Below are 72,089 nucleotides of genomic sequence, written 5' to 3' on the forward strand. Positions count from 1 at the left end.
TACTGACCCTCTGACAGTGCGGCACTCCCTCAGCACTGACCCTCTGACAGTGCGGCACTCCCTCAGTACTGACCCTCTGACAGTGCAGCACTCCCTCAGTACTGACCCTCTGATAGTGCGGCACTCCCTCAGTACTGACCCTCTGACAGTGCAGCACTCCCTCAGTACTGACCCTCTGACAGTGCGGCACTCCCTCAGTACTGACCCTCTGACAGTGCAGCACTCCCTCAGTACTGACCCTCTGACAGTGCAGCACTCCCTCAGTACTGACCCCCTGACAGTGCAGCACTCCCTCAGTACTGACCCCCTGACAGTGCGGCACTCCCTCAGCACTGACCCCCTGACAGTGCGGCACTCCCTCAGTACTGACCCTCTGACAGTGCGGCACTCCCTCAGTACTGACCCTCTGACAGTGCGGCACTCCCTCAGTACTGACCCTCTGACAGTGCGACACTCCCTCAGTACTGACCCTCTGACAGTGCAGCACTCCCTCAGTACTGACCCTCTGACAGTGCGACACTCTCTCAGTACTGACCCTCTGACAGTTCGGCACTCCCTCAGTGCTGACCCTCTGACAGTGCAGCACTCCCTCAGTACTGACCCTCTGACAGTGCAGCACTCCCTCAGTGCTGACCCTCTGACAGTGCGGCACTCCCTCAGTACTGACCCTCTGACAGTGCAGCACTCCCTCAGTACTGACCCTCTGACAGTGCGGCACTCCCTCAGTACTGACCCTCTGACAGTGCGGCACTCCCTCAGTACTGACCCTCTGACAGTGCGGCACTCCCTCAGTACTGACCCTCTAACAGTGCGGCACTCCCTCAGTACTGACCCTCTGACAGTGCGGCACTCCCTCAGTACTGACCCTCTGACAGTGCGGCACTCCCTCAGTACTGACCCTCTGACAGTGCGGCACTCCCTCAGTACTGACCCTCTGACAGTGCAGCACTCCCTCAGTACTGACCCTCTGACAGTGCGGCACTCCCTCAGCACTGACCCTCTGACAGTGCAGCACTCCCTCAGTACTGACCCTCTGACAGTGCAGCACTCCCTCAGTACTGACCCTCTGACAGTGCAGCACTCCCTCAGTACTGACCCTCTGACAGTGCAGCACTCCCTCAGTACTGACCCTCTGACAGTGCAGCACTCCCTCAGTACTGACCCTCTGACAGTGCGGCACTCCCTCAGTACTGACCCTCTGACAGTGCGGCACTCCCTCAGTACTGACCCTCTGACAGTGCAGCACTCCCTCAGTACTGACCCTCTGACAGTGCGGCACTCCCTCAGTACTGACCCTCTGACAGTGCGGCACTCCCTCAGTACTGACCCTCTGACAGTGCAGCACTCCCTCAGTACTGACCCTCTGACAGTGCAGCACTCCCTCAGCACTGACCCTCTGACAGTGCAGCACTCCCTCAGTACTGACCCTCTGACAGTGCGGCACTCCCTCAGTACTGACCCTCTGACAGTGCAGCACTCCCTCAGTTCTGACCCTCTGACAGTGCAGCACTCCCTCAGTACTGACCCTCTGACAGTGCAGCACTCCCTCAGCACTGACCCTCTGACAGTGCGGCACTCCCTCAGCACTGACAGTGCGGCACTCCCTCAGTACTGACCCTCTGACAGTGCGGCACTCCCTCAGCACTGACCCTCTGACAGTGCGGCACTCCCTCAGCACTGACCCTCTGACAGTGCGGCACTCCCTCAGTACTGACCCTCTGACAGTGCAGCACTCCCTCAGTACTGACCCTCTGACAGTGCGGCACTCCCTCAGCACTGACCCTCTGACAGTGCGGCACTCCCTCAGTACTGACCCTCTGACAGTGCAGCACTCCCTCAGTACTGACCCTCTGACAGTGCGGCACTCCCTCAGTACTGACCCTCTGACAGTGCAGCACTCCCTCAGTACTGACCCTCTGACAGTGCGGCACTCCCTCAGTACTGACCCTCTGACAGTGCAGCACTCCCTCAGTACTGACCCCCTGACAGTGCAGCACTCCCTCAGTACTGACCCCCTGACAGTGCAGCACTCCCTCAGTACTGACCCTCTGACAGTGCGGCACTCCCTCAGTGCTGACCCTCTGACAGTGCAGCACTCCCTCAGTACTGACCCTCTGACAGTGCGGCACTCCCTCAGTACTGACCCTCTGACAGTGCAGCACTCCCTCAGTACTGACCCCCTGACAGTGCAGCACTCCCTCAGTACTGACCCCCTCACAGTGCAGCACTCCCTCAGTACTGACTCTCTGACAGTGTGGCACTCCCTCAGTACTGACCCTCTGACAGTGCGGCACTCCCTCAGTACTGACCCTCTAACAGTGCGGCACTCCCTCAGTACTGACCCTCTGACAGTGCGGCACTCCCTCAATACTGACCCTCTGACAGTGCGGCACTCCCTCAGTACTGACCCTCTGACAGTGCGGCACTCCCTCAGTACTGACCCTCTGACAGTGCAGCACTCCCTCAGTACTGACCCTCTGACAGTGCGGCACTCCCTCAGCACTGACCCTCTGACAGTGCAGCACTCCCTCAGTACTGACCCTCTGACAGTGCAGCACTCCCTCAGTACTGACCCTCTGACAGTGCAGCACTCCCTCAGTACTGACCCTCTGACAGTGCAGCACTCCCTCAGTACTGACCCTCTGACAGTGCAGCACTCCCTCAGTACTGACCCTCTGACAGTGCGGCACTCCCTCAGTACTGACCCTCTGACAGTGCAGCACTCCCTCAGTACTGACCCTCTGACAGTGCGGCACTCCCTCAGTACTGACCCTCTGACAGTGCAGCACTCCCTCAGCACTGACCCTCTGACAGTGCAGCACTCCCTCAGCACTGACAGTGCGGCACTCCCTCAGTACTGACCCTCTGACAGTGCGGCACTCCCTCAGCACTGACCCTCTGACAGTGCGGCACTCCCTCAGCACTGACCCTCTGACAGTGCGGCACTCCCTCAGTACTGACCCTCTGACAGTGCAGCACTCCCTCAGTACTGACCCTCTGACAGTGCGGCACTCCCTCAGCACTGACCCTCTGACAGTGCGGCACTCCCTCAGTACTGACCCTCTGACAGTGCAGCACTCCCTCAGTACTGACCCTCTGACAGTGCAGCACTCCCTCAGTACTGACCCTCTGACAGTGCGGCACTCCCTCAGTACTGACCCTCTGACAGTGCAGCACTCCCTCAGTACTGACCCCCTGACAGTGCAGCACTCCCTCAGTACTGACCCCCTGACAGTGCAGCACTCCCTCAGTACTGACCCTCTGACAGTGCGGCACTCCCTCAGTGCTGACCCTCTGACAGTGCAGCACTCCCTCAGTACTGACCCTCTGACAGTGCAGCACTCCCTCAGTACTGACCCTCTGACAGTGCGGCACTCTCTCAGTACTGACCCTCTGACAGTGCGGCACTCCCTCAGTACTGACCCTCTGACAGTGCGGCACTCCCTCAGTGCTGACCCTCTGACAGTGCAGCACTCCCTCAGTACTGACCCTCTGACAGTGCAGCACTCCCTCAGTACTGACCCTCTGACAGTGCGGCACTCTCTCAGTACTGACCCTCTGACAGTGCGGCACTCCCTCAGTACTGACCCTCTGACAGTGCAGCACTCCCTCAGTACTGACCCTCTGACAGTGCGGCACTCCCTCAGCACTGACCCTCTGACAGTGCGGCACTCCCTCAGCACTGACCCTCTGACAGTGCGGCACTCCCTCAGCACTGACCCTCTGACAGTGCGGCACTCCCTCAGTACTGACCCTCTGACAGTGCGGCACTCCCTCAGTACTGACCCTCTGACAGTGCAGCACTCCCTCAGTACTGACCCCCTGACAGTGCAGCACTCCCTCAGTACTGACCCTCTCACAGTGCAGCACTCCCTCAGTACTGACCCTCTGACAGTGCAGCACTCCCTCAGTACTGACCCCCTGACAGTGCAGCACTCCCTCAGTACTGACCCTCTCACAGTGCAGCACTCCCTCAGTACTGACTCTCTGACAGTGTGGCACTCCCTCAGTACTGACCCTCTGACAGTGCGGCACTCCCTCAGTACTGACCCTCTGACAGTGCGGCACTCCCTCAGTACTGACCCTCTGACAGTGCGGCACTCCCTCAGTAATGACCCTCTGACAGTGCGGCACTCCCTCAGTACTGACCCTCTGACAGTGCGGCACTCCCTCAGTACTGACCCTCTGACAGTGCAGCACTCCCTCAGTACTGACCCTCTGACAGTGCGGCACTCCCTCAGCACTGACCCTCTGACAGTGCAGCACTCCCTCAGTACTGACCCTCTGACAGTGCAGCACTCCCTCAGTACTGACCCTCTGACAGTGCAGCACTCCCTCAGTACTGACCCTCTGACAGTGCAGCACTCCCTCAGTACTGACCCTCTGACAGTGCAGCACTCCCTCAGTACTGACCCTCTGACAGTGCGGCACTCCCTCAGCACTGACCCTCTGACAGTGCAGCACTCCCTCAGTACTGACCCTCTGACAGTGCAGCACTCCCTCAGTACTGACCCTCTGACAGTGCAGCACTCCCTCAGTACTGACCCTCTGACAGTGCGGCACTCCCTCAGTACTGACCCTCTGACAGAGCAGCGCTCCCTCAGTACTGACCCTCTGACAGTGTGGCACTCCCTCAGTACTGACCCTCTGACAGTGCAGCACTCCCTCAGTACTGACCCTCTGACAGTGCAGCACTCCCTCAGTACTGACCCTCTGACAGTGCGGCACTCCCTCAGTACTGACCCTCTGACAGTGCAGCACTCCCTCAGCACTGACCCTCTGACAGTGCAGCACTCCCTCAGTACTGACCCTCTGACAGTGCGGCACTCCCTCAGTACTGACCCTCTGACAGTGCAGCACTCCCTCAGTACTGACCCTCTGACAGTGCGGCACTCCCTCAGTACTGACCCTCTGACAGTGCAGCACTCCCTCAGCACTGACCCTCTGACAGTGCAGCACTCCCTCAGCACTGACCCTCTGACAGTGCAGCACTCCCTCAGTACTGACCCTCTGACAGTGCGGCACTCCCTCAGCACTGACCCTCTGACAGTGCAGCACTCCCTCAGTACTGACCCTCTGACAGTGCGGCACTCCCTCAGTACTGACCCTCTGACAGTGCAGCACTCCCTCAGTACTGACCCTCTGACAGTGCAGCACTCCCTCAGTACTGGCCCTCTGACAGTGCAGCACTCCCTCAGTACTGACCCTCCGACAGTGCAGCACTCCCTCAGTTCTGACCCTCTGACAGTGCAGCACTCCCTCAGTACTGACCCTCTGACAGTGCGGCACTCCCTCAGCACTGACCCTCTGACAGTGCAGCACTCCCTCAGCACTGACCCTCTGACAGTGCGGCACTCCCTCAGTACTGACCCTCTGACAGTGCGGCACTCCCTCAGTACTGACCCTCTGACAGTGCGGCACTCCCTCAGCACTGACCCTCTGACAGTGCAGCACTCCCTCAGCTCTGACCCTCTGACAGTGCGGCACTCCCTCAGTACTGACCCTCTGACAGTGCAGCACTCCCTCAGTACTGACCCTCTGACAGTGCGGCTCTCCCTCAGTACTGACCCTCTGACAGTGCGGCACTCCCTCAGCACTGACCCTCTGACAGTGCGGCACTCCCTCAGTACTGACCCTCTCACAGTGCAGCAGTCCCTCAGTACTGACCCTCTGACAGTGTGGCACTCCCTCAGCACTGACCCTCTGACAGTGCAGCACTCCCTCAGTACTGACCCTCTGACAGTGCAGCACTCCCTCAGTTCTGACCTTCTGACAATGCGGCACTCCCTCAGTACTGACCCTCTGACAGTGCAGCACTCCCTCAGTACTGACCCTCTGAAAGTGCAGCACTCCCTCAGTACTGAGCCTCTGACAGTGCAGCACTCCCTCAGTACTGATCCTCTGACAGTGCAGCACTCCCTCAGCACTGACCCTCTGACAGTGCGGCACTCCCTCAGCACTGACCTTCTGACAGTGCAGCACTCCCTCAGTACTGACCCTCTGACAGTGCAGCACTCCCTCAGTACTGACCCTCTGGCAGTGCGGCACTCCCTCAGCACTGACCCTCTGACAGTGCGGCACTCCCTCAGCACTGACCCTCTGACAGTGCGACATTTCCTCAGTACTGACCCTCTGACAGTGCGGCACTCCCTCAGTACTGACTCTCTGACAGTGCGGCACTCCCTCAGTACTGACCCTCTGACAGTGCAGCACTCCCTCAGCACTGACCCTCTGACAGTGCGGCACTCCCTCAGTACTGACCCTCTGACAGTGCAGCACTCCCTCAGCACTGACCCTCTGACAGTGCGGCACTCCCTCAGTACTGACCCTCTGACAGTGCAGCACTCCCTCAGCACTGACCCTCTGACAGTGCGGCACTCCCTCAGCACTGACCCTCTGACAGTGCGGCACTCCCTCAGTACTGACCCTCTGACAGTGCAGCACTCCCTCAGTCCTGACCCTCTGACAGTGCGGCACTCCCTCAGTACTGACCCTCTGACAGTGCGGCACTCCCTCAGTACTGACCCTATGACAGTGCAGCACTCCCTCAGTACTGACCCTCTGACAGTGCGGCTCTCCCTCAGTACTGACCCTCTGACAGTGCGGCACTCCCTCAGCACTGACCCTCTGACAGTGCGGCACTCCCTCAGTACTGACCCTCTCACAGTGCAGCACTCCCTCAGTACTGACCCTCTGACAGTGTGGCACTCCCTCAGTTCTGACCTTCTGACCATGCGGCACTCCCTCAGTACTGACCCTCTGACAGTGCAGCACTCCCTCAGTACTGACCCTCTCACAGTGCAGCACTCCCTCAGTACTGAGCCTCTGACAGTGCAGCACTCCCTCAGTACTGATCCTCTGACAGTGCAGCACTCCCTCAGCACTGACCCTCTGACAGTGCAGCACTCCCTCAGCACTGACCTTCTGACAGTGCAGCACTCCCTCAGTACTGACGCTCTGACAGTGCAGCACTCCCTCAGTACTGACCCTCTGACAGTGCAGCACTCCCTCAGCACTGACCCTCTGACAGTGCGGCACTCCCTCAGTACTGACCCTCTGACAGTGCAGCACTCCCTCAGCACTGACCCTCTGACAGTGCGGCACTCCCTCAGCACTGACCCTCTGACAGTGCGGCACTCCCTCAGTACTGACCCTCTGACAGTGCAGCACTCCCTCAGTACTGACCCTCTGACAGTGCGGCACTCCCTCAGTACTGACCCTCTGACAGTGCGGCACTCCCTCAGTACTGACCCTATGACAGTGCAGCACTCCCTCAGTACTGACCCTCTGACAGTGCGGCTCTCCCTCAGTACTGACCCTCTGACAGTGCGGCACTCCCTCAGCACTGACCCTCTGACAGTGCGGCACTCCCTCAGTACTGACCCTCTCACAGTGCAGCACTCCCTCAGTACTGACCCTCTGACAGTGTGGCACTCCCTCAGTTCTGACCTTCTGACAATGCGGCACTCCCTCAGTACTGACCCTCTGACAGTGCAGCACTCCCTCAGTACTGACCCTCTCACAGTGCAGCACTCCCCCAGTACTGAGCCTCTGACAGTGCAGCACTCCCTCAGTACTGATCCTCTGACAGTGCAGCACTCCCTCAGCACTGACCCTCTGACAGTGCGGCACTCCCTCAGCACTGACCTTCTGACAGTGCAGCACTCCCTCAGTACTGACCCTCTGACAGTGCAGCACTCCCTCAGTACTGACCCTCTGACAGTGCAGCACTCCCTCAGTACTGACCCTCTGACAGTGCGGCACTCCCTCAGCACTGACCCTCTGACAGTGCGGCACTCCCTCAGTACTGACCCTCTGACAGTGCGGCACTCCCTCAGCACTGACCCTCTGACAGTGCGGCACTCCCTCAGCACTGACCCTCTGACAGTGCGACATTTCCTCAGTACTGACCCTCTGACAGTGCGGCACTCCCTCAGTACTGACCCTCTGACAGTGCGGCACTCCCTCAGTACTGACTCTCTGACAGTGCGGCACTCCCTCAGTACTGACCCTCTGACAGTGCAGCACTCCCTCAGTACTGACCCTCTGACAGTGCGGCACTCCCTCAGTACTGACCCTCTGACAGTGCAGCACTCCCTCAGCACTGACCCTCTGACAGTGCGGCACTCCCTCAGCACTGACCATCTGACAGTGTAGCACTCCCTCAGTACTGACCCTCTGGCAGTGCGGCACTCCCTCAGTACTGACCCTCTGACAGTGCAGCACTCCCTCAGTACTGACCCTCTGACAGTGCAGCACTCCCTCAGTACTGACCCTCTGACAGTGCGGCTCTCCCTCAGTACTAACCCTCTGACAGTGCGGCACTCCCTCAGCACTGACCCTCTGACAGTGCGGCACTCCCTCAGTACTGACCCTCTCACAGTGCAGCACTCCCTCAGTACTGACCCTCTGACAGTGTGGCACTCCCTCAGTTCTGACCTTCTGACAATGCGGCACTCCCTCAGTACTGACCCTCTCACAGTGCAGCACTCCCTCAGTACTGAGCCTCTGACAGTGCAGCACTCCCTCAGTACTGATCCTCTGACAGTGCAGCACTCCCTCAGCACTGACCCTCTGACAGTGCGGCACTCCCTCAGCACTGACCTTCTGACAGTGCAGCACTCCCTCAGTACTGACCCTCTGACAGTGCAGCACTCCCTCAGTACTGACCCTCTGACAGTGCAGCACTCCCTCAGTACTGACCCTCTGACAGTGCGGCACTCCCTCAGCACTGACCCTCTGACAGTGCGGCACTCCCTCAGTACTGACCCTCTGACAGTGTGGCACTCCCTCAGCACTGACCCTCTGACAGTGCGGCACTCCCTCAGCACTGACCCTCTGACAGTGCGACATTTCCTCAGTACTGACCCTCTGACAGTGCGGCACTCCCTCAGTACTGACCCTCTGACAGTGCGGCACTCCCTCAGTACTGACCCACTGACAGTGCAGCACTCCCTCAGTACTGACCCTCTGACAGTGCGGCACTCCCTCAGTTCTGACCCTCTGACAGTGCGGCACTCCCTCAGTACTGACCCTCTGACAGTGCGGCACTCCCTCAGTACTGACCCTCTGACAGTGCGGCACTCCCTCAGCAGACGCCATCTCCCTGGCCCTGCACTCAGCCCTGGAACACCGAGATAACAAAGACACCGATGTCAGACTCCGATTCACAGACGACAGCTCAGCCTTCAACACCATTATTCTTACGAGACTCATCTCCAAACTTCATGGCCTGGGGTTCGGCTCCTCCGTCTGCAACTGGATCCTAGACTTCCTAATCCACAGACCGCAGTCAGTAAGGATAGGCAACAGCACCTCCTCCACAATCATCCTCCACACCGGAGCCCCACAAAGCTGTCTCCTCAGCACCTTCCTGTCCTCCTTATACACCTATGACTGTGCGGCCAAATTCCCCTCCAACTCGATTTTCAAGTTTGCTGACAACACCACCCTTGTGGGTTGGATCTCAAACAGTGACGAGACAGAGTACAGGAACGAGTTAGAGAATCTGGTGAACTAGTGCGGCAACAATAATCTCTCCCTCAATGTCAACAAAACGAAGCAAATTGTCATCGACTTCAGGAACCGCAGTGGAGAACATGCCCCTGTCTACATTAATGGGAACAAAGTAGAAAGGGTCGAGAGCTTCAAGTTTTTAGGTGTCCAGATCACCAATAACCTGTCCTGGTCCCTCCATGCAGATGCTATGGTTAAGAAAGTCCACCAATGCCTCTACTTTCAGGAGACTAAGGAAATTTGCCATGTCCGCTACAACTTTCACCAACCTTTGCAGATGCAACTATCTTTCTGGTTGTATCACAGCTTGGTATGGCTCCTGCTCTGGCCAAGACCGCAAGAAACTACAAAGGGTCGTGAATGTAGCCCAATCCATCTCGCAAACCAGCCTCCCATCCATTGACTCTGTCTACACTTCCCGCTGCCTCGACAAAGCAGCCAACATAATCAAGGACCCCACGAAACCCGGACATTCTCTCTTCCACCTTCTTCCACCGGGAAAAAGATACAAAAGTCTGAGGTCACGCACCAACCGACTCAAGAACAACTTCTTCCCTGCTGCCATCAGACTTTTGAATAGACTTAACTTGCATTAAATTGATATTTCTCTACACCCTAGCTATGACTGTAACACTACATTCTGCACTCTCTCCTTTCCTTCTCTATGACCGGTATGCTTTGTCTGTATAGAGCGCAAGAAACAATACTTTTCACTGTATACTAATACATGTGACAATAATAAATCAAGTCAAGGCAGGGGAATGACATGAAGTCATGGTGCCGGTTTGGAGAGGCAGTGCACACACAATGGGCTGAATGACCTCCTGCATCCTAATGATTCTGTGATTCTGTATTCCAGCTGTGTCTCCACAAAGCCGTGGACAGTTATACCAAGACTTCTTTATTCCAATGTTATGATTGAAGAGGCCAGGCCTCTCTTCTCTCGAGAAGGGAAAGTTGAGGGGTAATTTCATGGAGGTCCTTAAGATTGGGGAAGGAAAGCATAGCAGCAGAAGAGGTGTTTCCACTTGCAAAGTGTCCTCAAAGGATCAATAAAGATAAGATCCTGAGGGTTACTGACAGGGTGGATGTGAATTTTGCATCAACTAAGGGAGCACTGATTAAAAGGTAAGAAAAATACTGCGGATGCTGGAATCTGAAACAGAAACAGAAAGTGCTGGAAAATCTCAGCGGGTCTGGCAGCATCTGTGAGGAGAGAAATCTGTGAGGTTCCTGCTTCCGCAGTAATTTGCTTTCACACAGACATGGGCAGAATGTGCAAACTCCACAGTGACCCAAGGCTGGAATTGAATCTGGGACCGTGGTGCTGTGAGACAGCAGAACTAACCACTGTGCCACCCCGTTATGGGGTTAGGTAGGAACGTATGGTTGAGGTTATAATCAGGTCAGCCATGATTGTATTGAATAGTGAAACAGGCTTCAGGGTCCAAGTGGCCTACTCCTGATAAATGATGCTGATGAGAAAATTCCTCACCCAGAGAGTGGTGAGGATACAGGAGTTTAGAGTAAAGAGGAGGGAGGAAGTATTGGCATTGGGGAGAGATGAAGGAGCTGGAAATGGCTGGTGTGGAGTGTACATTCATGAAGCTGTTAAATGGTCAGTTTTTAAGCTGGAATCACATTTACCCATAGAGTTACCCACTCTGGGCCAGATTTAGAGGCTGCTTCTGCTCGATCGAAGCAGATTAAAGAATAAAACTAGCCAGGTTCCTGCGGCCAGCGCGCGGGGTTTCCAGAACTCATTGAGAATTGACTGCAGGGAACATTCACCTGCTCCACCTCAGTGACTCACACTGACTTCCCCACTTAATGACAGGCCATGGGGACAGTTAATGTGATCACCCTGCACAACTGTCACACAAACAAGAGACCCTCAGACATCGCGCGTCACCCAGACTGGTGTGCCGGTCACGGAGACTTCCACTCTGGGATCTAATTGGAAGGATAACCTGAGGAAGGAGTAGTGCTCCGAAAGCTCGTGATTCCAAAGAAACCTGTTGGACTTTAACTTGGTGTTGTGAGACTTCTTCTTTGGAGAATGGTCGGGCGAGAGGGGGGGAGGGGTGAGGGGTTGTTGTGGTGGACTGATATGGAGTTGACAAAAAAACATGCATTAGACTGTAAGAGAGCCAGAGGTCTATCAAAGTGGCTCTTAGAAATGTGTCTGTGGGCAAAGAGGCTCCCACACGCTTGGAATGCAATTCCACAAAACCATTTCCAATTGATGGTGAAGCACAGCAACAAAGTGAAAGAGATTACTGACTGAGAAAAGGCAGCACTGTTAGGGATTACTGACTGAGAAAAGGCAGCACTGTTAGAGATTACTGACTGAGAAAAGGCAGCACTGTTAGAGATTACTGACTGAGAAAAGGCAGCGCTGTTAGAGATTACTGACTGAGAAAAGGCAGCACTGTTAGAGATTGCTGAGTGAGAAAAGGCAGCACTGTTAGAGATTACTGACTGAGAAAAGGCAGCGCTGTTAGAGATTACTGACTGAGAAAAGGCAGCACTGTTAGAGATTACTGACTGAGAAAAGGCAGCACTGTTAGAGATTACTGACTGAGAAAAGGCAGCACTGTTAGGGATTACTGACTGAGAAAAGGCAGCACTGTTGGAGATTACTGACTGAGAAAAGGCAGCACTGTAAGAGATTACTGACTGAGAAAAGGCAGCGCTGTTAGAGTTTACTGACTGAGAAAAGGCAGTGCTGTTAGAGATTACTGACTGAGAAAAGGCAGCACTGTTAGAGATTACTGACTGAGAAAAGGCAGCACTGTTGGAGATTACTGACTGAGAAAATGCAGCACTGTTGGAGATTACTGACTGAGAAAAGGCAGCACTGTTGGAGATTACTGACTGAGAAAAGGCAGCGCTGTTGGAGACTACTGACTGGGAAAAGGCAGTGCTGTTAGAGATTACTGACTGAGAAAAGGTAGCACTGTTTGAGATTACTGACTGAGAAAAGGCAGCACTGTTAGAGATTACTGACTGAGAAAAGGTAGCACTGTTCGAGATGACTGACTGAGAAAAGGCAGCGCTGTTAGAGATTACTGACTGAGAAAAGGCAGCACTGTTGGAGATTACTGACTGAGAAAAGGCAGCACTGTTAGAGATTACTGACTGAGAAAAGGCAGCACTGTTAGAGATTACTGACTGAGAAAAGGCAGCGCTGTTGGAGATTACTGACTGAGAAAAGGCAGCACTGTTAGAAATTACTGACTGAGAAAAGGCAGCACTGTTAGAGATTACTGACTGAGAAAAGGCAGAACTGTTGGAGATTACTGACTGAGAAAAGGCAGCACTGTTAGAGATTACTGACTGAGAAAAGGCAGCACTGTGAGAGATTACTGACTGAGAAAAGGCAGCGCTGTTAGAGATTACTGACTGAGAAAAGGCAGCGCTGTTCGAGATTACTGACTGAGAAAAGGCAGCACAGTTAGAGATTACTGACTGAGAAAAGGTAGCGCTGTTAGAGTTTACTGACTGAGAAAAGGCAGTGCTGTTAGAGATTACTGACTGAGAAAAGGCAGCACTGTTAGAGATTACTGACTGAGAAAAGGCAGCACTGTTGGAGATTACTGACTGAGAAAATGCAGCACTGTTGGAGATTACTGACTGAGAAAAGGCAGCACTGTTGGAGATTACTGACTGAGAAAAGGCAGCGCTGTTAGAGATTACTGACTGAGAAAAGGCAGCGCTATGAGAGATTACTGACTGAGAAAAGGCAGAACTGTTAGAGATTACTGACTGGGAAAAAAAAGCGCTGTTAGAGATTACTGACTGAGAAAAGGCAGCACTGTTAGAGATTACTGACTGAGAAAAGGCAGCGCTGTTGGAGATTACTGACTGAGAAAAGGCAGCACTGTTGGAGATTACTGACTGAGAAAAGGCAGCACTGTTCGAGATTACTGACTGAGAAAAGGCAGCACTGTTAGAGATTACTGACTGAGAAAAGGCAGCGCTGTTAGAGATTACTGACTGAGAAAAGGCAGCACTGTTGGACAACAGCACCTACACTAAAACCTCTGTAACAACAGCACCTACACTAAAACCTCTGTAACAACAGCACCTACACTAAAACCTCTGGAACAACAGCACCGACACTAAAACCTCTGGAACAACAGCACCGACACTAAAACCTCTGTAACAGCAGCACCTACACTAAAACCTCTGTAACAACAGGACCGACACTAAAACCTCTAACAGCAGCACCTACACTAAAACCTCTGTAACAGCAGCACCTACACTAAAACCTCTGTAACAACAGCACCTACACTGAAACCTCTGTAACAGCAGCACCTACACTAAAACCTCTGTAACAGCGGCACCTACACTAAAACCTCTGTAACAGCACCTACACTGAAACCTCTGTAACAGCAGCACCTACACTGAAACCTCTGTAACAACAGCACCTACACTGAAACCTCTGTAACAACAGCACCTACACTGAAACCTCTGTAACAGCAGCACCTACACTAAAACCTCTGTAACAACAGCACCTACACTGAAACCTCTGTAACAGCAGCACCTACACTAAAACCTCTGTAACAGCAGCACCTACACTAAAACCTCTGTAACAACAGCACCTACACTGAAACCTCTGTAACAACAGCACTGACACTAAAACCTCTGTAACAACAGCACCTACACTAAAACCTCTGTAACAGCAGCACCTACACTAAAACCTCTGTAACAGCAGCACCTACACTAAAACCTCTGTAACAGCAGCACTGACACTAAAACCTCTGTAACAACAGCACTGACACTAAAACCTCTGTAACAACAGCACCTACACTAAAACCTCTGTAACAGCAGCACCGACACTAAAACCTCTGTAACAGCAGCACCTACACTGAAACCTCTGTAACAACAGCACCTACACTAAAACCTCTGTAACAACAGCACCTACACTAAAACCTCTGTAACAACAGCACCTACACTAAAACCTCTGTAACAACAGCACCTACACTGAAACCTCTGTAACAGCAGCACCTACACTAAAACCTCTGTAACAGCAGCACCTACACTAAAACCTCTGTAACAGCAGCACCTACACTAAAACCTCTGTAACAGCAGCACCTACACTAAAACCTCTGTAACAACAGCACTGACACTAAAACCTCTGTAACAACAGCACCTACACTAAAACCTCTGTAACAGCAGCACCGACACTAAAACCTCTGTAACAGCAGCACCTACACTAAAACCTCTGTAACAGCAGCACCTACACTGAAACCTCTGTAACAACAGCACCTACACTAAAACCTCTGTAACAGCAGCACCTACACTAAAACCTGTGTAACAACAGCACCTACACTAAAACCTCTGTAACAGCAGCACTGACACTAAAACCTCTGTAACAACAGCACCTACACTAAAACCTCTGTAACAACAGCACCTACACTAAAACCTCTGTAACAGCAGCACCTACACTGAAACCTCTGTAACAACAGCACCTACACTAAAACCACTGTAACAGCAGCACCTACACTAAAACCTCTGTAACAGCAGCACTGACACTAAAACCTCTGTAACAACAGCACCTACACTAAAACCTCTGTAACAACAGCACCTACACTAAAACCTCTGTAACAGCAGCACCTACACTAAAACCTTTGTAACAACAGCACCTACACTAAAACCTCTGTAACAGCAGCACCTACACTGAAACCTCTGTAACAGCAGCACCTACACTGAAACCTCTGTAACAACAGCACTGACACTAAAACCTCTGTAACAACAGCACCTACACTAAAACCTCTGTAACAGCAGCACTGACACTAAAACCTCTGTAACAACAGCACCGACACTAAAACCTCTGTAACAGCAGCACCTACACTAAAACCTCTGTAACAACAGCACCTACACTAAAACCTCTGTAACAACAGCACCTACACTAAAACCTCTGTAACAACAGCACTGACACTAAAACCTCTGTAACAGCACCTACACTAAAACCTCTGTAACAACAGCACCTACACTAAAACCTCTGTAACAGCAGCACCTACACTAAAACCTCTGTAACAACAGCACCTACACTAAAACCTCTGTAACAACAGCACTGACACTAAAACCACTGTAACAGCAGCACCAACACTAAAACCTCTGTAACAACAGCACCTACACTAAAACCTCTGTAACAACAGCACTGACACTAAAACCACTGTAACAGCAGCACCAACACTAAAACCTCTGTAACAACAGCACCTACACTAAAACCTCTGTAACAACAGCACCTACACTAAAACCTCTGTAACAACAGCACCGACACTAAAACCTCTGTAACAACAGCACTGACACTAAAACCACTGTAACAGCAGCACCAACACTAAAACCTCTGTAACAACAGCACCTACACTAAAACCTCTGTAACAACAGCACCGACACTAAAACCTCTGGAACAACAGCACCGACACTAAAACCTCTGTAACAGCAGCACCTACACTAAAACCTCTGTAACAACAGGACCGACACTAAAACCTCTGTAACAGCAGCACCTACACTAAAACCTCTGTAACAGCAGCACCTACACTAAAACCTCTGTAACAACAGCACCTACACTGAAACCTCTGTAACAGCAGCACCTACACTAAAACCTCTGTAACAGCAGCACCTACACTAAAACCTCTGTAACAGCACCTACACTGAAACCTCTGTAACAGCAGCACCTACACTGAAACCTCTGTAACAACAGCACCTACACTGAAACCTCTGTAACAACAGCACCTACACTGAAACCTCTGTAACAGCAGCACCTACACTAAAACCTCTGTAACAACAGCACCTACACTGAAACCTCTGTAACAGCAGCACCTACACTAAAACCTCTGTAACAGCAGCACCTACACTAAAACCTCTGTAACAACAGCACCTACACTGAAACCTCTGTAACAACAGCACTGACACTAAAACCTCTGTAACAACAGCACCTACACTAAAACCTCTGTAACAGCAGCACCTACACTAAAACCTCTGTAACAGCAGCACCTACACTAAAACCTCTGTAACAGCAGCACTGACACTAAAACCTCTGTAACAACAGCACCTACACTAAAACCTCTGTAACAGCAGCACCTACACTAAAACCTCTGTAACAGCAGCACCTACACTAAAACCTCTGTAACAGCAGCACCTACACTAAAACCTCTGTAACAACAGCACTGACACTAAAACCTCTGTAACAACAGCACCTACACTAAAACCTCTGTAACAGCAGCACCGACACTAAAACCTCTGTAACAGCAGCACCTACACTAAAACCTCTGTAACAGCAGCACCTACACTGAAACCTCTGTAACAACAGCACCTACACTAAAACCTCTGTAACAGCAGCACCTACACTAAAACCTGTGTAACAACAGCACCTACACTAAAACCTCTGTAACAGCAGCACTGACACTAAAACCTCTGTAACAACAGCACCTACACTAAAACCTCTGTAACAACAGCACCTACACTAAAACCTCTGTAACAGCAGCACCTACACTGAAACCTCTGTAACAACAGCACCTACACTAAAACCACTGTAACAGCAGCACCTACACTAAAACCTCTGTAACAGCAGCACTGACACTAAAACCTCTGTAACAACAGCACCTACACTAAAACCTCTGTAACAACAGCACCTACACTAAAACCTCTGTAACAGCAGCACCTACACTAAAACCTCTGTAACAACAGCACCTACACTAAAACCTCTGTAACAGCAGCACCTACACTGAAACCTCTGTAACAGCAGCACCTACACTGAAACCTCTGTAACAACAGCACTGACACTAAAACCTCTGTAACAACAGCACCTACACTAAAACCTCTGTAACAGCAGCACTGACACTAAAACCTCTGTAACAACAGCACCGACACTAAAACCTCTGTAACAGCAGCACCTACACTAAAACCTCTGTAACAACAGCACCTACACTAAAACCTCTGTAACAACAGCACCTACACTAAAACCTCTGTAACAACAGCACTGACACTAAAACCTCTGTAACAGCACCTACACTAAAACCTCTGTAACAACAGCACCTACACTAAAACCTCTGTAACAGCAGCACCTACACTAAAACCTCTGTAACAACAGCACCTACACTAAAACCTCTGTAACAACAGCACTGACACTAAAACCACTGTAACAGCAGCACCAACACTAAAACCTCTGTAACAACAGCACCTACACTAAAACCTCTGTAACAACAGCACTGACACTAAAACCACTGTAACAGCAGCACCAACACTAAAACCTCTGTAACAACAGCACCTACACTAAAACCTCTGTAACAACAGCACCTACACTAAAACCTCTGTAACAACAGCACCGACACTAAAACCTCTGTAACAACAGCACTGACACTAAAACCACTGTAACAGCAGCACTGACACTAAAACCTCTGTAACAACAGCACCTACACTAAAACCTCTGTAACAGCAGCACCTACACTAAAACCTCTGTAACAACAGCACCTACACTAAAACCTCTGTAACAGCAGCACTGACACTAAAACCTCTGAAACAACAGCACCGACACTAAAACCTCTGAAACAACAGCACCTACACTAAAACCACTGTAACAGCAGCACCGACACTAAAACCTCTGAAACAACAGCACCTACACTAAAACCTCTGTAACAGCAGCACTGACACTAAAACCTCTGAAACAACAGCACCTACACTAAAACCACTGTAACAGCAGCACCTACACTAAAACCTCTGTAACAGCAGCACCTACACTAAAACCTCTGTAACAGCAGCACCTACACTAAAACCTCTGTAACAACAGCACTGACACTAAAACCTCTGTAACAGCAGCACCTACACTGAAACCTCTGTAACAACAGCACCTACACTAAAACCTCTGTAACAGCAGCACTGACACTAAAACCTCTGTAACAGCACCTACACTGAAACCTCTGTAACAGCAGCACCTACACTGAAACCTCTGTAACAACAGCACCTACACTAAAACCTCTGTAACAGCAGCACCTACACTAAAACCTCTGAAACAACAGCACCTACACTAAAACCACTGTAACAGCAGCACCTACACTAAAACCTCTGTAACAGCAGCACCTACACTAAAACCACTGTAACAGCAGCACCGACACTAAAACCTCTGTAACAGCAGCACCGACACTAAAACCTCTGTAACAACAGCACCTACACTAAAACCTCTGTAACAACAGCACTGACACTAAAACCTCTGTAACAACAGCACCTACACTAAAACCTCTGTAACAACAGCACCTACACTAAAACCACTGTAACAGCAGCACCGACACTAAAACCTCTGTAACAGCAGCACCTACACTAAAACCTCTGTAACAACAGCACCGACACTAAAACCTCTGTAACAACAGCACCGCAACTAAAACCTCTGTAACAACAGCACCTACACTAAAACCTCTGTAACAACAGCACCTACACTAAAACCTCTGTAACAGCAGCACCGACACTAAAACCACTGTAACAGCAGCACCTACACTAAAACCTCTGTAACAGCAGCACTGACACTAAAACCTCTGTAACAACAGCACCTACACTAAAACCTCTGTAACAACAGCACCTACACTAAAACCTCTGTAACAACAGCACCTACACTAAAACCTCTGTAACAGCAGCACCTACACTGAAACCTCTGTAACAGCAGCACCTACACTGAAACCTCTGTAACAACAGCACTGACACTAAAACCACTGTAACAGCAGCACCAACACTAAAACCTCTGTAACAGCAGCACCTACACTAAAACCTCTGTAACAACAGCACCTACACTAAAACCTCTGTAACAACAGCACCTACACTAAAACCTCTGTAACAACAGCACCTACACTAAAACCTCTGTAACAACAGCACTGACACTAAAACCTCTGTAACAACAGCACCTACACTAAAACCTCTGTAACAGCAGCACCTACACTAAAACCACTGTAACAGCAGCACTGACACTAAAACCACTGTAACAGCAGCACCAACACTAAAACCTCTGTAACAACAGCACCTACACTAAAACCTCTGTAACAACAGCACCTACACTAAAACCTCTGTAACAACAGCACCGACACTAAAACCTCTGTAACAACAGCACTGACACTAAAACCACTGTAACAGCAGCACTGACACTAAAACCTCTGTAACAACAGCACCTACACTAAAACCTCTGTAACAGCAGCACCTACACTAAAACCTCTGTAACAACAGCACCTACACTAAAACCTCTGTAACAGCAGCACTGACACTAAAACCTCTGTAACAGCAGCACCTACACTAAAACCTCTGTAACAGCAGCACCTACACTAAAACCTCTGAAACAACAGCACCGACACTAAAACCTCTGAAACAACAGCACCTACACTAAAACCACTGTAACAGCAGCACCTACACTAAAACCTCTGTAACAACAGCACCGACACTAAAACCTCTGAAACAACAGCACCTACACTAAAACCTCTGTAACAGCAGCACTGACACTAAAACCTCTGAAACAACAGCACCTACACTAAAACCACTGTAACAGCAGCACCTACACTAAAACCTCTGTAACAGCAGCACCTACACTAAAACCTCTGTAACAGCAGCACCTACACTAAAACCACTGTAACAGCAGCACCGACACTAAAACCTCTGTAACAGCAGCACCGACACTAAAACCTCTGTAACAACAGCACCTAAACTAAAACCTCTGTAACAACAGCACCTACACTAAAACCTCTGTAACAACAGCACTGACACTAAAACCTCTGTAACAACAGCACCTACACTAAAACCTCTGTAACAACAGCACCTACACTAAAACCACTGTAACAGCAGCACCGACACTAAAACCTCTGTAACAGCAGCACCGACACTAAAACCTCTGTAACAACAGCACCGACACTAAAACCTCTGTAACAACAGCACCTAAACTAAAACCTCTGTAACAACAGCACCTACACTAAAACCTCTGTAACAACAGCACTGACACTAAAACCTCTGTAACAACAGCACCTACACTAAAACCTCTGTAACAACAGCACTGACACTAAAACCTCTGTAACAGGCTGGTGAGTGGCTTGGAGGTGAACTTGCAGGTGGTGGTGTTCCCATGTATTTGCTGCTCTTGTCCTTCCAGATGGAAGTGGTGGTGGGTTTGGAAGGTGCTGCCTAAGGATCTTTGGTGAGTTGCTGCAGTGCACCTTGTAGATAGTACACACTGCTGCTGCTGAGCGTCGGTGGTGGAGGGAGTGGATGTTTGTGGATGTGCTGCTTTGTCCTGGATGGGGTCGAGCTTCTTGAGTGTTGTTGGAGCTGCACCCATCCAGGCAAGTGGGGAGTATTCCATCACACTCCTGACTTGTGCCTTGTTGACGGTAGACAGGCTCTGGGGAGTCAGGTGGTGAGTTACTCGCCGCGGTATTCCTCTCCTCTGACCTGCTCCTGTAGCCACTGTGTTTATGTGGCGGATCCAGTTGAGTTTCTGGTCAATGGTAACCCCAAGGATGTTGACAGTGGGGGATTCAGTGATGGTTACACCATTGAATGTCAAGGGGCAGTGGTTAGAGTGTCTCTTATTGGTGATGGTCATTGCCTGGCATTTGTGTGGCGTGAATGTTACTTGCTACTTATCAGCCCAAGCCTGGATATTGTCCAGGTCTTGCTGCATTTGAACATGAACTGCTTCAGTATCTGAGGAGTCGCGAATGGTGCTGAACATTGTGCAAAATCATCAGCGACCATCCCCACTTCTGACCTATTGACGAAGCGATGGTCATTGACACTCTCCTGAGGGACTCCTGGAGCTGAAATAACTGACCCTCCACAAACACAACCATCTTCCTATGTCCCAGGTATGACTCCAACCAGCGAGAGTTTGCCCTCGATACCCATTCATTTCATTTTTGATAGGGCCCCTTGATGCCAAATGCATTGATGTCGAATGCGGAGTTGATGTCAAAGCTGCCACTCTTGCCTCACCTCTGGAATTCAGCTCTTTCATCCATGTTTGAACTAAGGCTGTAATGAGGTCAGGAGCTGAGTGACCCTGGCGAAACCCAAACTGGGCGTCACTGAGGAGGTTATTGCTGAGCAGGTGCTGCTTGATGGCACTGTTGATGACCCCTTCCATCACTTTACTGATGACCAAGAGTGGACTGATTGAGTGGTAATTGGCTGGGTTGGATTTGTCCTGCTTTAAGTGTACAGGACATAACTGGGCAATTTTCCACATTGTTGGGTAGATGCCAGTGTTGTAACTGTACTGGAAGAGCTTGGCTAGGAGAGCGACAAGTTCTGGAGCACAAGTCTTCAGTACTATTGCCTGAATATTATCAGGGCTCATGTCCTTTGCAGTATCCAGTGCCTCCAACCATTTCTTGTTATCAGGCGAAGGTTTTATTTTTATTCATTCTGCAATGTGGGCATTGCTGGCAGCATTTATTGTCTACCGACCTGAGTGGCATTTCATGCAGTCCAGAAGGTACATTAGTGAACCAGATGTGTTTTTACGACAATCCATTCATAGCTTTTCATAGCTCCATTATTGGCTTTTAATTATAATTTATAAATCCAGATTTTATCTTAAATTGAATTTAAATTTCACCATCTGCCGTGGTGGGATTTGAACCCAGGTCAGTGGATTGCTAGTCCAGTGACAATACCACTACACCACTGCCTCTCCTGTTAGAAAAGGAAAGAAAGACTTGCATTTGTCTAGCACCTTTTACCCTCTCAGTGTGTCTCAAAGCACTCCGCTGCCAGTCAAGTACTTTTATTGACACGTTGGCTACTGTCATCGTGGAGGCCAAAGCTTCTGCCCCTTGGTGCACAGCGAGATCCCACAAACAGCAATGTGATAACGACAAGGTGTGTGGTGGGGGGGACCTGAGTGATGGGGGAGGGAGAGGTGGGAGGAGGGGGACCCATGTGTTTTACTGACCCAGAGTGTGTACGATGCAGGTCGACCCAAGAGAGGGAGAAGGGGCAAAAATACAACAAAATCTTTTGGAATTAGAATAAAGAAATATAGATTTAATTTGTTTGTTTGTTTTCAAGTGATTCCATTTCAGGCAGTCAATGTTACATTCAGAGCCCCATCTCTACATCCAGTCACTGAGCCGCAATACCTCTTCCCACCACCGAGCTGTTTAACACTCTCGTACACCAACAGGTTGTTGTCCAATATCACAGACTTCACACAGGACCAGCTCCTGAGCATAAATTCATTGACATTGTGCTTATCCTTAACTGGCTAGGTCCCAGCTGGAATATTGTTTCCACACCTGGGGAAGGATGTCAAGGCCTCGGAGGGCGCAGAGGAGGATTGAGAGAACCATAGAATCCCTTCAGTGCAGAAGAAGGCCATTCAGCCCATTGAGTCTACACCAACCACAATCCCACCCAGGCCCTATTCTCATAACCCCACACATCTACCCCACTAATCCCTCTAACACTAACGGACAATTTTAGCATGGCCAATCAACCTAACCTGCACATCTTTGGACTGTGGGAGGAAACCGGAGCACCCGGAGGAAACCCACGCAGACACGGGGAGAAAGTGCAAACTCCACACAGACAGTGACCCAAGGCCGGAATTGAACCCGGGTCTCTGGTGCTGTGAGACAGCAATGCTAACCACTGCGCCACCCAGAGAGACTTCAGTTATGCAGAGAGGCTGGAGAAGTTGGAATTGTGGGGAATTCTGAGGTGATGGGGAGATTGGATAGAGACATTTAAAATCATGTTGTTTTCTGATAAGATAGGGAGGAACTCTTTCCACTGGCAGGGGAGTCAGTAACCAGGGCATTTATGATAATTCCATAAGCAGCATATTTCAAAACCATCTTTTTCAAATATGGAAAGTCATTACATTATCCTGGGAATTGGATGCAGACCTCGGCTGGAATTTTCCCGTCCCGCCCACCATGGGAATCGGATCTGGCGAGGGCCGTTGACCCTGGCGGGATTTTACGGTTTCGGGATGAACGAGGCTGGAAATTCTCACCCGAGAGTTTGCGGGAGAGAAGGTTGTCGGTGGCAGGGAGTTGGGTTAATCGGATAACTCTTTTAAAGAGCCAGTACAGGCATGATGGGCTGAGTGGCCTCCTGCTGCATTGTAGGATATTCTGTCATTCTGAGCCAGGATCCAGTCTATCTGGATAACCTTCGTAAGACAGATCATTTCAGAGAGTCATGCTGTGAAGCATTTCATACCAATGCTTTATAAACTAACATGCCAGGCCACCTATTCTGGGGGTGGTGGCACAGTGGCACAGCGGTTAGCACTGCTGCCTCACAGTTCCAGGGACTCAGGTTCAATTCCAGGCTTGGGTCATTGTCTCTGTGCACTTGCACATTCTCGCTGTGTCTGTTTGGGTTTCCTCCGGGTGCCCTGGTTTCCTCCCACAGTCTGAAAGTCGTGCAGGTTAGGTGAATTGGCCATACTAAATTCTCCCTCAGTGTACCCGAATAGGCACCGGAGTGTGACGACTAGGGGATTTTCCCAGTAACATCATTGCAGTGTTAATGTAAGCCTACTGGTGATAGTAATAAAAAAAACATTAATTCATAGAATCCCTATAGTGCAGAATGAGGCCTTTGGGCCCATCAAGTTTATCCACCTTTTTAATCTGACCCAGTCCTGATCCCCATAATCCCACATATTTATCTCACTAATCCACCTAACCTCCACATCTTGGGACAATATTGCATGGCCAATGCACCTAACCTGTACATCTTTGGACTGTGGGAGGAAACTGGAGCACCCGGAGGAAACCCACGCAGACACGAGGAGAATGTGCGGAGTCCACTGTGACATCAGTGTACCTTTAAGAAATGTTTTTTTTTTAAATCATGTTTTCTGTAGCTCTCAGCTCTCATTGTGGCATCGGGTTATCCACGATGAGTCCTTTTATTGCTCCATAAGTGGCTTAAATGGGGTTTTCAGGTACTTACTGAGATGAGTTTTATGACTCTGTCTTGTTAGGGGGAAAACTGGTTGGCAGGTCAGGTGACGGGAGCTCTTTAATTTTCAGTTCTGAGCTGCAGGTTAGTTTTTTTTAGAAGGGGCAGCAAGCTGTAAAGAAGTGTTTCTCTCTCTCCCTGTTTTATTTGGAAATTCTACTGGTTATCTGAAAACAAGATCTTGCCTTCTGAAGGGGAGAATCTGCTGTTGGAGACTTGACCAGAATCTATCTGACTTCAAACTGTTCTGAGTATGTCAACAGGGCTGCTAGAATTTACAAGACTGAGAGTTTTCAATTCTCCATCCAAACGACTCGATTCCAGTATCACGCGAGCATTAGGCTTTGCTGTGCTGAACTTGTTTAAAGGGTTTTGTCCATGGAAGGTTTTGGTTTGATTGGAACACATTAGATATCTTTGTTAAGGGTTATACATTCGCATGGTTGTTTTGTTTCTTGCTTGTAACTGATAAAAGTTCTTACTATACATGTAAATTATATTCTGAAAAAAACTTTGATAAAAGCTCCCCAGTGGGTCATTTGAATCATACCTGAAGTGAAACATATCATGCTTATCCTCGCCAAATTCAAGATGCAAAACTTATGATCCAAGTGAGCTCCTTAAAACACTCTGGAGTTTCTGACCTGAACCATAGCACCACACAGTCACCCGAGGCTGGAATCGAACCTGGGTCCCTGGAGCTCTGAGACAGCAGTGCTAACCACTGTGCCATCAATCTCTGATTATTGTAACTTTGATCAATAGAAACTGTTTCCTTTTATTGAAAAGAAGAACGGTTTTCATTTATATAGCGCCTTTTATAACCACAGCGCTGAAGAACTTTCGAGCAGTAGTTACTGGAGTAACTCCTCCAGTTAATGATAGGGTGTTAGGGAGAGTTACAGAACAAAGAGATCTAGGGGTACAGGTTCATAGCTCCTTGAAAGTGGAGTCACAGGTGGACAGAGTGGTGAAGAAGGCATTCGGCATGCTTGGTTTCATCGGTCAGAACATTGAATACAGGAGTTGGGACATCTTGTTGAAGTTGTACAAGACATTAGTAAGGCCACACTTGGAATACTGTGTGCAATTCTGGTCACCCTATTATAGAAAGGATATTATTAAACTAGAAAGAGTGCAGAAAAGATTTACTCGGATGCTACCGGGACTTGATGGATTGAGTTATAAGGAGAGGCTGAATAGACTGGGACTTTTTTCTCTGGAGTGTAGGAGGCTGAGGGGTGACCTTATGGAGGTCTATAAAATAATGAGGGGCACAGACAAGGTAGATAGTCAATATCTTTTCCCAAAGGTAGGGGAGTCTAAAACTAGAGGGCATAGGTTTAAGGTGAGAGGGGAGAGATACAAAAGTGTCCAGAGGGGACATTTTTTCACACAGAGGGTGGTGAGTGTCTGGAACAAGCTGTCAGGGGTAGTAGTAGAGGAGTGTTAAATTTTATCTTTTTAAAAAACATTTAGATGGTTACATGGGTACAATGGGTATAGAGGGATATGGGCCAAATGCGGGCAATTGGGATTAGCTTAGGGGTTTCAAAAAAAAAGGGCGGATGGGCAAGTTGGGCCGAAGGGCCTGTTTCCATGCTGTAAACCTCTATGACTCTATCAGTAATGGAAGAAACACGGCAGCTAATATTGTGCACAGCAAGATCCCACAAACAGCAATGTGATCATCACCCAGATCATCTGTTTCTCAGCAATGTTGATTGAGGGATACTGTAACTTTAATGAGGACACTCGGGAAAACTCCCTTCTCTTCTCCGAGGGAGCTTTTATGCTCGCCTGAGAGAACAGACAGAGGGCCCTCGATTTAATATCTCATCCAGAAAGACAGCAAGCCCCTCCAGCTGCACAGCACTGCAGTATCAGCCTTGATTTATGTCCTCAGGTCCCTGGAGTGGGATTCAAACCCATAATGCACAGTGGCACAGTGGTTAACACCGCTGTCTCACAGCACCAGGGTCCCGGCTTCGATTCCCGTCTTGGGTCACTGTCTGTATGGAGTCTGCACATTCTCCCCGTGTCTGCGTGGGCTTCCTGCGGGTGCTCTGGTTTCCTCCCACAGTCCGAAAGACGTGCTGGTCAGGTGGATTGGCTGTGCTAGATTGTCCTTTAGAGTCGCAAGGTGTGTAAATTAATGGGGCGAGCAGGGTAAGTACGTGGGGCTGCTGGGCCTGGGTAGAATGCTCCGTCAGAGAGTGGGTGCAGATTTGATGGGCCAAATGGCCTCCCTCTACACTGCAGGGATTCTGTGATGTTCTGTCTATAGCCTCAGGAGCGACACAATCTAAATCAATCTCACTCTACTGAAATCCTTCTCGTCCCATCGAACCTCTTCCTGCCCTTCTCCAATTACTTAACTATTTTTGAGGCTGAGGATAGTTCCTTTAAACCGCAACATCGCGGAGATAAAGTATAGGGATAGGTGGGAGGGGAGGGGAGGGAAGGGAAGGGTGGTAGGGGAGGGGAGGGTGGTAGGCGGAGGGAAGGTAGGGTGAGGGGGGAGGGGAGGTTGGAGAGGGGGAAAGGAGGGAGGGGGTGGGAAGGTAGGGGTAGGGGGAAGGAAGGTTGGGGGAGGGGGAGGAAAGATAGGGGAGGTGAGGGGAGGGGAGGTAGGGTCATGAGGGGGAGGGAAGATAGGGGGATGGGGAGGCGGGGGAGTGAAGGGAAAGTGGGGTGAGGGGGAGGGGAGGAATGTAGGAGGATGGGACGGTGGGGGAGGGGAGGGGGAGGTGGGGGAGGGGAGGGGGAGGTGGGGGAGGGGAGGGGGAGGTGGGGGAGGGGAGGGGAGGGGGAGGTGGGGGAGGGGAGGGGAGGTGGGGAGAGCGGAGGGGAGGGGAGGCGGGGAGAGGGGAGAGGAGGTGGGGAGAGGGGAGGGGAGGTGGGGAGAGGGGAGGTGGGGAGAGGGGAGGTGGGGAGAGGGGAGGGGAGGTGGGGAGGGGAGGTGGCGGGAGGGGAGGTGGGGAGAGGGGAGGTGGGGAGAGGGGAGCTGGGGAGAGGGGAGGTGGGGAGAGGGGAGGGGAGGTGGGATGGGGAGGTGGGGAGAGGGGAGGGAAGGTTAGGGGAGGGGGAAGAGAGGTTGGAGAGGGGAGGAAGGTCGGGGAGATAAGGGGAGGGAAGGTAAGGGAATGGGAAGCTGGGGGAGGGGAGGGAAGGTGGGGGGATGGGATGGTGGGGGGGGAGGGAAGGTGGGGGAGGGGAGGTGGGGGGATGGGAAGGTGGGGGAGGGGAGGTGGGGGGATGGGAAGGTGGGGGAGGGGAGGTGGGGGGATGGGATGGTGGGGGAGGGGAGGTGGGGGAGGGAAGGTGGGGGGATAGGATGGTGGGGGATGGGATGGTGGGGGAGGGAAGGTGGGGGGATAGGATGGTGGGGGATGGGATGGTGGGGGAGGCGAGGGAAGGTGGGGAGAGGAGGAAGCGAGGTTGGGGAGGGGGAGGGAAGGTGGGGAGAGGAGGAAGCGAGGTTGGGGAGGGGGAGGGAAGGTGGGGAGAGGAGGAAGCGAGGTTGGGGAGGGGGAGGGAAGGTAGGGGGAGTTAAGGGGAGGGAAGGTAGGGGGATGGGGAGAAGAATACAGGGACACCACAGCTTTGATTGATTTGCTGCAGTAATGTGCACCATGCTGACGTCACGGACTCTAATTGCTCCCTGGGTAATTGCTGCTTTATACTTGGTTGTCGTGGGCAATCCACCCTGCGATTCCACGGAGACCAGGTTACCAGGTGAACGCCAGTAATTTATAATTAACGACCGCACGCAATTAACTGCCATCTTCTCTCAATTAGGATGGAAGAGAGAGGGGAAGAGATAATAACAATGATCTTGTTAGACAGATGCATTCCAAAACTGCAACTGTTTGACTTCAATTGAGGCACAGAGGAGTTGTGTATCAATCTCTCCCTCACCAATAACACCGGCCTCCTGTCATTCAATCGTCCATTTCCAGTGCGTCCGTGCGGCTCTTGTTAAATATCTCACATACAACCAATTACTTAGAAAGAGAGACTGGCATACAGTTCTGGCCACAACGTCACAGGAAGGATGTGATCACAGGAGACAGAGTCCTGAGGACATTGCCAAGAATAGAGTTAGCTATGAGGATTAGATAGGCAGACTCCAGCAACTTACTGAATCCATCCTCCCCTCCCCTTCCCTCTCACCCCATTCCCTTCTTCTATTGCCATTGCTACGTATCCACTATTTCCTCTGACCTTCCCTGTCTGTACTCCGCTTTATCCCCTTACACCCTCACCTCAATAAATTTCAGGCTCGACACGACATTGAATCTTTCTTCCGTCACCTTCATCTCTCTATCAGCCCTTTGGGCAGGAGTACCCCACCCTCGCGCAGCATGATCCAACATCTTTATCAACATTTACTGTCTACGGTTCTGGCCGCCATATCGTAAGAAAGATATAGAGACACTCGAGAAGGCGCAGAAATAGATCGAAGAGGCTAATATCAGAACTGTGAGATTATACATCGGAAAAGACTGACAGAAAGCATCTCTTCAAAAGAGACGGCTGAGGAATAAACTAATAGAGATCTTTAAAATTCTGAAAAGTTTTGATGGAGAGGTCACAGAGAGAATGCTGCCTCTTGGGGGAAACAGCATAACTAGAGACCATCAATATAAGATAGTCACCAAGAAAATACATAGGAATTCAGAAGAAACCTCTATCCCCAGACAGTGAGAAGATTACAAACTCACTACCACAGGGTATAGCTGACATGCAAGACGCATTTGAGGGGAAGCTAAGCAAGGGGTTGAAGGAGAAGGGAATGAAGGGCTCTGCTGATACAGAGCTAGATGAGGATGGATGAGAGGATGGTGGCACAGTGGTTAACACTGCTTCCTCGCAGTGCCAGGAACCCAGGTTCGATGCTCGGGTCACTGTCTGTGTGGAGTTTGCACATTCTCCCCGTGTCTGCGTGGGTTTCTTCCGGGGTACTCCGGCTTCCTCCCACAGTCTGAAAGACGTGCTGATTAGGTGCATTGGCCGTGCTAAATTCTCCCTCAGTGTTACCCGGACAGGCCCAGAGTGTGGCAACTAGGGGATTTTCACAGTAACTTCATTGCAGTGTTAATGTAAGCCCACTTGTGACACTAATAAACTTTAAAAAGAGGCTCGGATGGGGCTAGATTGCTGGCATGAACTGGCTCGGTCAAATGGACTGTTTTTGTTCTGCATATTTAATGTGAATCAGATGTCACTGTCCTTTTCCTGTGCAGTGCCTTAGAATCTTTCAAAGTCCATTGCAGGTAGAGGGCTAACTTATATCGGCAGAAAACCCCCACCCCAACCTGCCCCCAATCTTCATGCCTTGACCCATAAAGAGAGAGTCCATGTCCTGACTTCTCTTTCCCCTCCTATCTCTAAAAGACGAATGGCCGCTCGTTCGCAGTCTCCAGAACCATCTCGTGAAGTAAGTGGATATCCAGATGTGAAAGGTAACACAACAAACTTTCACTCCTGTGCCTCAATCCTCTCGAGTGTTGTGGGTGGTGGGAGGGGGGGGGGAATGTGGAACCAAATCAGGATCAGGAGCCAGCTACCCCTCCCCTCCCTGGCTTTGTTTTATTGCCTTGCATCACACTCCTTAAAACACTCAACATTTCCTCCAAGGCAAGGCCAAACTGTCCTTGGAGTGTCAGCATGACGCCAGGGCCAAAAGGCTGACATTACGAGGACAAAGTAGGCCTGAATTCCCTCGAGCATGGAAGGTGAAGAGGTGATCTAGTTGACGTGTTTACGATGATTAAGAGTTGATGGCATAGGGACAGAGATAAACTATCTCCTTTGGATGTGTGTGGGGGGCTGGTGGTGAGGGGAGTCCACAACAAAGTGACATCACCTTTAAAATTACATCTAGGCCATTCAGCGGGGAGGTCAGGAAGCACTTCATCACTCAAAGGGGAGTGGCACGGCGGCACAGTGGTCAGCACTGCTGCCTCACAGCGCCAGGGACTCAGGTTCAATTCCCGGCTTGGGTCACTGTCTGTGCGGAGTTTGCACATTCTCCCCGTGTCAGCGTGGGTTTCCTCCGGGTGCTCCGGTTTCCTCCCACAGTCCAAAGATGTGCAGGTTAGGTGGATTGGCCATGTTAAATTGCTCATTAGTGTCAGGGGGATTAGCTAGGGTAAATGCATGAGGTTTGTGGGGATAGGGTGTGGGTGGGATTATGGTCTGTGCAGGTGTGATGGGCTGAATGGCCTCCTTCTGCACCGTAGGGATTCTATGAAATCTGAAACTGGTTGCTCCCACCAAAAAAAGCAGCCACTATCTCATTAAGCGGAGTGTGCCCTATTCCAGTGGGGGTGGGGAGATTGACGCTAGGAATCACTCTACCTGCTTTAGGGACTAATTTTAACAAACAGCTTTCAGAGTGTGCTCGGGTTACTGCACTCTGACAGGTTAGGGGCCGTGCTCTCATTCAGGGCCCATGTCAAGAGAGAGAGAACCTTGCAACTAACTCCCCCCCGCCCCCCCGAGGCACTCCTGCCTTACTCGTAGTGTCTGGTTACCATGGAGAGAAGCATTTGGCTCTCAAACTGGCACCGGGTTAGAAGTATCAGCCCACACGATGAGGAGGCTGTCTCAAGCAGCGGGGCTCTGAGCAACCTGAAGAAATAATGATCGCCACTTACAGAGGGGAGCAGAGCAGTGATGTTACCGGGCTCGGGATCCCGTGACAGAGTTCAAATCCCACCATGGCAGCTGGAGGAATTTAAATTCAATTAATTAAATAAATCGGAACTAAAAAAACACCGAGTCTCAGTGAACGTGAAACTATTGTTGTAAAAAATGGACTAGTTAACGAATGCCCTTTAGGGAAGGAAATCTGCCAGCGTTACCCGGTCTGGCCGACATGTGCCCCAGACCCACAGCAATCTAGTTGACTCTTCACTTAATCCGAACACAATTAATCTCGGTCTGCTTGCCCTTTAGTGCAAACGCCTTGGCTTTCTCAATCCCTTCTCTCCCCGTCCCAGCTCCACCACACTGTCCTTTTAACTCAACATTGTTAAACTGTCCACAGCCTGTGCGGCATGAACTGTAAGGTGGACATGGAATGAACAGACTTGTATTTATATAGCACCCAACGCCACCTCAGAACATCCTAAAGGAGAATGCAAGGTAGAAAAAATACTGGCAGCCAATTAACACACAGCAAGCTCCCACAACTAAGTTAAACTAGTTTGGCAGGGGGGTGGGAACCAAAGGAAAGGTGAATTAACTGAAGAGAAACCAGAGAGTGGGGCCAGAAAGACTCAGAGAAAGAGCAGGCAGGGTGGGATTACTAATCAAAGAGGGTCTGGGGGTTTGAAGTGCATTTGTTTCAACGTGAGAAGTGTAACAGGTAAGGCAGATGAACTTAGAGCTTGGATTAGTACTTGGAACTATGATGTTGTTGCCATTACAGAGACTTGGTTAAGGGAAGGACAGGATTGGCAGCTTAATGTTCCAGGATACAGATGTTTCAGGCAGGATAGAGTGGGATGTAAAAGCTAAGGGGGAGTTGCACCACTGTTAAGGAGAATATAGTAAGAAGTCTCACAACACCAGGTTAAAGTCCAACAAGTTTATTTGGTAGCAAAAGCCACTAGCTTTCGGAGCGCTGCTCCTTCGTCAGGTGAGTGGGAGTTCTGTTCACAAACAGGGCATATAAAGACACAAACTCAATTTACAAAATAATGGTTGGAATGCGAGTCTTTACAAGTAATCAAGTTTTAAAGATACAGACCAACGCCCCAGTCCAACGCTGGCATCTCCACATCATAAGGAGAATATCACAGTTGTACTGTGGGAGGAAACCTCGGAGGGCTCATACAGCGAGGCAATATAGGTAGAGCTCAGGAATAGGAAGGCTGTAGTCACAATGTTGGGGGCTTACTATAGGCCACCCAACAGCCAGCGGAAGATTGAGGAACAGATTTGTAGGCAGATTTTGGCAAGGTGTAAAAGTAACAGGGTTGTTGTGGTGGGAGATTTTAACTTCCCCTATGTCGACTGGGATCACTCAGTGCTCGGGGTGTGGATGGGGCAGAGTTTGTAAGGAGCATCCAGGAGGGCTTCTTGAAGCAGTATGTAGATAGTCCAACTAGGGAAGGGGCCATAGTGGACCTGGTATTGGGGAATGAGCCCGGCCAGGTGGTCGATGTTTCAGTAGGGGAGCAGTTTGGGAACAGTGACCACAATTCAGTAAGCTTTAAGGTACTGATGGAAAAAGATAAGTGTCGTCCTCAATTTCAGGTGCTAACTTGGGGGAAGGCTAATTACAACAATATTAGGCAGGAACTGAAGAATGTAGATTGGGGGCAGATGTTTGAAGGCAAATCAACATCTGGCATGTGGGAGGCTTTCAAGTGTAAGTTGATAGGGATTCAGGACCGGCACATTCCTGTAAGGATGAAAGACAAGTTTGGCAAGTTTTGGGAATCTTGGATAATGGGAGATATTGTGAGCCTAGTCAAAGAGAAAAATAAAGCATTTGTCAAAGCTAGGAGACTGAGAACACACAAAGCAAGTGTGGAATTCAAGGAAAGTAAAAAGAAACTTAAGCAAGGAGTAAGGAAGGCTAAAAGGGGTCATGAAAAAGCATTGGCCAGCAGGATCAAGGAAAATCCCAACGTTTTTTTATATATATATAAAGAGCAAGAGGATAGCCAGGGAGAGAGTCGGTCCACTCAAGGACAGGGGAGGGAATCTATGCATGGAGCCAGAGGAAATGGGCGAGGTATTAAGTGAGTACTTTGCGTCAGTATTCACCAAAGACAAGGACTTGCTGGATGATGAGATTGGGAAAGGGTGTATAGACAGTTTGAGTCATGCTGAGATCAAAAAGGAGGTATTGGGGTTCTTGAGAAACATTAAGGTAGATAAGTTCCCAGGGCCTGATGGGATATACTCCAGAATACTGAGAGAGGCCAGGAAGGAAATTGCTGGGGCCTTGAGAGAAATCTTTGTATCCTCACTGGCTACAGGGGAAGTCCCAGAGGATTAGAAAAAAGCCAATGTTATTCCTTTGTTTAAGAAGGGTAGCAAGAATAATCCAAGTAATTACAGGCCTGTGAGCCTTACGTCATTGGTAGGGAAATTATTGGAGAGGATTCTTTGAGACGGGGTTTACTCCCACTTGGAAATAAGTGGACGTATTAGCGAGAGGCAACATGGTTTTGTGAAGGGGAGGTCGTGTCTCACTAACTTGATTAAGTTTTTCGAGGAAGTGATGAAGATGATTAATGTGGGTAGGGCAGTGGATGTTGTCTACATGAACTTCAGTAAGGCCTTCGACAAGGTCCCTCATGGCAGACTGGTGCAGAAGGTGAAGTCGCATGGGATCAGAAGTGAGCTGGCAAGGTGGATACAGAACTGGCTCAGTCATAGAAGATAGAGGGGAGCAGTGGAAGGGCGGTGACAAGTGGAGTTCCTCAGGGATCAGTGCTTGTAATATATATAAATAATTTGAAGGAAAATGTAACTGGTTTGATTAGTAAGTCTGCGGGCGACACAAAGATTGGTTGGTTTGCAGATAGCAGTGAGGACCATCAGAGGATACAGCTCGGGTGGAGACTTGGGCGGAGAGATGGCAGATGGAGTTTAATCTGGACAAATGTGAGGTAATGGATTTTGGAAGGTCTAATACAGATAGGAAATATACGGTAAATAGCAGAACCCTTAAGAGTATTGATAGGCAGAGGGATCTGGGTGTACAGGTACACAGGTCACTGACGGGAATTTCACAGTAACTTCATTGCAGTGTTAATGTAAGCCTTATTTGTGACTAATAAATAAATAAACTTTATAAACATTAAAGTGGCAATGCAGGTGGAGAAGGTAGTCAAGAAGGCATACAGCATGCTTGCCTTCATCAGCCAGGGCATTGAGTTTAGAAATTGGCAAGTCATGTTGCAGCTTTATAGCTTAGTTAGGCCGCACTTGGAATATAGTGTTCAATTCTGGTCACCACATTACCAGAAGGATGTGGTGGCTTTGGAGAGGGTACAGAGAAGATTTACCAGGATGTTGCCTGGTATGGAGGGCATTACCTATGAGGAGAGGTTGAAGAAACTTGGTTTGTTCTCATTGGAACGACAGAGGTTGAGGGGTGACCTGATAGAAGTCTATAAGATGATGAGGGGCATGGACAGAGTGGATAATCAGAAGCTTTTTCTCAGGGTAGACGAGTCAATTACTAGGGGGCATAGGTTTAAGGTGCGAGGGGCAAGGTTTAAAGGATTTTGATTTGATTTATTGTCACATATATTTACAGTTTAAAGTATTGTTCCTTGCGCGCTATACAGACAAAACATACCGTTCATAGAGAAGGAAATGAGAGAGTGCAGAATGTAGTGTTACAGTCATAGCTAGGGTGCAGAGAAAGATCAACTTAATGCAAGGTAAGTCCATTCAAAAGTCTGACAGCAGCAGGGAAGAAGTTGTTCTTGAGTCAGTTGGTACGTGACCTCAGACTTTTGTATCTTTTTCCCAATGGAAGAAGGTGGAAGAGAGAATGCCCGGGATGCGTGGGGTCCTTAATTCTGCTGGCTGCTTTGCCGAGGCAGCAGGAAGTGTAGGCAGAGTCAATGGATGGGAGGCTGGTTTGCGTGATGGATTGGGCTACATTCACAACCTTTTGTAGTTCCTTGCAGTCTTGGGCAGCGCAGGAGCCATACCAAGCTGTGATACAACCAGAAAGAATGCTTTCTATGGTGCATCTGTAAAAGTTGGAGAGAGTCATAGTTGACATGCCAAATTTCCTTAGTCTTCTAAGAAAGTAGAGGTGTTGGTGGGGTTTCTTAACTATAGTGTCGGCATGGGGGACCAGGATAGGTTGTTGGTGAGCTGGACACCTAAAATCTTGAAGCTCTCGACCCTTTCTACTTCATGCCCATTGATGTAGATGGATGAGGCAGGTTTTTTTTTTACACAGAGGGTGGTGGGTGTCTGGAACTCGCTGTTAGGGGAAGCAGTGGAAGCAGATATGATTTAAGGGGTGTCTTGAGAAATACATGAATCGGATGGGAATAGGGGGATATGGTCCCCGGAAGGATAGGGGGTTTTAGTTCAGTCGGGCAGCATGGTCGGTGCAGCTTGGAGGGCTGAAGGGCCTATCCTTGTGCTGTAATTTTCTTTGTTCTACAAACAGCAATATGGTTGTAACTAGATTGTTTTTCCTCTTGGTTTAAGGATAAATATTGAGCAGGACACTCGGGAGAGTTCCTCCCTCCCCCCCCCCCCCCCCCCCCGCGCTCTTCTTCCAAAATTTCAACATATTCTGCCCATGGGGTTTCCTTTTTCTGACATCAACCCGAGAGAATCGGCAATTCCAGGAGGGAGCTGGCTCCGCGAGTCCCTGGGCCTGCTTCAGGATTAACTTTAGGCAGAAGAACTGGAAAGTGTGCGTGCAGATCATCAACTCACTCTGACAGATAAGGGGCCACAGAGTCAGCCAGGGCTACTCAGACACAGAGTGAGGAAACCAAGTCGAACGTCTCATTCAGAGGCTGGCAGCTCTGACAGGCACTGTGCTGGAGTGTCAGCCTAGATTAGTTTATACACCCCACCATCAAAATATCAGGAGGTCAAGATTTTCAGAAAGTGGGCTAATTGGATGTCATCACTTTACTAGTAATCCAGAGGCCCAGGTTAATGCTCGGAGGGACCCAGGTTCAAATCCCACCACGGCAGCTGGTAGAATTTACATTCAATTAATAAATCAGGAATCGAAAGCTTGCCTCAGTCATGGTGAAACTATTGTCGATTGTTGTAAAAACCCATCTGGTTCATTAGTGTCCTTTAGGGAAGGAAATCTGCCATCCTTACCCGATCTGGCCTACATGTGACTCCAGAGCCACAGCAATGTGGTTGACTCTTAACCATCCTCAAGGGGCTTAATTGGTTTTAACCCAAAATAGGAGTCTCAGGATCGGGGGCTGGTCAGTTTGTACTGAACAAGGAGAAACTTCCTCATGCACAGGGATGTGAATCTTTGGAATTCTCCACCGTCCAGCAAGCTGTGGGTGCTCAGCGGGGACTGAGGGTGGGATTGATGATCAGGCCACGAGCTTGCTGAATGGCAGAGCAGGTTCAAAGGAGTCGCATGGCCTCCTGCTCCGAGCTGGTTTGAACATACCCTGCTGAGGAAGAGAGGACACACCTCTGGAAGAAACTTGTTAAATTGATATTTTGAAGGAAAATCAACACCGTTCTCCACTCGACAGCGAGAGATTGAGGTCAAGTGGTCGTTTCCACACATCGAGGCTCGACACAATCTTCTTAGAATTGTCCCAAAACTCTAACCTGAGCCAATGTCTATTTAAAATTTCAATTCTTTTATTACATTGTTCATCACAGTAAGAAAATACAAAATTCCCACAACAATCTCACCCCGCCCTCCCATCCCCATCAATTCACTTAGTAACAAAATCTCACAATTATTATTTAAACGCTATTTATAAACTTCAGTCCTTGGGACACATTCCATACTGGACTGTACGCGGATTCCCTGCCTGTATGAAGAACAGTCTCACTTTCCAGTCTGAGTGGGTTGAGGTAAGAGCACCTTTAGCTTGGACTCGCCCTGCTGTTCCTGTTCAGCATACAGGTTACAGACTGGTGGCCAAACTGTCCAATATCACCTCTCCCTCACTGCCAACACAGTGTGGCCCAGCTAAGAAGGAGAGAGGAAGAGACAGAGAGAGAGACTTAATCAATTACTACCGGATTCCAAATTCCTCCTCTTTATTGTTGTTGGAAAACCCTTTGAAAGTATTCTGGAGTCAAATACTGGCTGAGGAGAGAGGGGGAGGGGATAGGGGGGGAGGGGATAGGGGGGGGAGGGGATAGGGGGGGAGGGGATAGGGGGGGAGGGGATAGGGAGGGGAGGGGATAGGGAGGGGAGGGGAGGGGATGGGGGGGGATAGGGAGGGGAGGGGATAGGGGGGGGAGGGGATAGGGAGGAGAGTGGGGGAAAGGAGAGAGGGGAAGAGGAAGGGAGAGAGAGGTCGAGGGAAAAATCCCTCTGTAAAATAAGTCACTTATGTACAAGTTAGTTGCATCAATAGCTATCAGCAGGTGTAATGCTGTAGATGTGCAGCAAGATCTGTGACAAGTCCTTGGAAGAGGGAAAGGGATAGAAATGTGAACGGCAGACATTTTCAGTGTTATGGGGGGATAGAGAATAGTGGTATTGTCACTGGACTAGTAATCCAGAGACCCGAGGCAACTCTCCGGAGATCCGGGTTCGAATCCCATCACAGCAGATGATTAAATTTGAATTCAATAAAAAGCTAGAATTAAAATCGCAAAACACCATTTGGTTCAACGATGTCCTTTAGGGAAGGAAATCCGCCGTCCTTACCCGGTCTGACCTACATGTGACTCCAGAGTCACAGCAATGTGGTTCACTCTTAACTGCCCTTTGAAACGGCTGAGTAAGTCACTCAGTTCAAGGGCAATTAGGGATGGGGCAATAAATGCTGGCACAGCCAGTGACGCCCACATCCCATGAACAAATAAAAAAAAGTAGGACTTTGTACACAGCAAGTGTTTGGAAGGTAATTGATTAACCCTCGGCTTGCCGGTGGCTCCCTGAAAAGTATCGCGGGCTCAAACATTGGCTGAAAGTTAGTTTGACGAGGTGCGTTGTAAGATTGATGGTTTAATTTCCCCAATGATATGAGCGGCAAGTGGGAACAACCCCTCTCTCCGCTCACACTCCCAGATTTAGGCAGGCCACAGCAAGGTTGTTCAAGTCCAAAGTTCTTTGGAATCATTTAAAACTTCACATAATTATAAGATTGCATGTACAATTGATAAATGGAGATATATGGAAATGGTCAGACAGGCAAAGCCTACTGCCTGGGCCCGTGATCTCCTACTGACAAGATACTGACAAGCAGGGATATCTCTAATAATTATTTCCCTTAAAGCCACGTATATAAAAAAAACGAACAGCTAATTATCCATGGGTCCCCTGACCCGGGGAAACGGAACAGGTCGGACCAGCTGAACCCCAGAGCACAAGGAATTTTAATAAGTCTGTTTCCCACCCACCAGCCGCCCTTTGCTAATTCTACCTGACTGACAGAGAAGCAATCTCATTGGATCCTTCGTCACTCGCCAAATCCAGCAAGCCAATCAGAGATAGCTGCCCGGACAACGCGACTGGGCCAACTTTTCAGCAATCCAACTTCTGATTGGCTGGAAAAAATGGACGTGACTTGTTAAGACAGTTTTTCAGCCAATCGGAGAAGGATTTTAAACCGGGTGACTTGGTCAAGGCGCTTGGTTGGGAGGGAAGAGTAAATTATATTAAAAAATAGATTCAAAGTATGTTTTAAGAGGGTTAAATCAGCAATTAAAAACACTAATTAGTAAACTGTAAAAGACAGAAGGAGAGGTGGTTTAAACTAAAATATTAAAATGCTTAATGTGGGACTTTTCATTTCTATTTTAGCGATACCTGATCAGGTTTGTTAACACAAAATGAAGAGGGATGGTTTCCTCCAATTGCCAAATACTTTCAAAACAAAAAGCTACAAATACTTCACCCACACTCCTTGTGGTATTAGTTTTAATATATATTCTTCATTATCCCACAATGGGTGCAGTCCCATGGGTGCCAGACAGACGAACAGCCTTGCAGGCGCCAGACAATGGGTGCAGTCCCATGGGTGTCAGAGCAGAATGACAGCCTCACAGATCCTCCGGTGCTGGGGGCTTCCAAACATTGCTGCCTCTGATCACACAGGTCAGGGGTCACTCCAGCCCATTGCCCCCCCCACCCCTGCTGCCCTCTCCCTTCCCCCCAACCAATCCCACCCCTGCTGCCCCCCCTCCCCAAACTCCACCCCTGCTGCCCTCCCCCAGCCCCGCTGCCCTCCCCCTCCTCCCAACCAACCCCACCCCTGCTGCCGTCCACCTCCCCACACCCCACCCCTGCTGCTCTCCCCCTCCCCCCAACACCGCTGCCCCTCTCCCTCTCCCCAACCCATTCCCGCTCATCTTCCCCCCACCCTGCTGCCCTTCCCCTCCCACAATCCACCCCGCTGCCCTCCCCCAAACCAACCCCACCCCTGCTGCCCTCCACCTCCCCACACCCCACCCCTGCTGCCCTTCCCCTCCCCCAAACACCGCTGCCCCTCTCCCCAACCCATTCCCGCTAACCTTCCCCCCATCCCGCTGCCCTTCCCCTCCCACAATCCACCCCGCTGCCCTCCCCCAAACCACCCCACCCCTGCTGTCTTCCCCCTCCCCCTCGCTCCACCCCTTCTACCCTTTCCCCATTTGGGAGCAGGAGGACTGAGGAGCAGCCAAGAGGATCAGTGACTCCCAACCTATTCAACTCCACCCAATCCCATCACCAGAATACCAGTCACTTAAAACCCAACAAGCGGTGGAGGGGGAGAGAGAGAGAGAGAGAACACGACAGGAGAGGAGGGGGACAGGGGAAGACCTGTGGATGAAGTTAATGGTTTGGATGGGCCTTACCATCTGGGATTTCTCCCTGAATATCAGCTCCCTCCCACTGGAGGTCACCAAACCAACCCTGCATTGAAACCACCGACAACAGCTGCTCGAGGCTGCTTTCTCTTCAAAACTTAAAAAATATACATTAAAAATCTGGTTTATCTACAGAAAGGTCCAGCAGTTAGAAGCATCTGGTACGACGCACGTGTATGAGGCAGGAGGGCAGAGCGGACATGGGCTTGCATTCAATGGCCCAGCGACCGACCCCTTCCCCCCCTCACACCCCCAAGTGCTGGCTCTAGCTCTACTCCTCCTGATCTAGTGACAGAGCAGTCAGGATTTACATCACGTTGATCATAATCTCAGCTGGAAATCCCTCTTCCCCCCACCCCACCTTCCCCCCACCCCCATCACTCCCTCCTCCAGCCGCTGAGGAAAGGTCAGTGTGAATGGTGACAGGGCTGCCGTCAAAGTTAACTCAGCTCAGAGGTGGTGTGGGGTTAAAACAGTGATGTAAACATCCCCCTCCCCTCTCCACCTCTGTGAAGATTTACACGTTGATGGTTGTGGACTGAGCAGAGCTCTGATCCGATAACCTAGCTATTCCCGATTTACATTGGGATCAAAGACAGCCCAGCTGGAGGCAAAAGCAATCGAGAGTTTGTACACTTAGTGCTTCGCCTTGGTACAGACGAAACCCGGGCAGCAGCAAGGGAGAGATCTGCAGCCAAAGCTGACGCCGATTAAAGCCACGAATGCTCGGCGGAGATCGCCACCTCCAGCCCCCCCACCCCCAGCAAGAGGCACCCCAACAACCATAGATCAACCAGTGACAGCTCTAGACTGGACGGGGTCAGCAGTGGGTGTGTGCAGGGGCAGAGCGAGAGGTGGGGAACCAGGGAATCATAGAATCCCTACAGTGCAGAAGGAGGCCATTCAAGCCTATCGAGTCTGCACCGACCACAGGCCCTATCCCTGTCTCCCCACACATTTACCCCACTAACCCTCCTGACACTAAGCGGCAATCTAGCATGGCCAATCCACATAACCTGCACATCTTTGGACTGTGGGAGGAAACTGGAGCACCCGGAGGAAACCCACGCAGACACGGGGAGAATGTGCAAACTCCACACAGACGATCACTCGAGGCTGGAATTGAACCCGGGCTGTGAGGCAGTAGTGCTAACCACTGGGCCACTGAATCAGATGGGGGAAATCTGCATTGCAGATTGTAGGGTGTCGAAGCTACACTAAATAACAAATGGGCTGCTCAGTGGTGCTTCCATTGGCAAAGCGGAGCGACAGTATAAAAATATAACAAGATTAAGATTCACAAGTCACAGAACGAGCTACGCTACAATAATGCAACAGGCTCTGTGTAAGAGTCGGATGGCGGGGGCACTGAGCAGGTCGCAGTGCCAGACCACAGCTCTCATAGCCCTCTACCTCCGCCGTAGAGTTTTGTTAGTTTGAGGATTGGACAGCAGCACAGGATCAAAGCTGAATGGAGAACTCTCCCTCTCTCTGTCTGTCTGTCTCGTTCCCTTAGCCCAGACCCTCCTGGATGCCCCTTATCTTGCGGGCCAGCTGCACATCTTTTGGGAACAGGGTCACTCTCTTGGCGTGCAGGGTGCAGAGGTAGGCATCCTCCAGGAGCAGCACCAGAAACGCCTCGGAGGCCTAGGGAGAAACAAGAGGAAGAACAAACCCAGGGGGGGGCATTAGGATGTGGTTTCCGAGAAGAGAAGAGTGAAGGGAAAACAGGAAAAGACAGATCTCGCATTTATGTAGCGCCTTCCACAACCTCAGGACATCCCCGAGCACTTTGCGGTTAATGGAAGTGCAGTCACTGCCATCAGGTGGAAAAACAGCAGTCAATATGTACACAGCAAGATCCCACAAACAGCAACACGGTGACACGGTAATGCGTTGCGTTATTTTAAACAGTGTCATGTTGGAGGGATAAACCTTGACCCAGAACACCGAGGGAGAACCACCGGCTCTTCTACACAGGAGTTTGTGTCTCCTTAGTATAAACTTTGACATGTTTTAGAACAGTTGTTATGCTAATCCCATCACCCAGGGTTACAATGACACGCAGGAGAGGTTGCCAACTCTAATTGAGCCTATTCCTGGAGGTTTTATCACCACATGGCCACCTCGGACATTCATTCCCTCTAGAATCACTACCTTAAATAGAAATCACACACATACGGAAACAAAAACACTTCTCTTAACTTTTGCTCAGAGCTGTATTCAGGTGATTAAATTCCTGGAGACTGCGGGATAATCCTGGACAGTTAGCAACCCAAAAAAGGGAAATAGAAAGTGCTGGAAATACATAGTACAGTTTAAAGAAAAGTAAATTTAGCTCCATTTAAACATAAAGAACAAAGAAAATTACAGCACAGGAACAGGCCCTGGTAAATCTTTTCTGTACCCTCTCCAAAGCCTCCACATCCTTCTGGAAGTGTGGCGACCAGAATTGGACACTATATTTCAAGTGCGGCCGAACTAAGGTTCTATAAAGCAGCAACATGACTTGCCAATTTTTAAACTCAATACCCCGGCCGATGAAGGCAAGCATGCCGTATGCCTTCTTGACTACCTTCTCCACCTGCATTGCTGCTTTCAGTGACCTGTGTACCTGTACACCCAGATCCCTCTGCCTATCAATACTCCTAAGGGTTCTGCCATTTACTGTATATTTCCTATCTGTATTAGACCTTCCAAATGCATTACCTCACATTTGTCCGGATTAAACTCCATCTGCCATCTCTCCCCCAAGTCTCCAACTGATCTATATCCTGCTGTATCCTCTGATGGTCCTCAAGTGGGTGAACTTGCAGCGTGGATCAGTACCTGGGACTTCGATGTTGTGGCTATTTCAGAGACATGGATAGAGCAGGGGCAGGAATGGATGCTGCAGGTCCCGGGGTTCAAATGTTTTAGTCGAAGTAGGGAAGGAGGTAGAAGAGGGGGAGGGGTAGCATTATTGGTCAGAGATTGTATCACAGTGTCAGAGAGGAGGTTTGATGAGGACTTATCTGTTGAGGTAGTATGGGCGGAGATTAGAAATAGGAGAGGAGAGGTCACCCTGTTGGGAGTCTTTTATAGACCTCCTAAAAGTTCTAGAGAGGTTGAGGAAAGGATTGCGGAGTCAATCCTGCTTAGGAGTGAAAGTAATAGGGCAATTGTTATGGGGGATTTTAACTTGACTAATATTGACTGGAATTGTTATAGCTCTAGCTCGTTAGAGGGGTCAGTTTTTGTTCAAAGCGTGCAGGAAGGTTTTTTGACTCAGTATGTAGAAAGGCCAACTAGAGGTGAGGCTATATTGGATCTGGTGCTGGGAAATGAGCCAGACCAGGTGCTAGACTTGGAAGTTGGTGTGCATTTTGGTGATAGTGACCACAATTCAGTTACGTTCACCTTAGTGATGGAAAGGGATAGGCATGAACCTCGGGCCAGTGGTTTTAGCTGGGGGAAGGGTAATTATGAGGCTATTAGGAGAGAATTAGGAAACATAGGTTGGACTAGGAGATTACAGGGACTGGGAACGTCCGACATGTGGAGTTTTTTCAAGGAGCAGCTACTGCGAGTCTGTGATAGGTATGTCCCTGTCAGGCAAGGAGGAATTGGTAGGGCTAGGGAACCGTGGTGCACCAAAAAAGTTTCTTTGTTGGTTAAAAAGAAAAAGGAGGCTTATGTTCGGATGAGACGTGAGCACTCGGGTAGTGCACTAGAAAGCTTTAGATTGGCTAAGAGGGAGTTGAAGAGCGAGCTTAGAAGGGCTAAAAGGGGACATGAGAAGACTTTGGCGGATAGGGTTAAAGAGAATCCTAAGGCGTTCTATAGGTATGTCAAGAACAGAAGGTTGGTTAGGGCAAGTTTAGGGCCAGTTATAGATGGCAGAGGGAAGTTATGTGTGGAACCGGAGGAGATTGGTGAAGCATTGAACCAATATTTCTCTTCGGTGTTCACGCAAGGGGACATGAATATAGCTGAGGAGGACACTGGGTTGCAAGGGAGTAGAATAGACAGTATTACAGTTGATAAGGAGGATGTGCAGGATATTCTGGAGGGTCTGAAAATAGATAAATCCCCTGGTCCGGATGGGATTTATCCAAGGATTCTCTGGGAGGCAAGAGAAGTGATTGCAGAGCCTCTGGCTCTGATCTTCAGGTCGTCGTTGGCCTCTGGTATAGTACCAGAAGATTGGAGGTTAGCGAATGTTGTCCCATTGTTTAAGAAGGGGAACAGAGACTTCCCCGGGAATTATAGACCGGTGAGTCTCACTTCTGTTGTCGGCAAGATGTTGGAAAAAATTATAAGGGATAGGATTTATAGTTATTTGGAGAGTAATGAATTGATAGGTGATAGTCAGCATGGTTTTGTGGCAGGTAGGTCGTGCCTTACTAACCTTATTGAGTTTTTTGAGAAAGTGACCAAGGAGGTGGATGGGGGCAAGGCAGTGGACGTGGTATATATGGATTTTAGTAAGGCGTTTGATAAGGTTCACCATGGTAGGCTTCTGCAGAAAATGCAGATGTATGGGATTGGGGGTGATCTAGGAAATTGGATCAGGAATTGGCTAGCGGATAGGAAACAGAGGGTGGTGGTTGATAGTAAATATTCATCATGGAGTGCGGTTACAAGTGGTGTACCTCAGGGATTTGTTTTGGGGCCACTGCTGTTTGTAATATTTATTAATGATCTGGATGAGGGTATAGTTGGGTGGATTAGCAAATTTGCTGATGACACCAAAGTCGGTGGTGTGGTAGACAGTGAGGAAGGGTGTCGTAGTTTGCAGGAAGACTTAGACAGGTTGCAAAGTTGGGCCGAGAGGTGGCGGATGGAGTTTAATGCGGAGAAGTGTGAGGTAATTCACTTTGGTAGGAATAACAGATGTGTTGAGTATAGGGCTAACGGGAGGACTTTGAATAGTGTGGAGGAGCAGAGGGATCTAGGTGTATGTGTGCATAGATCCCTGAAAGTTGGGAATCAAGTAGATAAGGTTGTTAAGAAGGCATATGGTGTCTTGGCGTTTATTGGTAGGGGGATTGAATTTAGGAGTCGTAGCGTTATGTTGCAACTGTACACAACTCTGGTGCGGCCGCACTTGGAGTACTGTGTGCAGTTCTGGTCCCCACATTACAGGAAGGATGTGGAGGCTTTGGAGAGGGTGCAGAGGAGGTTTACCAGGATGTTGCCTGGTATGGAGGGGAGATCCTATGAGGAGAGGCTGAGGGATTTGGGATTGTTTTCGCTGGAAAGGCGGCGGCTAAGAGGGGATCTTATTGAAACATATAAGATGATTAGAGGTTTAGATAGGGTGGATAGTGATAGCCTTTTTCCTCTGATGGAGAAATCCAGCACGAGGGGGCATGGCTTTAAATTGAGGGGGGGTAGTTATAGAACCGATGTCAGGGGTAGGTTCTTTACCCAGAGGGTGGTGAGGGATTGGAATGCCCTGCCAGCATCAGTAGTAAATGCGCCTAGTTTGGGGGCGTTTAAGAGATCCGTAGATAGGTTCATGGACGAAAAGAAATTGGTTTAGGTTGGAGGGTCACAGTTTTTTTTTTTTTTTTTAACTGGTCGGTGCAACATCGTGGGCCGAAGGGCCTGTTCTGCGCTGTAATGTTCTATGTTCTATGTTCTATCGCTATCCGCAAATCCAACCTCAGTGTCACCCGCAAACTTACTAATCAATCCAGTTACATTTTCCTCCAAATCATTTATATATATTACAAACAGCAAAGGTCCCAGCACTGATCCCTGAGAACACCATTTGTCACAGCCCTCCATTCAGAAATGCACCCTTCCACTGCTACCCTCTGTCTTCTTTGACCGAGCCAGTTTTGTATCCACCTTGCCAGCTCACCTCTGATCCCGTGCGCCTTCACCTTCTGCACCAGTCTGCCATGAGGGACCTTGTCAAAGGCCTTACTGAAGTCCATGTCGACAACATCCACTGCCCTACCCTCATCAATCATCTTCATCACTTCCTCGAAAAACTCGATCAAGTTCGTGAGACACGACCTCCCCTTCACAAAACCATGTTGCCTCTCACTGATACGTCCACTTATTTCCAAGTGGGAATAAATCCTGTCTCGAAGAATCCTCTCCAATAATTTCCCTACCACTGACGTAAGGCTCACCGGCCTCTAATTACCTGGATTATTCTTGCTACCCTTCTTAAACAAAGGAACAACATTGGCTATTCTCCAATCCTCTGGGACCTCCCCTGTAGCCAGTGAGGATACAAAGCTTCTTCACAGAGTTTTGTCTTTGCTGTTTCCAGATGCCCAAGGGTGACATTTCCAACATTTCATCCTCTGATTATTATTAATTTTTGAACAGTTACGCTGGTGTGTTTCTCGATTCTATCGGAATCTGGGAATGCTGATCTCTCCAGGTGGATTATCCCACTCTGGAACTACAAAAGATTGTGAATGTAGCCCAATCCATCATGCAAACCAACCTCCCATCCACTGACTCTGTCTACACTTCCCGCTGCCTCGGCAAAGCAGCCAGCATAATTAAGGACACCACACACCCCCGACATTCTCTCTTCCACCTTCTTCCATCGGGAAAGAGATACAAAAGTCTGAGGTCACAAAGCAACCGACTCAAGAGCAGCTTCTTCCCTGCTGCTGTCAGACTTTTGAATGGATCTACCTTGCATTAAGTTGATCTTTCTCTACACCCTAGCTATGACTGTAACACTACATTCTGCACTCTCTCCTTCCCTTCTCTATGAACGGTATCCTTTTTCTGTATAGCGCGCAAGAAACAATACTTATCACTGTTTGTTAATACATGTGACAAGAATAAATCAAATCAAAGATTTGACACTGGAACACAGAGAGACTCCATCACAGCAGCTCAGCAGCGCCACTCACTGGGCACTTGTTGGTAAACACAGTCAGAAATCTCACAACACCAGGATAAAGTCCAACAGGTTTATTTGGTAGCAAAAGTCTCTCGCTGAGCAGAGACGGATAGCCAAGTTCCGTACACATGAGGACGGCCTCAACCGGGATCTTGGGTTCATGTCACACTATCTGTCACCCCCATGACTTGCCTGGGCTTGCAAAATCTCACTAACTGTCCTGTCTGGAGACAATACACATCTCTTTAACCTGTGCTTCACCCTCTCTCCACTCACATTGTCTGTACCTTTAAGACTTGATTACCTGTCAAGACCCGCATTCCAACCATTATTTTATAAATTGAGTTTGTGTCTTTATATGCCCTGTTTGTGAACAGAACTCCCACTTACCTGACGAAGGAGCAGCGCTCCGAAAGCTAGTGGCTTTTGCTACCAAATAAGCCATTGGACTTTAACCTGGTGTTGTGAGACTTCTTACTGTGTTTACCCCAGTCCAACGCCGGCATCTCCACATCATACAGTCCTGACACCAACCAGATTCAATGAGGAACTTCAGTGACAGGACACAAAGCAAAGGGGTGTGGGACCCCAGCACGACCAGCCTTTAAAAGAGCCAGCACAGGCATGAGGGGCCGAGTGGCCTCCTCCAGTGCTGCAGGTCTCTACAATTCTCTAACACTGCCGTCTCTTTCCAATGCTCCACAATGTGGGTTTGGCCATTAGGCCTGAGTGAGGTTAAGGAAGGTTCTCCAGCACAGGAACAGCCTCGATGAGAGACATCAGGACAGGAGGGAGTGGTCGCTATCTTGTTTAGTGTTCCCTCCTCTTTCAATGCATAAGAACATGTTAAATAGGAGCCGGAATTGGCTGTTCAGCCCTTCGAGCCTGCTCCACCTTTCAATAAGATCAAGGCAGATCTTCCAGCTCAACTCCACCTTCCTGCACTATCCCCAAATCCCTTTGTGCCCCTCCTGAGCTTTGCTTCTTGTCCAGCCATTCGGATTGTTTTTACACTCTCACACGCTCCGCCCCTCGCTAGAACTGCTCAGTCCATCTCGTATGGTTTAAAACTTGTGATTCCCAACATTACTACATTCCCTCCGAAGATATTTCAAGATCGTTGAAGAAAGGATGTTGCCAAAGTTTTTCCCCTTGCACTCATCAGAACAAATACAAGAATACCAAATTTCAAACAATCACAACGATCTATACTACAATGGAAAGGGTGCTGATTGGTCAGTAAGTTGATTCTGATTGGCTGAAGTGTTGCCATGAAGAAAGCAACATGGAGCTATAGCCCCCCCACCGCCCCCCCCCCCCAAGCATTTGGGTAATTAAAAAAATGGCCAAGCCTTGAACATATTCTTTTCCTTTGCAGAGAATGGCTCCTTGCCTATAGGTCACTCCTCGCAAGTGTAGATGATCTTTGGGAGATTATATTTGCCTTGGCCAATCACAGTCAACTTGCCAACCTGCGACATAAATTCCCTACAGTATAAATTGTGGGGATGGTTTGAAATTTGGCATTCTTGCATTTGTCCTGATGAGTACAAGATGAAAAATTTCAGCAAAATGTCTCTCTTTTCAGCAAGCTTCAAGTTCTGTATCGCCAAGCGAATATTTCAGACTGTTCCTTAACTTTCTTGTTTTTTGGTCATTATAAAGAAAATAAAAGGTTGTAATCAGGAATTAAGATTTAGAAAAGTAATCAGAGTCCTTTTCACTCATTTTTTAATTACCCAGAAGCTTGGGGAACCTATAGCTCCCCATTGCTTTCTCCGTGGCAACACCTCAGCCAATCAGAACCAACTCATCAACCAATCAGCACACTTTTATCCTGTAGTGTCAATTGTTGTGATTGTTTGAAATTTGATTTTCTTGTATTTGCCCTGATGAGTATAAGTGGAAAAACTTGTCTATCAATCAAGACACACGTGTTTGATAAATGCTTTACCTCCTGCAATGCCAGCAAAGCGTTGGCTTGCCATCTGAACTCAATGCCCCGGGTGAAACGAGCGGCTACTTCACGGACCTGGAAAGAAAGAATTCAAAAAGACCATTTGTTCTCAAGCACTGAGTGTCCTCCCCCCAACCCCCCAACCCTCTCTCCGCCGTGCCCCTTAGCCCTTTTCCAGCCTCGTCCATCCAATCCCACCGAAAATCCAAGGGGCTTGCCAGAGTGGATAGTGGGAGGAGGTTTCCTCTTGTGGGGGAAGAAGCTAATAACTCTGAAGCTCTGAAGAAGAGCCACACAGACTTGAAGCATTAACTCTGTTTCTTCCTCTTGTTTAACTGTGTCGCCTAGTGCAAAATGTTAACTCTTTCTGCCTTCACAGATTCCACCAGACCTGCTGAGTTTTTCCAGAATTTTTTGTCTTTATTTCAGATTTCTAGCACCCGCAGTATTTTGCTTTGATTAAAAATAAGAGATTTCACTTTGAGGACGGAAGTGAGGAGGATTTATTTGTTATCTCCGCCATTAGTGTGAAATTCTACTCGCCAGAAAGCAGCGGAGGCTGGGCCACTGATCAATCATAGAATCCCTACAGTGCTGAAGGAGACCATTCAGCCCAACGAGACTGCACCAACTCTCTGCTAGTGTGTTTTATCCAGGCCCTCAAGGTGGAGTTAGACTGAGTTTTAGACTGAATTTCATTCAGGTGGGGGAACAGAGGATGCAGACAGGAAAGTGGAGTTGAGACCACAACTGGATCAGTAATGACCTTACTGAATGACAGGACCAGGCTTGAATGGCCGAGTGGCCTACTCTTCTCCTACGTCCTTTGCTCCTACACTTAAATCATGAGGGGCATAGAGAAGGTGAATAGCCAAGGTCTTTTCCGCAGGGTAGGGGAGCCCATAACTAGAGGGTGTAGGTTTAAGGTGAGAGGGGAAGATTTAAAAGGGACCTGAGGAGCAACTTTTTCACACAGAGGGTTGTGCGTATGTGGAATAAGCTGCCAGAGGAGGTGGTAGAGGTGGGGACAATTATAACATTTGGACAGGTACATGGATTGGAAAGGTTTAGAGGGATATGGGCCAAACGCAGGCAAATGGGACTAGTTCTGTTTTGGAAACCTGGTTGGCATGGATGAAGGGCCTGTTTCAATGCTATATATCCCTATGGCACTCACAATTTTAGCTCCTCTACCCAATCACATTCCATGCCAATTTTCCTGATATCTAAAGCTCATCATCCCTGGTAGTATCATCTCTATAATCTCCACGGTTCCCTCTGCAAGATCTGGACACCCTTCTTGAATGCAGGACATTCCAAAAGCTCGACATCATATTCCATCTGTTTCAGCATTTACATTTCTGCTTAAACTTCTGGCCCCTATTTATAAAATGTAGGATTGAGGAATACTCATCCTAGCCTTCCTGCTTTTAAGAGTCGTGCGTATCTCAAACCCCTCCGAGCCTCTCTGCTCCTCGGCTTCTCTGGAAATTTTACCATTCCCTCCAAACTCTGGTCACTTTTCTCCATATTAAATTGAACACCCAGCTGTACGTTTCCTAATTCGAGACCGCTCTCCTGATATATCACTCTGAATCACCAGTGAAGAGAAGGTTAATATCCTGCCCCCGACACCCAAATTTGGATCCCACGTGACTGGAATTTCCACATCGCATGGGATTGACCCACTTGGACCCCTGTCCTTCAGCCGCAGATTCTATTGCCACTCACCACTCTGCTGAACGGCAGTTTGCGGATAAGCAAATCCGTGGATTTCTGATACTTGCGGATCTCCATCAGGGCCCTGGTGCCCGGGCGGAACCGTCTCCGATGGGGAGGTGGTGGAACTCCTGCAGATAGACAGACGTATTTTTCACTAGACAGGTAGCGAGGAGCAAGCCTCCCTTTGCAACACCCATCACAGGAACGCGGTAACCTCCGGGCAGCACGCTGGTGAGTATTAGTTGGCCAAGCACCCAGTCCCAGGGAAGCTGAGCTGGCATTGCTAATAAAGTTTCTGTGGAAAGGTTCGGGGAGTTTGGCCTCATTCTTTGAGATGCCAACATGTCACAGGGTGGCTTGAAGATCTGCTGAGCAAATTGAGAGCACCACACTACTCTTGTTCACATCCAGTGAACAAGAGCAGCGATCTTTATACTGACCATTCGATCAATAATTCACACCTACACAGGGCAGAAAGAAAACATCAAATACGTTACATATAACAAAGCAAAATGCAAGTAAAGGAGGAAGGATCTTGCATGTCGCTGGGTCAAAATTCTGGAGCTCCCTCCCTCGCACTACTGTGGGTGTATCTACAGCTCAGGGACTGCAGCGGTTCAAGAAAAATTAAAGTTAAAGTTTATTTATTAGTCACAAGTAGGCTTACATTAACACTGAAATGAAGTTACTGTGAAGATCCCCTAGTTGCCACACTCTGGCGCCTGTTCGGGTAACACTGAGGGAGCATTTAACATGGCCAATGCACCTAACCCACAAGTCTTTCGGACTGTGGGAGGAAACCGGAGCACCCGGAGGAAACCCACGCAGACACGGAGAGAATGTGCAAACTCCACACAGACAGTGACCCAAGCCGGGAATCGAACCCGGGTCCCTGGAGCTGTGAGGCAGCAGTGCTAACCACTGTGCTGCCGTGCCGCCTCATGCTCACCACCACCTTCTCTGGGACAATGAGAGATGGGTAACAAATGTTGGCCGAGCCAGTGACACCCACATCCCAAGAATGAATTTTAAAAATGATTTCAACAATAATTCCAAACCTCAGGACATTGCAAAAGCTCTTTCCAGCTACTGAAATCCTTGTTGAAGTATGGTACCTGCTGTCAGACAATGCTGCAGTCAATTTATACACAGCACACTCCCACAAACAGCAACGGAAGAAAAGCCAGGTAACTGATTTCCTTTCCAGTGATACTGGCTGAGAGGAGCTCCCCTGCTCTTCACCAGATAGGATCCTGACATCTCAATGAAACACAAGATCCTGAAGGAGGTTTGACAGGATAAACACTGAGGTTGTTTGTCCCTGTTGGGGAATCTAGAAGACGGGGTCACAGTCTCAGGATAAGGGGAAGATTAATTAGGACAGGGATGAGGAGAAATGTCTTCACTCGAAGGATAGTGAATCTTTGGAGGATTGAAAGCAAGCATGCAGGTACAGCAGGCAGTTAGGGCACAATGGTACATTGGCCTTCATTCACAGAGAACTTGATAACAGAAGCAAGGATGTCTTACTGCAGCTGTAGAGGGCCTTGGTGAGACCACAACTGGGGCAGTGTGTGCAATCTTGGTCTCCTTTCCCAAGAAAAGATATACTTGGCATTGGGAAAATGCAGTGAAGATTCCCCAGATCGTTTCCTGGGATGGTAGGATTGTCGTATGAGGAGAGATTGGATTGACTCATCCTGTATTCACTTGGGTTTAGAAGAATGAGAGGGGATCTAACTGCAACATATACAATTCTGACAGGGCTGGACAGACTGGGTGTAGGGATGTTGTTTCCTCTGGCTGGGAGGGGTCTAGAATGAGGGGGAGGTCTTAGTTCAGGGTGGGGCATTTAGGACTGAGATCAGGAGAAACATCTTCACTCAGAGCTTGGTGACCCTGTGGAATTCTCTGCCACAGAAGGAGTGGAGGCAAAATCACTGAATATATTTAAGGAGGAAATAAATCAAATTCTAGACAATAAAGGTTCTGAGGGTAATGGCGATGTGCAGCGATAAGATAGAGGATCAGCCATGATCATACTGAATGGCAGAACAGGCTCGAGGGGCTGAATGGCCTTCTCCTGCTCTCTATGTCTCTATTTACCACCCCATTATCTTCAGGGATCTGGGGACATACATTCAAGCTCCTTCTGTTGCTCAACTCTTGCAGAATGACAGGAACATTTTTCGGTATTCTGCCATTTATTCTGCATTCCTTCACCTTGCTGGTCCTGCCCAGTGCTTCACCTCACACTGCTCTGGATCAAACCCCATTTGCCATTTCTCTGCCGATCTGACCACTCCATCGATATTTCGCTGCAGTCTCCAGCTTTCTTCCTCATCACCAAGTACACGAACAATTTTCAGATCGCAGCTGCAAACTTCTCAATCATACCCCCCTACGTTTCAGTCCAAAATAAGGGACCCGATACTGAGGCTGGTGGAAACTCACTGGAAAGAACCTGGAAAGTGCCTTTAACACAATGAAATGTCTCAAGGAGTATTATTAAACAATGTATGACACCAAGCCACGTAAGGAACAATAAGGTCAGATGACCGAAACCCTGGCCAGAGAGGCACATCTTAAGGAGCGCCTTAAAGGAGGAAAGATGTAGGATGGGAATTCCAGAGCTTGGGATTCAGGCAGTCGAAGGCACAACCACCAACAATAGAGTGATTATAAGTGGGGATGTTTCGGGGGGGGTCAGAATGAAAGGAACACAGAGGGTTAGGGGGCTATAGGAGATTACAGAGATAAGGACGGGCAAGGCCCTGGAGGGATTTGATAACAAGGATGTGCATTTGACAATCAAGTGTTGTTTGAGCGGGAGCCATATGGGCCAGTGAGCGGCAAAACCGGGATTTTCTGCCAGTTAAGACACGGGCAGCAGAGATCTGGAGGACTGCAAGCATGTGGGAGAGCAGCCAGGAGTGAGCTGGAATAGTCGAGTCTCGAGGTAACGGAGGCATGGATGAGGGTTTCAGAGTCGATGAGCTGGGACAGAGGTGTATTCAGCGATGTCAAGGAGGTGGAAGAAGGCAGTTTCAGTGATGGTACAAATATATGGTGGGAAGTTCACCTTGTCAGAAAGAGCAGGAATCAGCCACTGGACCCCTCGAGCTCACTCCATCAATCAATAAGATCATGGCTGATCTGATTGTGTTCTTAACTCCAATTCCCTGCCTGTCACCCCTAACCCTCAACTCCTTTCTCAATCAAACATCTATCCAAATCAGCCTTGGATATATTTATTGATCCAGCCTTCGCTGCTGACAGAACACGAACAACTCGCTGACAGCTGGAATTCTTCCTCATCTCCTTCATAAATGGGAGACCCTCATTCTAGATTCCCCCTTGAAGGGAAACATCCTCTCAGTATCTCTGTGTGATGTTCCCTCACAATCTTGTACAGGGGCATAAGAAATCGGGCCGGGGTAGAATATTCAGCCCATCGAGTCTGATCCACCAACCAATATGATCGTGGCTGATCTCCGGGTTCAACTCCATTTTCCTGACCATTCCCCATATCCCTTAATTTCCTGAGAGATCAAAAGTCTGTCTCTCCCAGCCTTAACTGGATTCAATGATGGAGCATCCACAACCCACTGGGCAGGAAATTCAATTTCAGTAAGATTAACTCTCTTTCTTCTGAACTTTAAGACATAGGGCCAAACGGCACAACCTTTCCTCATAAAATAACCCCTTCATCCCAGGAACCAGTCAAGAGAACCTCCAATGCCTCCAATACAAGAGCGTCCCACATAAAGTGACCAAAACTGCACACGGTGTCTAGTTGTTTTCTCACTAGTGCCCTGTACAGTTCCAGTAGGACGTCCCTGCATTTATATTTCATTCCCCTTGCTAAAAACACACCATTTGCCTTCCTAGTTACTTTCTGTACCTGCTTGCTAGCTTTTTGTGAATCACATACATGGACACTCAGATCCCTCTGCACCACAGCATTCTGCAGTCTCTCTCCATTTAAACAATATCCTGTTTTTCTATTCATCCTGCTGAAGCGGATAACATCACATTTTCCCACATAATACGCTATCAGCCAAAGTTTTTACCCTCATTTAACCTATCTATATTTTCTCTATTGTTTCTTGAAACATGGGCTCCACTGGCGAAGCTAACATTTGCTGCCCATCTAATTGAACTGAGTGGCTTGCTAGGCCATTTCAGAGTCAACCACATTGCTTTGGCTCTGGAGTAGGCCAGACCGGGTAAGGACGGCAGATTTCCCTCCTTTAAGGACGTTAAACATAAGGACTAGGAGCAGGAGGAGGCCATCTGGCCCCTCGAGCCTGCTCCGCCATTCAATAAGATCATGGCTGATCTTTTTGTGGACTCAGCTCCACTTACCCGCCCACTCACCATAACCCTTAATTCCTTTACTGATCAAAAATTTATCTATCCTTGCCTTAAAAACATTTAATGAGGTAGCCTCAACTGCTTCACTGGGCAGGAAATTCCACAGATTCACAACCCTTTGTGTGAAGAAGTTCCTCCTCAACTCAGTCCTAAATCTGCTTCCCCATATTTTGAGGCCATGCCCCCTAGTTCTAGTTTCACCCACCAGTGGAAACAACGTCCCTGCTTCTATCTTATCTAATACCTTCATAATCCTATATGTTTCTATAAGATCTCCCCTCATTCTTTTGAATTCCAATGAGTATAGCCCCAGTCTACTCAGTCTCTCCTCATAAGCCAACCCTCTCAACTCCGGAATCAACCTAGTGAGTCTCCTCTGCACCCCCTCCAGTGCCAGTATATCCTTTCTCAAGTAAGGAGTCCAAAACTGTACACAGTACTCCAGGTGTGGCCTCACCAGCACCTTATACAGCTGCAACATAATCTTGCTGTTTTTAAACTCCATCCCTCCAGCAATGAAGGACAAAATTCCATTTGCCTTCTTAATTACCTGCTGCACCTGCAAACCTATTCCTTGAGATTCCTGCACAAGGACACCCAGGTCCATTTGCACAGCAGCATGCTGCAATTTTTTACCATTTAAATAATAGTCCATTTTGCTGTTATTCCTACCAAAATGGATGACCTCACATTTACCAACATTGTGCTCCATCTGCCAGACCCTCGCCCACTCACTTAGATTATCTGTATCCCTTTGCAGACTTTCAGCGTCCTCTGCACACTTTGCTCTGCCACCCATCTTCGTGTCATCTCTGAATTTTGACACACTACACTTGGTCCCCAACTCCAAATCATCTCTGTAAATTGTAAACAATTGCGGTCCCAACACTGATCCCTGAGGCACATCACTCGTCACTGATCGCCAACCAGAAAAACACCCATTTACCCCCACTCTTTGCTTTCTGTTCGTTAACCAATCCTCTATCCATGCTAATACATTACCCTTAACACTGTGCACCTTTATCTTATGTAGCAGTCTTTGGTGCGGCACCTTGTCAAATGCCTTCTGGAAATCCAGATACATCACATCCACAGATTCCCCATTGTTCACGGCACATGTAATGTTTTCAAAGAATTCCACCAAATTAGTCAAACATGACCTGCCCTTCATGAACCCATGCTGCATCTTACCAATGGGACAATTTACATCCAGATGTCTCGCTATTTCTTCCTTGATGATAGATTCAAGCATTTTCCCTACTACAGAAGTTAAGCTAACCGGTCTATAGTCATCTGCCTTTTGTCTATCTCCTTTTTTAAACAATGGTGTCACATTTGCACATTTGTTAATGGACCAGATGGGGTTTTACAACAATTTATGATAATTTTATGGTCACCATTATCAAGACTAACTTTGTATTCCAGGCTTATTAACTGATTTTAAACTCTACCTTGGTGGGATTTGAAACTGTGTCCTCAGAAGAACGGCCTGGATCTCTGGATTGCTAGTTCAGTGGTGTTACCATCACACCACATCACATTGAGGAGGCAGACTATATCCTCCTCAAAACTTGTTCTGTAGCCCATCATCATATCATCAGCAAATTTTACTACAATACAGTCGATCTCTTCATGCATGTCATAAATATAGATTATAAATAGCTGAGGCCCCAGCACGATGGCACAGTGTTTTAGCACTGCTGCCTCACAGCACCAGAGACCCAGGTTCAATTCCAGCCTTGGGTGACTGTCTATGTGGAGTTTGCATATTCTCCCCGTGTCTCCACGGGTTTCTCCGGATGCTCTGGTTTCCTCCCACAGTCCAAAGATGTGTAAGTTAGGTGCATTGGCCATGATAAATAGTTCCTCATGTTCAAAGATGTGTAAGTTAGGTGCATTGGCCATGATAAATAGTTCCTCATGTTCAAAGATGTGTAAGTTAGGTGGATTAGCCATGGTAAATGCGTGGGGTTACAGGGATAGGGCGGACGGGATAGGACCTGGGTGGGATACTCGGTGTAGACTCGATGGGTCAGATAGCCTCTTCCTGCACTGTAGGGATTCTATGATCTTTGTGGCACTCCACTAGTTCATTTCCTGTCTTGAAAACAACCCATGTATCCCAAGTCTTTGTTCAATCCTCTATCCAATGCTAATATATTACCACCAATGCCCTGGGTTCTCATCTCACCGAGTAACCTTTAACATGGCACCTTATCAAATTGAAAATCACAGTACACCACATCCAATGGTTCCCCTTTATCCATCCTGTTTATTAATTCCTTCGTGAACTCTAATAAATCCGTCAAGCACAGATTTGATTATTTCTAGAATAAATATTGTGGCCTACTCCTTTTGTATCCTTCTCTCCCTGTCAGCAAATATCAGGAAAGTGAGCTGCCTTGGTAATGGCTGTCCTTCCTTAAGCCACCTTTCATTAATAGCTGTGACAGCATACTTCCAAGTGTCTATCTGTACCCTCAGGTCAGGTCCCTCATTCACAGATTGAAGTATGTAAAGCACTCATCACTGAAACTCTTTATTCCCTACTTTCTAACTTGTAGTTTCTGGGCATTCCATACTCACTCACTAATTTTTGTCGTTGATTTTCAGTTTTGCATCTCTTCCTTCCCAATTTCTACTCCGGTTCCTATTCCTACTCTCAAGCTGGCTCGGTCATTTTAGGGAATCCTTCCATATTGGATTTTTTTGGTTTTCACTGCTAAGTCCTATTTTGGAAACGGTGTGGTCAGTCATCTCAACTCGTCAGGAATGGGAGGTAAAAAGGGGGGAAATATAGTGCAGGGAGAATAAAAAGCTCTCAAACTGTCTTACTTGGTCTTCGCTGTGGGCTAATTGGGGATCTCCTCCGGGGGCTGGTTAGTGTCCTCCTCCCTTGCGATGGTCTTACAGGAGACCTCTCAGGGGAAGCCCTGACTGGTGGTCTTCTCCTGTCTGGCGAGACTGCAGGAGAAATTCTCAATGGCGATCGCCTCCTTGGCGTCTGCCCCCTCCGTCTGGCAGCTCCTTGAGGTCTCCCAGTCATTATTGTTGCAATCTATGATGAAAAGTTTAAGAAATTAAACTGACGGTTGAGAAAAGGAAGATACAGAGTGCATCAATGTGAAGTCTTATTTCCAAGTGCTTCACTTTCAGACATTCTTGGGCCTTTTGAGCATTAAGCACAGGTTAAAGAGATGTGTATTGTCTCCAGATAGAGCAGCCAGTGAGATTCTGCAAGTCTACGACAACGGATGAATGAACACCGCTCGACAATCACCAGGCAAGACTGTTCTCTTCCTGTGGGGGAGCACTTCAGCGGTCACGGGCATTCAGCCTTTGATCTTCAGGTAAGCGTATTCCAAGGCGGCCTTCACAACACACGACAGCGCAGAGTCGCTGAGCAGAAACTGATAGCCAATTTCCACACACATGAGGACGGCCTAAACCGGGATCTTGGGTTTATGGCACACTATCAGTAACCCCCACAGCTTGTCTCCTGGACTTGCAGAATCTCACTGGCTGTCCTGTCTGGAGACAATACACATCTCTTTAACCTGTGCTTAATGCTCCCTCCACTCACATTGTCTGTATCTTTAAGACCTGGTTGGTTGTAGAGATTCGCATTCTAATCAGTATTCTGTAACTTGATTTTGTGTCTCCGTGCCCTGTTTGAGAGCAGATATCCACTCCATCTGACGAAGGAGCAGCGCTCCGAAAGCTAATGGTATTTGCTGCCAAATAAACCTGTTGGACTTTAACCTGGTGTTGTTAAAACTCTTACTGTGTTTACCCCAGTCCAACGCCGGCATCTCCACACCCGAACAGGCGCCAGAGTGTGGCGACTAGGGGATTTTCACAGTATCTTCTTTGCAGTGTTAGCGTAAGCCTACTTGTTTTGATTTGCTTTTGATGACATTAATAAAATAAACTAAACTAAAATCTGGGAAGCAGAGCTAGACAGGAATGGCAGTTCTGATACAACTGCAATCGAATATTAAAATGTGACATCTGCTGCAAGACAAAGTTTAGTTTAAAGTTAATTTTATTAGTGTCACATGTAGGCTTACATTGACGCTGCAATGAAGTTACTGTGAAAATCCCCTGGTCGCCACTCCAGCGCCTGTTCGGGTAACACTGAGGGAGAGTTTAGCATGGCCAGTGTACCTAACCAAGACATCTTTTGGGCTGTGGGAGGAAACCGGAGGAAACCCACGCAGACACGGGGAGAACGTGCAGACGCCACATAGGCAGTGACCCAAGCCGGGAATCGAACCTACATGAACTTTTATATTGATATATTTAACTAATGTTTCAGGCCCAGCCCCCTACAGCTCCAGTGCCCAATCTGACAACTCCTCCACGCTGCCAGGGACATTTAACCCGGTGAGGCCTAGACATAGCTCACCTGGGCACAGCTCACCTGGAGCACCCGCCTCTCCCCGCGCGTCTGCAGCCCCGCGCCTGCGCCCCGCCGCTCACCTGCAGCCCCGCGCCTGCGCCCCGCCGCTCACCGGCAGCGCCGCCGCTTGTCTCCGCGAGCTGCGGCTCCCGCTGTCAGATTCAAAAAATGCGGCTCGCGCCGTCACCAAGGCAACCGCGGATTCCGACGGTTGGCAGAGGCGTGACGTCACGAGGGAGCGGGGGTGGGTCTTCTGCCTGCTCCTGCTGTCCAATCGGATAAGGGGGAGGGGGGGAAGGCGTCAGAGGAATCGCCCCTTTACTCCGGGTCTGCGACTGATTGGCGAGCGCAGGAGGCGGAGCCCTGCAGGGGCGCCGCCCATAGAGCCCTTCCAATTGGACTAGAGGCACATCCAAGGTGACGGACAGGGGAGCGGACCAATGGTATTGGCGGAGGTGCCTCTGATTGATAGGTGGCGTCAGCAGCAGGGAGGCTGAGACTGGAATTTCCATGTTGATGCAGGAGACAGAAATTTTACCCTTATTATTTATTTACCCTTATTATTGTTCGTACCCCTTGGGAAAAGATGCACTTCTGGTTTAAATGAATTCGACAATTGTTGATCTATGAAAAAGAATTGCATTGGTATACCACCTTTCACATCCTCAATACAGCACTTTAAAATAAAAGTTTATTTATTCGTCACAAGTAAGGCTTACATTAACAATGCAATGAACTTACTGTGAAATTTCCCAAGTTACTACACTCCAGTGTCTGTTCGGGTCAATGCGCCTAACCAGCACGTCTTTCAGAATGTGGGAGGAAACTGGAGCACCCGGAGGAAACCCACACAGACACGGGGAGAACTTGCAAACTCTGCACAGACAGTGACCCAAGCCAGGAATCGAACCCAGGTCCCTGGTGCTGTGAAGCAGCAGTGCTAACCACTGTGCTACCGTAAAACACAGTTACATTTAGATAGCGCCTTTCACATCCCCTACTCTAGCCTCAGCAGGGTTGTAGGGTCACAAACACAGATGTGATGAAAGATGGACTTTGGATTGCCTCCTGTAATTGAATGTATTCCTGGAGGTTTCATCACATAACTAGTGCAGACTCGATGGGTCAAATAGCCTTTTGCGACGTAATAACTCTGTGAACAGGCTCCTGCGATCCATGATGTGGAGATGCTGGCATTGGAGTGGGGTAAGCACAGTAAGAAGTCTCACAACACCAGATTAAAGTCCAGCATAAACCTGTTGGACTTTAACCTGGTGTTATGAGACGTCTTACTGTCCTGCTATCCAGCCATTAATCGCCCTTGTGATGCACTACTTCCCTATGGCAAATGGACAGCAAAATTTGGAAATTTGGCATGTCAGCTACGACTCTCACCAAACTTTACAGATGCCCCATAGAAAACATTCTTTCTGGATGTATCACAGCTTGGTATGGCTCCTGTTCTGCCCAAGACCGCAAGAAACTACAAAAAGTCGTGAATGTAGCCCAATCCATCACGCAAACCAGCCTCCCATCCATTCACTCTGTCTACACTTCCCGCTGCCTCGGCAAAAGGAGCCAGCATAATTAAGGACTCCACGTACCCCAGACATTCTCCCTTCCACTTTCTTCCATCGGGACAAAGATACAAAAGTCTGAAGTCACGTACCAACCGACTCAAGAACAGCTTCTTCCCTGCTGCTGTCAGACTTTTGTATGAACCTTGCGTTAAGTTGATTTTTCCCTACACCATCGCTGTGACTGTAACACTACATTCTGCACCCTCTCCTTTCCTTCTCTATGAATGGTATGCTTTGTCTGTATAGCGTGCAAGAAACCATACTTTTCATGTGTGACAACAATAAATCAAATCAAAAAGACTCCTCGTCCTTACTGGATGATGCTTGACTGTCATCCAGTCTTTTTCTTAACCCTCCATTTTCATTATTTGTATATCTGGGAAAGAGAAATGGTCCAAGAGATTGACAAAAGAAACCATCTTTTTTTATTGTCCTGATGACTTTTCTCCAGCGGTGTCCTGGAGAGTAATCTTCAATTCCCGGAATCTCCAGGTGTATGTAAGATGTTGAAGCCATTAAGATGTTGAAGCCATTAAGATGTTGAAGCCATTGAAAGGGTGCAGAGGAGATTTACAAGGATGTTGCCTGGATTGGGGGGCATGCCTTATGAGGATAGGTTGAGGGAGCTTGGTCTCTTCTCCCTGGAGAGACGAAGGATGAGAGGTGACCTGATAGAGGTTTACAAGATGTTGAGGGGTCTGGATAGGGTGGACTCTCAGAGGCTATTTCCAAGGGCTGAAATGGTTGCTACGAGAGGACACAGGTTTAAGGTGCTGGGGGGTAGGTACAGGGGGGATGTCAGGGGTAAGTTTTTCACTCAGAGGGTGGTGGGTGAGTGGAATCGGCTGACGTCGGTGGTGGTGGAGGCAAACTCGTTGGGGTCTTTTAAGAGACTTCTGGATGAGTACATGGGATTTAATGGGATTGAGGGCTATAGATAGGCCTAGAGGTGGGGATGTGATCGGCGCAACTTGTGGGCCGAAGGGCCTGTTTGTGCTGTGGCTTTCTATGTTCTATGTATCCTGGAGAATTGGCAATTCTTCTAGCTGGATTGGGACCTGTCCATTTGGAGGTGGGGGAAATTATTCTTTCTCCTTGACTTGGCCGTGCTTTCATTGTCTCAATTTCCCCAGAGACACCCTGTCTGACCTTCTCCATTTTCCCGCCCAGCATTTGTATCAGGGCCCTCTGGTCCCCGAACCCTTCTGCCCTGGACATATCTCCCAAAATGCATCTTCCTCGGTATTGCTCTCACCATATTGAAAACTCACCTCCGTGACTAAACTTTCAAATACCCACTTCCCAAACCACATGCTGACATCGACACAGGGAGCTGAAAGTCCAGCTTCTCCACTGTAACCATTCCACAATTCTGTGAGGCCTTTCTTCCTGCATCCGTTCCTCAACACTCTGCCTCCTTGGAATGTTTTCCCCATGAAAGGAGTTATATAAATCCAATTTCTTGTTATTGTCAAAGAAACAGTTGAGTAGAAACTACACTCTTGAAGTCAGCGGTGGTGACAGAGATGGAGTTCGCTGTCAGTAACATGCCAGTAATCCCATTGCAGGCGGTAAGAGGCAGGATTGTAAATATCCTTAAAGTTGAAGTCCTGCAGTGACTCTGTCAGTGAGATGAAATGCTGCATTGCGAGAGAAAGAGAAAGAGATAGAAGTCACTTGGTGGTATGGAACTTGAATGTCGCTGAAAAGAGAGAGACACATTGCCAAAACTTTTCATCTGGCACTCATCAGGACAAACACAAGAGTGCCAAGTTTCAAACTATCACAACAATTTCTACTGCGGGGGGAAAAGGGCAACTTGACTCTGATTGGCCAAGATGTTGCCATGTAGAAAGCAACGGGGAACTATAGTCTATGCAGCTTGCAGGTAATTCAGAAGAGGAACGAGAGCAACAGATTCCTTTTGTTTGTAGAGAATGCGTCCCTGTGGCTGTTTGAATACAACCTTTTGGCTGATAGTAACAGGCAAAATGCAGATCATAATCAACCAGCCGACACTTACAAAACCTAAACAATGTCGATAGTCAGATGTGGTTCTTCGAATGGGCAGCACTCACTGAACAATGCTGAGTGTGCCAGGAGCTACACTAACAAGCAATCTAAGATAAAGTTAAAGTTCCAAGTTGCTTACATTAATAATGCAATGAAGTTACTGTCAAATTCCCCTAGTCACCACACTCTGGCGCCTGTTCGGGTCAATGCACCTAGCCAGCACGTCTTTCAGACTGTGGGAGGAAACCGGAGCAAACCCATGCAGACAACGTGCAAACTCCACACAGACAGTGACCCGAGGCTGGAATTGAACCCGGGTCCCTGGCGCTGTGAAGCAACAGTGCTAACCACTGTGCCACTATACTGCCCCCAGTTGACCCCCAGTAAGCAGTTGAGTTGGTAATGTGATTCATTCACATTTGCTAGAAGCAACATACATTTATCAGAAGAGACATTTTAATCTCAGTTGTTTGGGTTTAATATCAGTTGTTTGGATTTAGTATCAGTTGTTTGGGTTTAATCTCAGTTGTTTGGGTTTAATATCAGTTGTTTGGATTTAGTATCAGTTGTTTGGGTTTAATCTCAGTTGTTTGGGTTTAATTTCAGTTGTTTGGATTTAGTATCAGTTGTTTGGGTTTAATCGCAGTTGTTTGGGTTTAATATCAGTTGTTTGGATTTAGTATCAGTTGTTTGGGTTTAATCTCAGTTGTTTGGATTTAATATCAGTTGTTTGGATTTAATCTCAGTTGTTTGGGTTTAATATCAGTTGTTTGGATTTAGTATCGGTTGTTTGGGTTTAATCTCAGTTGTTTGGGTTTAATATCAGTTGTTTGGATTTAGTTTCAGTTGTTTGGGTTTAATCTCAGTTGTTTGAGTTTAATATCAGTTGTTTGGGTTTAATCTCAGTTGTTTGGATTTAGTTTCAGTTGTTTGGGTTTAATCTCAGTTGTTTGGGTTTAATATCAGTTGTTTGGGTTTAATCTCAGTTGTTTGGATTTAGTTTCAGTTGTTTGGGTTTAATCTCAGTTGTTTGGGTTTAATATCAGTTGTTTGGGTTTAATCTCAGTTGTTTGGATTTAGTTTCAGTTGTTTGGGTTTAATCTCAGTTGTTTGGGTTTAATATCAGTTGTTTGGGTTTAATATCAGTTGTTTGGATTTAGTTTCAGTTGTTTGGGTTTAATCTCAGTTGTTTGGGTTTAATATCAGTTGTTTGGGTTTAATCGTTTAATCTCAGTTGTTTGGATTTAGTTTCAGTTGTTTGGGTTTAATCTCAGTTGTTTGGATTTAGTTTCAGTTGTTTGGGTTTAATCTCAGTTGTTTGGGTTTAATATCAGTTGTTTGGGTTTAATCTCAGTTGTTTGGATTTAATCTCAGTTGTTTGGGTTTAATCTCAGTTGTTTGGGTTTAATCTCAGTTGTTTGGGTTTAATCTCAGTTGTTTGGGTTTAATCTCAGTTGTTTGGGTTTAATATCAGTTGTTTGGGTTTAATATCAGTTGTTTGGGTTTAATCTCAGTTGTTTGGTTTTAATATCAGTTGTTTGGGTTTAATATCAGTTGTTTGGGTTTAATCTCAGTTGTTTGGGTTTAATCTCAGTTGTTTGGGTTTAATCTCCGTTGTTTAGGTTTAATCTCAGTTGTTTGGGTTTAATCTCAGTTGTTTAGGTTTAATCTCAGTTGTTTGGGTTTAATATCAGTTGTTTGGTTTTAATATCAGTTGTTTGGGTTTAATCTCAGTTGTTTGGGTTTAATCTCAGTTGTTTGGGTTTAATCTCAGTTGTTTGGTTTTAATCTCAGTTGTTTGGTTTTAATCTCAGTTGTTTGGTTTTAATCTCAGTTGTTTGGGTTTAATCTCAGTTGTTTGGATTTAATCTCAGTTGTTTGGGTTTACTCTCCGTTATTTGGGTTTAATCTCAGTGGTTTGGGTTTAATATCAGTTGTTTGGATTTAATCTCAGTTGTTGTGGGTTTAATCTCAGTTGTTTGGATTTAATCTCAGTTGTTGTGGGTTTAATCTCAGTTGTTTGGATTTAATCTCAGTTGTTTGGGTTTAATCTCAGTTGTTTGGATTTAATCTCAGTTGTTTGGGTTTAATCTCAGTTGTTTGGATTTAATCTCAGTTGTTTGGATTTAATCTCAGTTGTTTGGGTTTAATCTCAGTTGTTTGGGTTTAATCTCAGTTGTTTGGATTTAGTATCAGTTGTTTGGGTTTACTCTCCGTTATTTGGGTTTAATCTCAGTGGTTTGGGTTTAATATCAGTTGTTTGGATTTAATCTCAGTTGTTTGGATTTAATCTCAGTTGTTTGGATTTAATCTCAGTTGTTTGGATTTAATCTCAGTTGTTTGGGTTTAATCTCAGTTGTTTGGATTTAATCTCAGTTGTTTGGGTTTAATCTCAGTTGTTTGGGTTTAATCTCAGTTGTTTGGGTTTAATCTCAGTTGTTTGGGTTTAATCTCAGTTGTTTGGATTTAATCTCCGTTGTTTGGGTTTAATATCAGTTGTTTGGGTTTAATATCAGTTGTTTGGGTTTAATATCAGTTGTTTGGGTTTAATATCAGTGGTTTGGGTTTAATATCAGTTGTTCTGGGTTTAATCTCAGTTGTTCTGGGTTTAATATCAGTTGTTTGGGTTTAATCTCAGTTGTTTGGGTTTAATCTCAGTTGTTTGGGTTTAATATCAGTTGTTAATATCAGGGATTTGTTCCCAGGAGCAGGCTGAGGGTAAGAGAGTGGGTTTTCTGACTTTAATTAATTATTTATTTTTTCAGTTAATTTTGGGTTTAAAATCGGAGGTTTTTTTCAAAACCGGAAGTCGGGCCAGGAGAGGCCTGGGGAAGTTTTTGGAGGGTTTAAAAGCGCACCAAAGTATACAGCGGGCAGCATCGTAGCGGGCAGCAGAGTGAGTGGGAAGTTGTGTGAGCTGTCAGGGCTTTGGCTCACAGGGCTTGGACGAGCAGGGGTGAGTTTTTGTTTCCTTACACTCTTATTAACTTTTCACTGTCTTACTTGACATAAAGTGTCCAGTATGAGTGTGAAACCAGTGTGTTGTTCCCAGTGTAGGATGTGGGAGGTCCTGGAGGCATCTGGCCTCCCGGACATCCACATCTGTGAGGGGTGTGTCGAGCTGCGGTTCCTGAGGGACCGTGTTAGGGAGCTGGAACTGCAGCTCGAGGATCTTAGGCTGATGAGGGAGAATGAGGAGGTGATAGACAAGAGCTATCATCAGGTGGTCACACCAGGGCAACGGGAGGAGGCCAAGTGGGTGATGGCCAGGAAGGGTAAGGCTAGGGTGGTTGAGAGCACCCCAGTGGATTTGCCCCTGCACAACAAGTACTCCTGCTTGAGTACTGCTGGGGGGGACAGCCCGCCTGGGGGAAGCAGCAGTGGCCGTGTCTCCGCAGTGGAGTCCAGCCCTGTAACTCAGAGGGCTAAGGAAAAGAGGAGGAAGGCGGTATTAATCGGGGACTCGATGGTGAAGGGGACAGACAGGCGTTTCTGCGGAGGTAGGCGGGATTCTCGCATGGTGGTCTGCCTCCCTGGGGCCGGGATCCAGGATGTCGCTAGTCGCGTCCCGGAAATCCTGAGGTGGGAGGGAGAGGAGCCTGAGGTAGCGGTACATATTGGTACCGCTGATGTGGGTAGGAAGGGAGAAGGGGTCATGAAAAGGGAGTACAGGGAATTAGGGAGACAGCTGAGAAAGAGGAAAGCAAAGGTAGTAATCTCAGGATTACTGCCTGTGCCACGGGAAGGTGAGGGCAGGAATGGAGTGAGGTGGAAGATGAATGTGTGGCTGAGGGACTGGTGCAGGGGGCAGGGATTCAGGTTCCTGGACCATTGGGACCTCTTTAGGGGCAGGGGTGATCTGTATACAAAAAACGGGTGGAACTTGAATCACACGGGGACCAATATCCTGGCCGGTAGATTGGCTAAGGTTACTGGGGAGAATTTAAACTAGATAGGTTGGGGGGAGGGGAGCTAGAAGAGTTGACTAGGATCAAAGAACTAATTGATGGGGTGGAGGATGCAGGGGTAAGGGGAATTACAAAATTAATGGTAGAGGAGAGGGTGCAAGTGAATGAAGGCGGTAATTTAGATAAGGGAGTAGAGGGAGAGGGTGTTCGCGACTCATCAAAGCGGGTCCAGATAAAAGCTGGAATAAGGACACTTTGCCTGAATGCACGAAGCATTCGGAACAAGGTAAATGAGTTGATGGTGCAAATCAGCACGAGTGGGTACGATCTAGTGGCCATTACAGAAACGTGGCTGAAAGGTGACCAGGACTGGGAGATGAATATCCAGGGGTATCAGGCGTTTCGGAAGAATAGACAGGAAGGAAAAGGTGGTGGGGTCGCGCTATTAATAAGAGATAATATCAGGGTAGTACTGAGGGATGACATAGGCTCTGAGGAACAAAACATGGAATCATTATGGGTAGAGATGAGGAATAGTAGAGGGAGAAAGACACTAGTAGGTGTGGTATATAGGCCCCCAAATAATAATGTTGAGGTAGGGAGGGCTATAAACAAGCAGATAAGGGATGCGTGTAAAAACGGAACGGCAATAATCATGGGGGACTTCAACATGCACATTGACTGGCAGACTCAAGTCGGTAAGGGTGGAATGGAGGAAGAGTTCTTAGAATGCTGTCGGGATAGTTTCCTTGAACAGCATGTTACGGAACCGACGAGGGAACGAGCTATTTTGGATCTGGTATTGTGTAACGAGGTAGGTAGAATTAAGGATCTTATTGTGAAGGACCCTCTTGGGTCTAGTGACCACAATATGGTCGAATTTCTGATTCAGATGGAAGAGGAGAAAGTTTGGTCCCAAACCAGTGTCCTCTGTTTGAACAGAGGGAAATATGATAGGATGAGGGATGAATTGGCTAAGGTAGACTGGGAGAGCAGGCTGGCAGGTAGGATAGCTGAGGAACAGTGGAGGATTTTTAAGGAGATCCTTTTCAGTTCTCAGCAAAAATATATTCCAGCAAAAAACAAGGATTGTAAGAAAAGGGAGAACCAGCCGTGGATAACGAAGGAAATAAAGGAGAGTATTAAAATAAAAACAGCTGCGTACAGAGTGGCCAAAAATAGTGGAGAAACAAGTGATTGGGAAAAGTTTAAGAAACAACAAAGAGAGACGAAGCAAGCGATAAAGAAAGGAAGGATAGACTATGAAGCTAGGCTAGCAATTAATATAAAAAATGATAGTAAAAGTTTTTATAAATATATAAAAAGGAATAGAGTGGCTAGAGTGAATGTTGGACCCTTGGAGGACGAGAGGGGGGAGTTAATAGTGGGAAATGAGGATATGGCTGAGTCTTTAAATAAGTTTTTTGTGTCGGTCTTCACGGTGGAGGACACAAATAGTTTGCCAAATATTAACGATAGAGGGTTGGCAGCAGGAGAAATACTTAATACAATTAATGTTACCAGAGAGGCAGTGCTGGGTAGACTAATGGGACTGAAGGTGGATAAGTCCCCGGGTCCGGATGGAATGCATCCCAGGGTATTGAAAGAAATGTCAGAGGTAATAGTGGATGCGTTAGTGATTATTTATCAAAACTCGTTGCATTCTGGGGTAGTGCCGGTTGATTGGAAAACGGCTAATGTTACGCCGCTGTTTAAAAAAGGAAGGAGACAAAAGGCGGGTAACTATAGGCCGGTCAGCTTAACGTCTGTAGTAGGGAAAATGCTGGAATCCATTATTAAAAAGGAGATAGCAGGGCATCTGGATAGAAATGGTTCGATCAATCAGACGCAGCATGGATTCATGAGGGGAAAGTCGTGCTTGACGAACATGTTGGATTTTTATGAAGATGTGACTAGGGCGGTTGATGGAGGAGAACCGGTGGATGCGGTGTTTTTGGATTTCCAAAAGGCGTTTGATAAGGTGCCCCATAAAAGGCTACTGAAGAAGATTAGGGCACACGGAGTTGGGGGTAGTGTGTTAAAGTGGATTGGGGACTGGCTATCCGACAGGAAGCAAAGAGTCGGAATAAATGGGTGTTTTTCCGGTTGGAGGAAGGTAACTAGTGGCGTGCCGCAGGGATCGGTACTCGGGCCGCAACTATTTACCATTTATATAGATGATCTGGAGGAGGGGACGGAGTGTAGGGTAACGAAGTTTGCAGACGACACAAAGATAAGTGGAAAAGTGAATCGTGTGGAGGACGGAGAAGATCTGCAGAGAGATTTGGACAGGCTGAGTGAGTGGGCGAGGATATGGCAAATGGAGTATAACGTTGAGAAATGCGAGGTTATACACTTTGGAGGAAATAATAACAAATGGGATTACTATCTCAATGGAAACAAATTAAAACATGCTACCGTGCAAAGGGACCTGGGGGTCCTTGTGCATGAGACGCAAAAGCCCAGTCTGCAGGTACAACAGGTGATCAAGAAGGCAAATGGGATGTTGGCCTATATTGCGAAGGGGATAGAATATAAAAGCAGGGATGTCTTGATGCACCTGTACAGGGCATTGGTGAGGCCGCAGCTGGAATACTGTGTGCAGTATTGGTCCCCTTATATGAGGAAGGATATATTGGCATTGGAGGGAGTGCAGAGAAGGTTCACCAGGTTGATACCGGAGATGAGGGGTTTGGATTATGAGGAGAGGCTGAGGAGATTGGGTTTGTACTCGTTGGAGTTTAGAAGGATGAGGGGAGATCTTATGGAGACTTATAAGATAATGCGGGGGCTGGATAGGGTGGAGGCGGAGAGATTCTTTCCACTTAGTAAGGAAGTTAAAACTAGAGGACACAGCCTCAAAATAAAGGGGGGTCGGTTTAAGACAGAGTTGAGGAGGAACTTCTTCTCCCAGAGGGTGGTGAATCTCTGGAATTCTCTGCCCACTGAGGTGGTGGAGGCTACCTCGCTGAATATGTTTAAAGCGCGGATGGATGGATTCCTGATCGGTAAGGGAATTAAGGGTTATGGGGATCAGGCGGGTAAGTGGTACTGATCCACGTCAGATCAGCCATGATCTTATTGAATGGCGGGGCAGGCTCGAGGGGCTAGATGGCCTACTCCTGCTCCTATTTCTTATGTTCTTATGACATATTCCTTTGTAAACGTAAGAAATATGTTCATGTCTTGCTCCTCTTTTGAATCTGCCAGCGAGAACGGAGAATTCACTGCAGCGGGAATGGAGAATCCCAGCTCCGGGCAAGATCAGAGAATCCGACCCTATATTTTTTCTTTAATAAGGGACCGAAACTGTCCACAGTTTAGGGCTGAGATGAGGAGGGCTTAAGTGAGAAGGTTGAGAATCTTTGAAATTCTGTACCTCTGAGTGTTGGGCTGGCCAGTCAGAGTATAGTCATGTCAGAAATTGATTTAAAATCTTTTTAAATGCTCAGGGAACTTAAGGGAAATGGGGATAATGTGGGAAGATAAAGCTAAGCTAGAAGATCATCCCTCATCTTGTGTGGAAGCAGTTCGAAGGAACAAGTGGGCCTACGCCTGTTTCCCGCAGAGACACTTAAATCAGTCAGAATATTGTGCAATTTGATTTATTGTAAGCCTTTATTCCTCTTTATAATTCAATAACAATTAGAATTAACAGGGTGGCATGCCACATAATGCTCTGCTGTAGTAAATGCCATATTAAGACGCATAAAGAAGATTTATACTGGCTGGGGATCTCCGAGCTGGGACAGATGGCTCCTGGGTGACGTCCCTGAGCCTCGACCTCTTCCTCGGGAATGTTGACGGGCCACCTCTGGGGAAGCACCTCATTGGCATTTTCCGGGCTGCCTTGCTGCCAGGCCTCCTCCTTCGCGTCCTCTTCCTGACTTTGACGTCCCGCAGCCTCCTTTCCACCTTCAGCCGCGAACCCCTCACCTCCAGACAGCGACTGGGTAGCAGGGCCTTGCTCGCCAAACGCCTCACACCAGGCACCCCCCTCTCACCAGGCACCCCCCTCACACCAGGCACCCCCCTCTCACCAGGCACCCCCCTCACACCAGGCACCCCCCTCACACCAGGCACCCCCCTCTCACCAGGCACCCCCCTCACACCAGGCACCCCCCTCTCACCAGGCACCCCCCTCTCACCAGGCACCCCCCTCTCACCAGGCACCCCCCTCTCACCAGGCACCCCCCTCTCACCAGGCACCCCCCTCTCACCAGGCACCCCCCTCTCACCAGGCACCCCCCTCTCACCAGGCACCCCCCTCTCACCAGGCACCCCCCTCTCACCAGGCACCCCCCTCTCACCAGGCACCCCCCTCACACCAGGCACCCCTCTCTCTGGCAGCAGCGGCTTCACAAGCGAGCCCCTGAGGGGGAACCACCATGGCGGAAAGGTTAACTTCACCGGTATTTGCCTCAGTGATAGCCTCTTCCGTGTCTTACACTTCTGCCTCCTCCGCTTCATTGCTCTAGACTCTGAAAACAAATATTAAAAAACATGGTAAATGAATTGCGCGATAATTCGAGACAATCACCTCCCCATCTTGTGGAAGGTGCCTTGGAACCCTTTAATCTTGCCTGGAATAGAGGGGCTGAATGGCCTCATTCTCAGCTTCAAAGGAGGGGGCTGGGGGCCATGGGCACAATGAAGAGGGCGGTGAAGAGTCGAGAGTAGGGAATCAAAGGTAGGACTGAAAAGGATGGTTTTGGACATTTTCCCAGAAGCAGGGAGGACAGGGCAAGGCTGCGGCTGGGACTCCCCGACCTCGCCCCACAGCTGGGCTTCTCCAGTCCCACTACAGTGAACGGAGATTTGGCTGAGCGCCAAATTCTCCGTCTGGCTGGCAGCGGCGGCCAGGCATGAACAGCTGGTGAATTCCAGCCATATTATCACTGGAGGCAGTGTAGAGGGAGATTTACGAGCGTAATTCCAGGTTTGGAGGGACTACCATACGAGGAAAGGTTGGGTCTGTACTTCTTGGTAACACTCCCAGAGTGAGAAGGTTGTGGGCTCAAGTCCCCATAGGCCTGAGCTCACAATCCACACTGATGTACAACAACAACTTATGTCTTTATTGTCATGAAATATCCCATGATGCTTCACAGAAGCATTATAAAACAAAGTTTGACAAAAGAAACAAGGTATAGCTCAATGAAGCAGATTTTAAGGAGTGCATTAAAAAGGAGGAAAGCGAGGTGGAGAGGTTGGGGAGGGAATTCCAGGGCTTGGGGCCTAGGCAACGGACAGCCTGGCCACCAACTGCAGA

The 72,089-nt window shown here is 48.3% G+C and overlaps 1 protein-coding gene across 1 annotated transcript; it reads right to left on the reverse strand.

Annotated features, from left to right (window-relative positions):
* Positions 1–40,395: 40,395 nt before the first annotated feature.
* On the reverse strand, positions 40,396–59,465 carry LOC144496764 (histone H3-like centromeric protein A). The gene is made up of 5 exons (XM_078217289.1): positions 59,397–59,465; positions 57,750–57,972; positions 50,547–50,665; positions 48,813–48,890; positions 40,396–41,643 (listed from the first exon to the last, which is right to left on the reverse strand). The coding sequence occupies exons 2-5, from the start codon at positions 57,958–57,960 to the stop codon at positions 41,509–41,511; spliced, it is 543 nt and encodes a 180-aa protein (XP_078073415.1). The 5' UTR covers positions 57,961–57,972; positions 59,397–59,465; the 3' UTR covers positions 40,396–41,508.
* Positions 59,466–72,089: the final 12,624 nt, after the last annotated feature.

The sequence above is a fragment of the Mustelus asterias genome, chromosome 8 (assembly GCF_964213995.1).
Source record: "Mustelus asterias chromosome 8, sMusAst1.hap1.1, whole genome shotgun sequence".
Lineage (NCBI taxonomy): Eukaryota > Metazoa > Chordata > Chondrichthyes > Carcharhiniformes > Triakidae > Mustelus > Mustelus asterias.

What these genes read in the sequence shown, in the direction of transcription:
- LOC144496764 (XM_078217289.1), bottom strand. Translation starts at nt 57,960, where the DNA reads ATGACTGGGAGACCTCAAGGAGCTGCCAGACGGAGGGGGCAGACGCCA. An exon ending in TAGCCCACAGCGAAGACCAA is followed by an intron (nt 50,666 to 57,749) that starts GTAAGACAGTTT and finishes GTCTATCTGCAG; the next exon opens with GAGTTCCACCACCTCCCCAT. An exon ending in CTTTGCTGGCATTGCAGGAG is followed by an intron (nt 41,644 to 48,812) that starts GTAAAGCATTTA and finishes GTTTCTCCCTAG; the next exon opens with GCCTCCGAGGCGTTTCTGGT.